General features: G+C 32.7%; 3 protein-coding genes and 1 long non-coding RNA gene across 6 annotated transcripts in view; 2 read left to right on the forward strand and 2 right to left on the reverse strand.

Annotated features, from left to right (window-relative positions):
* Positions 1 to 2,071: 2,071 nt before the first annotated feature.
* LOC134282467 (uncharacterized) lies at positions 2,072 to 4,162 on the forward strand. The gene is made up of 3 exons (XM_062764876.1): positions 2,072 to 2,102; positions 2,513 to 2,641; positions 2,749 to 4,162. Exons 1-3 carry the CDS (start codon positions 2,072 to 2,074, stop codon positions 3,516 to 3,518), a joined length of 930 nt encoding a protein of 309 aa, XP_062620860.1. The 3' UTR covers positions 3,519 to 4,162.
* Positions 4,163 to 30,409: 26,247 nt separating this feature from the next.
* Positions 30,410 to 49,126, reverse strand: LOC134282465 (uncharacterized). Its single transcript, XM_062764874.1, has 11 exons — positions 49,053 to 49,126; positions 48,223 to 48,297; positions 47,835 to 48,030; positions 47,629 to 47,736; positions 47,458 to 47,533; positions 46,306 to 46,463; positions 46,140 to 46,184; positions 44,852 to 44,911; positions 36,662 to 36,715; positions 35,556 to 35,609; positions 30,410 to 33,507 (listed from the first exon to the last, which is right to left on the reverse strand). The coding sequence occupies exons 2-11, from the start codon at positions 48,274 to 48,276 to the stop codon at positions 32,156 to 32,158; spliced, it is 2,157 nt and encodes a 718-aa protein (XP_062620858.1). The 5' UTR covers positions 48,277 to 48,297; positions 49,053 to 49,126; the 3' UTR covers positions 30,410 to 32,155.
* Positions 49,127 to 56,235: 7,109 nt separating this feature from the next.
* On the reverse strand, positions 56,236 to 58,207 carry LOC134282462 (uncharacterized). Its single transcript, XM_062764871.1, has 4 exons — positions 57,319 to 58,207; positions 56,975 to 57,091; positions 56,775 to 56,877; positions 56,236 to 56,686 (listed from the first exon to the last, which is right to left on the reverse strand). The coding sequence occupies exons 1-4, from the start codon at positions 58,193 to 58,195 to the stop codon at positions 56,236 to 56,238; spliced, it is 1,548 nt and encodes a 515-aa protein (XP_062620855.1). The 5' UTR covers positions 58,196 to 58,207.
* Positions 58,208 to 69,307: 11,100 nt separating this feature from the next.
* The window catches only part of LOC134282466 (uncharacterized), a 4,577-nt gene continuing 1,795 nt past the window's right edge, over positions 69,308 to 72,089 (forward strand). Inside the window, exons 1-3 of one of the 3 annotated variants that reach the window (XR_009995295.1) lie at positions 69,308 to 69,762; positions 70,786 to 70,891; positions 71,577 to 72,089. The exon at positions 71,577 to 72,089 is cut by the window's right edge and continues 274 nt beyond it. This is a non-coding gene — a long non-coding RNA (uncharacterized LOC134282466). The remainder of the gene's footprint in view (positions 69,763 to 70,785; positions 70,892 to 71,576) is intronic. The other 2 variants (XR_009995296.1, XR_009995297.1) reach the window with 2 other exon arrangements.

Consider the following 72,089-nt stretch of genomic DNA (forward strand, 5'->3'; position numbering starts at 1 on the left):
TACATGTACATGTATTAGTGTTCATACTTGTTTGTTTCGCGTTTATTTTCTTTTATCCCACCCTTTTTAGTTTGCAGGCATATCAATGCCTGCTTTATGCTTTATTTAATTTTTGGGGGTCAGATTGTATAATATGATACCAAAGATTTTTTCGTTCTTTCGAAGTTTTTTCTAGTCTTGTCTGACCCCCTTAATATGTTTATTTTTTGTTTTACGTCATTTACTTCAATAAATGACATTTTTTTCACTTTCATTACTGTCGTTATTTTCTTTTAATCCATCAAAAAATAGCTCAGTTGACTTGGCTTCGGTCTTGCATTAATAACAAAGGAACATAGGGTAAAGTAACTATTTGTTATTATCTCTGGCAAAGACATTGGAAATGTAAATATATACCCTTGTATTAGATGTATCTGATATACATGTACACTCGAACTCATGCCCGAGTATCGTTTTTCTTGCATTGAATCAGTGACTTTATTTTTTATGCTTAACCTGTAGTTGCTTTGTTTTTTAATGAACTGGCTGTATAATTATAGTAGACTGTAAATTGTATTTTACTCCTAACGTGACAAATTTGCATACATTTGATAACTTTACAACCACCGAGTAATAAAAGCGACGAAAGACATGCCAAAACAGGTAATACAAATATGGTATATTTAGCAACATTTTTTTAAATCTTGAAGAAGTCAGAGGAGTTCGATTGCGAGAAATAAAGGAGTCATTGAGAGATATGACTGATACGGATAATCTCTTCGAGCCATGTTCATATAGAATCCACAATACTGATGATGAGTAAGAAAGAGGTTTAAAAGAACATTACAGGGACCCCATATGTATCTTTGGTTATATAATTTTATGACGTTTCGGAATCCTAGTATATACGACATGCTACAGTTAATGTCATAAAATATTCAATACCTGTATTCAGACTTCTTAATTCTGTTTAGGTCATGCAACGTTGCTTGGAGAAAATACCCCAAAATTTGTAAGTTATGCAGTAAAGGGGAAAAAGTGTAGGATTTGTTCTGCTGCAAAAGCGAAAGGAGTCCCTCCACGTAAGCACAGATGCCAATGTAACTGGTCTGGCTCTGCCAAAGCTATGGAGCCGGCCATGGCCTGTGAAATGATCCATGGAATAATCAATGAAGGATCAAGGGTACTACGGTATTTATCAGCTACTGCTTTTTCTCCCTTTCTTTCTATTTCTCATTCAATTGAGGGCAAGTAAAATGAGTAAAATATTTACAGTTGCATCAAAACATTCTAAAATGATGTGAGTATGAGTAAACAGTTGGATGATATGTCATAATTTTAATTGTAGGCTGAAAATCTTGTAATGGATAATGACTCCACTACAGTTGCCCGCATTAGAGCAACAGTTGATAAGAACATCTCCAAGCAAGCAGACAGGAATCATACGAAGAAGGCGTTTACAAGTTCTTTGATTTGAGCAGGGAACACAAAATTTTGAAAAACAACAAAGTTAGAAATCACATTGAAAAGTGCTTTATTTACTGCATAAGCCAGAATAAAAATAAACCTGAAGATTTGGCAAATAATTTGATGAAAATAGTACCACATCTATATGGTAAGTTAAAAAAAAACTATATAACTGTTTAATAAATTTATTATATTGTTCTGAAAAAGGTAAAAAAAAAACAGAAGCGTACAATACTTATTGTAGGAGAACATGATTCCTGTGGATTGTGGTGTAGAAATGAAAAGAAAGATTAAAAGCCAAGGAACTTGCCATATGGAAAGCCCCTCTCTGATCATGACCTTAGAAATGCTTTAGAAAAACTCCTTTCTAATTATGCAGCCAAGGCTGATGAATTGTCTGCCATGGGATCGACTCTGCTTAATGAAAATTTCAGCTATATGGTGTCCAGTAAAGCACCCAAAAGATTGTAAGTTTGATATGTTTGTAAACGGATCATAGAATATTACAGTTCGTGGGAAATGTTTCTTTATATGTTTTCAACATTAAAAAAATGGTAATCATAACAGGTATTATGGAGTCTCAGAAAGTCTCCGATCTAGAGTGTCAGCTTCTGTATGCCAAAAAATGACGGTTATAAGTACATTACAGAGGTGTGGTAATTGAGTTTTCAGTATTGAAAGTTATATTTGTGTTGTTTATTAGAAGTATTATTTGACACCTTTTAAAAAAAATGTTTGTTTGCTCTCTCTCAACCTAAAAAAGATTAACCCTTGATAACTCAAATTAAAACACTAAGTTGGGAAGCAGAAAACAAACAGTTTTTTTTTATTTGGACCTTTGTTTGTTATGGTATTCTGACATTCAAAGCTACTAACTACTAATTGTTACTTTAAGTTTGATCAGATTGTGTGTATTTGTTGTTCTGTTATTTACTTGTCAAACATTTCTCGAATTTGAAAAAAAACATTTTATACTACAGATATTGTTGGCATTAATCAAATGATGTTCTAGGAAATTCCTCTCTCATAAATACATGTGTTTTTCCATTTTCACTTTTTTGAACAGGTGAAACTTACCAATCAAAGATTGCTCTTCAAGATCACACTGATCTACAGGACATTGATTTGAAGCAAGACAAAGTTTCTCCAGATCATAGTCCAATGATGTTTTTTGACTTAGAAACAACAGGGCTTGGTAAGTTTACTATTTTTTTCAGCTTGTAAATAATTTCTTATTTGTTGGTAAATATAAAATTTACATCTTTGCATTGTAAGTTCTAATTGTCTAAATCATAATTGTAGCCAGAACATCAGATATTCTACAGATTGCTGCAGTATCAGGGGATGAAGAGATGAATGTCTATATGCGACCAACAACACAGATTTGTCTTGAAGCTTCTGCGGCCACTGGGATGACGTACATTGGTGGAGTGCTAAAACATAAAGGACAAACAGTGACATCAGTTTCTCCAGAGGATGGTCTTAGATATTTTCTTGAGTTTTTGAAGAAAATTTCCAAGCCCATTTTGGTTGGCCACAATGTGCAGAATTTTGATGTCCCAGTCTTAGTGAATCAGCTGGCAAAATATGGTTTATTGGAACATTTCAAAGAAAATGTTTCTGGATTTCTTGATACATTAAAACTGGGAAAAAAAATCTGGAAAAAGGGGATTGATGTAGAGAACTATAAGCAAGAGACTTTAGTGAAATCGCATCGTAAAATAGAGTATGATGCACACAATGCAGTGGCTGATGTCCAATCACTTATGCAACTCTACGAGAAAAAAATGTCTGATATGTCATCATCGGATGATGTGTACGCTCTGTCATACTATGCATGCAAGTCATCATTAGACTCCTTAGTGGAGTCTAAAGTTATTTCATCCCAAACATTGAAGAAGCTTGTTGATTGTTCCCTTAGTCTATCAAAGCTGAGATGTATTCACAAGCGTGACCCATACAATGGAATCAGGAATGTGTTCAGTGAACGTTCAGATGGAACAAAGATCCCAAGAGTATCAAAATCCAAAATCATTATTGACAAAGTTGTGGCTTATATGAATGCACAATGAGAAAATTTACAAATATGTACCATGTATTGACTATTGGTGTAAATATTACAGATATCCCAGGTCCAGATATTGAGGGTCAAGTACATAATAAGAACTAATAAGTGGTTAGGTCTTCTAACTTTTTTGCTAAAAAATTCTTATTTACTGGAAGGTTAAAGGTCAAGGTCATTGGGGTCACTCTATAGTAGTGCCTGCTCATGTTTCACACTTCTTTAGTACATATAATGGCTATCAAAAGAATAGTTTCATAAAGGTAATTCTGCATTTTTCTTTGTATTCGAGGAAAAAAAAGGGGGGGGGGGGTAAACAGCAGACTGCACTGACTTTATCAATATGGAAAGGTATACATTTTTTTTATGTTTATCAGTTTGTGATATGTTTATTTACTTTCTTTAAAAAGACTTATTAGGTTTAAACCCACATTTTTCTTATAATACCTGAACTTGCTGATAATTTTCATTTTTTTTTTCAACTTTAGCGGAACAACATAAATGCTTTCTTTTTCATTGAAACATGTATATGTGACTGTATTGTTAAAAAAATTGTTTAAAAATATTATTTCAATTTATTTATTGTAATAAAAGAGCTACTTTTTAGCCAATTAATTAGCAACCAACATAAAAAGTACCTCAGCATGAATTTTAATAAATCTGAAAATCAGACATATCTTGATCTCATTGATATACTTATTTAAAGCTGACATGAATTCTTAAAAACGCAACATTTCGTCTATGTACGACTTGTTTCATACCAACTATAGCCGTATTCCGCCATATTTCTTTCAGATACCTTGTCTCATTGTAACGATATATACCCCAATGCGCTCGTTACAGTTGAATGATTTTTTGGTTTGGGTATCGACTTGTGCACATCTCCGATGGTAAAGCATATGAGAACACATAAGGAGATCAAGACATTTCAAAACCACATTAAACAACATAAGAATCATATTTCTGAATAATTATTGATTTGAATCAAAGAAAAAAATGCAAGTTTGGTGAGAAATTTAGATGCACGAGTACGTATTTTTACAGTGCGCCAATTTATGCAGAATAAACTTGAAATAAAAAGCAGTACTTAAAACCTGCAAACACATTTTGAAATTATATCATTTGAATGGAACAAAACAACCAACGTCTTTGATTTGCAGCCCCTATGCAATTGGTGCATATCGAGAAAACGCCTCGAACGCTGTAAACGTACCCATACCTGGTAATAAGGTTACTGCATCGGTTCGAAGATGTGCACAAGTCATGTGAAATACACCCTGAATTCCATTTATTGAAATATGCATCACAAAAAAGAAATAAACTCCGTAAAAGCTCAATAGTAAACACACTGTCATTACTCCGTACAGACTAGCACGTCGATACACTTAGTCCATGCTGATCAGATTTTGGTCAGGGAAAATATCACAAGTGGAAAGAGAAGTTATTTGGTATTTGCGCGGCTGAAAGGGGGGGGGGTTATTATAAGTGCTGTTCATAAGTTATAATTGTGAATTGTCTATCTACATGTAGTTCTAATATACATTCTATACAAAGTCATGTATATAGTCTGCGTCGCAAAATTCATTTGTCAATTATAACTGATTATTTTAGTACTAATCTCAAATCTGAACCAAGTAATTTGATGTACGGTAATTATTTACTTCAAATCTTAAAAGCAATTAACCAGAATACAATTTTTTTTATGTGTACATAGATCTATACGTTCTTTAACACACAAACACACGAAGAAATGCCATCCCCTGTTCAGATTGACATTTAGGCATTTGATTTTTTAAGGCGGGGGGGGGGGGGGCGTGCAAAAATAATTGACATGACCGTTATCTAAATATTCTTGGAAGACAGACATCTCTGCCGAATTTAATTTTGAAAAAAAAAAAATTTAAATGTGTCACTCCGCCCACAAAGTATGTGCATTTTGAGGAATGTATAAATGTTTTATAATTATGTTGTTATAGAGAGTCTTTCGAGATTTCAGTGTCCATGCCTGATAGTCTAGCTATTTTTTTTTTTTTTTTGTATATAAAAATAATTTCTGTAGCAGTATTTAGGAGATAATTTTAAAAGCTAGGGTAGGGATTCTTGACACTGGTTGAATACGAATAATTTTTATTTACTCTTTTGTATATTGAACTAACTCTCTCTCTCTCTCTCTCTCCCTCTCTCTCATTCTGTAACCATCCCTTAGGGCAATAATAGGTATAAGATCCTACGCACTTTGTGCTGTCCATTTATTAAGTCTTAGGACAGATCAAGGATTTTTTTTCAGGCGGGATGTCGAAACTTCATAAATTGAATAATAATTTAATTTGGACGAGAAGTTAACCCAAACGGCCAAATTGAAAGAGCTCACTAAATGATACCCCCGCCTCCCATATGGTTATAATGGCAAAGTCCATATTTTGCTGTTGTCGCTAAACCCAAAACACGTGTCTGATCAAAAAGTAAAATAGGAGGTGCACAATGGTAATATGTAATAAACCTAAGATTCTGTGAAAGTTTTATTGAATTTCACTAAGTGGTATAAGAGGATTTGCGGATAAGAGATGGGTACCCCAAAGCGTAACAGACCGACGGACGGACATAACTATTACTATATACCCTCCCACTTTTCAAGCGAGGGATATAATAAACGTGAAATATACATCACAGGAATGGGTACATTGGGAACTTCTCAAATACCTTCTCAAACGCATTGGCGTCGTAAGCAAATTGAAAGTGGGGGGGGAGGCTAAGTGCAAAGAATTTTTTTTATACATTCAAAAAATCTGACAAGCTTAAAAAAAGGGGGAAATGTCCTTTTCCAAAACACGAATATCCTCTTTCGTGTGGGGGAAAGGGGGGGGGGGGTAGGTTCGAACTTCAGTAGCAAAATTTTTCTCCAACCACCAACACTTTCCTTTTTTTTAACCTATACTGCGACTTGTCTGTGGAAAGTGGGGGGGGGGGGAGGCTAAACCTACTCAGCAATGTTCAATGTCTATACTAAGTATATATTTGTAAAAAATACACACACCCCGATTCCGACACCTATGCTCAAATGTACGAGTCGAACCTGGACCTAGACAACAGACAATGGAATTTTTATAAAGGTAATTGTCCATAGAATGCGGAAATCCTCACGGGGGTTTCCTCTCTCTTTCTATCTGCTTTTTCTAGTAATCATTAATTATTTATGTCTAGAAATTTAATTCACATTAAATTCTATTTTCATTATCATAGTACCACAGAATCAAACTCGTTTATTATACCCCTCGCAACAAGTTGCGTGAGGTATAATGTTTTGGACCCATCAGTCAGTCCTTTTTTTTTGGTCAGCGCAACTTCTTATAAACCACTGCACAGAGTTTTGTCGAACTTTCGAGATATTTATAGGAGTCAATGTGTGTCTAGATTTGCACAACACCCGGAAATTCCGAATTCTTTATTTTTTTCGGGAATTTCCGCACTTTTACATTTAGATTTTGGCCATATCTTGAATATAAAGATGAGCAGTTTGTCAGAGCAATTCTTCATAAACCGCTGCACACAATTTCGTCAAACATTGCAGATATTTAGGACACAATGTGCATAGATGTGCATATAACAAGGAAATTACGATTCCTTTATTTTTTTCTGGGAATTTCAGCACTTCGACTTTTGGGGGAGCGTGGGGTATGTTTTCATTCATTGTGCATAAAATTATAAATAACTTTAAATCAAATTATATTAGGTCTAATAAAGCCAATACACAGTATTTATTTGATAATAATTGATCATAAAGAAATCCAATCTGTTTCCGACGTTTTTCTTAAATTATTTTTATGAGAGTGTTAATATGCATGTTTTATTACACCCCCCCCCTTCCTATCACAGGAAAATATCTTCAAAAGGTGAATGATTCGTAATAATGCATGCTTTATTATAAATTTAATGAATTTAAACCATGTAATCATAAATTCTATTTACAACATTTACAGATAAGAGTAATGTTTAGTTTTGAATAAATTACTTGCATTTTTTTCAATCAACCCCACTGAGCTTTCAACCTTTGATATTTTCCCTGACCAAATAAAATTATCGGCATGGGCCACGTGTGTCCAAGCATCTTTTACTGTTGAGTTAGCAATGGATTACATGACTTCTGAGATGCATTTTTCAATAAAAGTAAAATAGGATTATTCTTTCGACATGTGCACATCCCTGTAACGATAGCAGTATATTCAGGTAAATGTTTTATCACTGCGTTTGACGCGTTTTCTCGACCTGCATGGATTTTTGCTGTACATGAATGTATTCCGTGTTAGTGTATTTTCTATATTGCAGCAAATGCATTCAAAAATAATTTAATTCTCGGTATAGTTCTATTTTTTTGTTAAATTCTTACTTTTCAAACATGTATTTGGTCAGTTTATTCAGTTTATGTACTTCTAAAAAATATGCTATCGGAGATGTGTACATGTCGACAGCCAGGCTAGAAAATCACTCAAGTAAAACAATTCTACATGGCTATATATAGCAGGTACAGGTGGCCAAAAATCTTCGATTAAATATGGCGGAATCGAAGAAATATGGCGGACAAGGGCGTACAGGAATGTAGTAAGTCGTACAAAGATGAAAACTGATGCCTTTTTAAGAGTTCATGTCAGCTTTAATATGGCAATGTGCTAGTTTTATTTGTGTTTTGTGTTGCTTAGATATCCTACTTTTAGTATGCAAAACAAATTTTGGATTAAACCCATATAACTCTGAGTATGGAAAGACCTTAATCTTCATGATTTTACTTATTAATCTATTTTAATTAAAACACATGTCCGTAACATTTTTTATCCAATTTCTAATTGTTTTTAGAACTCATTTTTGGGTATGACCCTTAGTAAACTGGAAAAAGGCAGATTCAATGATTTTTCTGGACTTGTTTCTTCCTTCTGAAAGGTGTTTTTTCAAGTTTAGAAATAGAAACAAGTCAAAAGGTCAAAGATCTGGTGGATATTGTTAATGTTAAAAAACATTAACTTTCTGTTTATCCCCAAAACCCCTTTACTCTTCGGGGCGTGCGGGTTTGGGCGCTGTCATGAAGAAGTTTCATGTAGTGGATTCCTGATTCTAGGTCCTTCCTCTAATAATCCTTTCGATTTTTGTGCAAAAATTGCTTTCTAGACTCTTCCAGGAATTAAACTGTCTCACCGAATACGAATTTAAAAAACAATACAATACCACTAATATTTAAGAAAATTGCCTATAAATCTGCCTTTGTGCTCTTGCATATCTTTGCTCTTGTCAGACCCTCGCTGTTTTTATCAAGTTCATCTTATGGTTAATTTTGTTTTGAGGGTTTTAAGCAATAGATTCATGTTTCATTACCTGTCAGAATATCAAACAAACGTGGATAACTACAATTCTTGATATTTTTAAAGACATTCGTACAAGCTGTCGTTTTCACTCATTTTTTCAAAATATAAAGTGGCCTTTGAGTACCAAGCTTTTTTTTTACCGTCAAACGTTTCTTAAAAACAGTGTAAACTACTCCTGATATAATGTCTATCAAATTTGCTATGTGTCTTAAAGTCAATCCTACATCATTAAACATTATTTTCTGAAAATTTGGCAAACAGTACATAAGCTGTTATAACTTTTGTTTGCAAGTACGGTACCCATTTTTGATGCCCATTATATAATTTTTTTATCCTTGAAATCCACCTGCTCATTTGTCTATAAAACAGACATTGGTTGCTGTAAATGTCACATATTTCAGTGAATATCTCTTTGGGATTTTTAACAAGTTTTACAGAAGCTTTAATGATGCTTTTATTTTCACTCTAGTTTACTGATTCTTTACCACTCATTTATAATGTAGTGTCTCGCAGCATTTATAATGCAGTGTTTCCCAGCTTCTCACGATGAAACTATGGAATGAAAAGTGGTCACATAAACTGTTATAAATTCATTAAAGATTCAATAATGAGAGAAAGTCAAGTTTAATGTCATATGATATCTGTATTGTATGTCATACAGTTCAGGACATTATTTTTTGAACAGCCCTCGTAGTTACTCCTAAGGTGATTCAAATTAATTTTGATTTTTAGGAACATGATAATCAAAATTGACATACGATTTTGAAGAATGTCATACTTAAAAAGGGATCTATGGGTATCAGTTGAATCAAATTTACCAGTTGTAGAATTACTGTAAATAATAATTACAGTTACTCTAAAATATTATTTTGATAATGAACCTTACGAATAAACACAATGTTTTTACCTCTTTTATCAGTTGGGACCTAAATATACTGATCGTGTAATCTGTCTTCTAGCTTATAGGTAGTTCAATTTCCAAATTATTGAACATAGAACGAATGTTTTCATAATGCCCCTCAATCGTTTATTTTTTTCTGAGCATGACCAACTTAGCAAAAAACAAATTTCTCGTAATAGTGATCCTAATTATAACGTGTACCAACAAAGACAACATCTCTGTTATATCAAATAGTAAACTCCATTAACTTTTATTTTCAATCTCTTTTTGATAGTAAAGCAGTTTATCTAATAAACACATTAGAGTAAATATGCGCATGAAAAACATGTACATTCTTTACCTAATAATAATACCATTCTACGTTAAGAGCGGCTTTGGCGGAACCCAGCAACCGCTAAATCAAGTACAACGCTATTTGTCTTGCACATTTACACATAATTAAGAAAATGTAGAAATGCGTTAAATCAAATCTTCGCCAACTTATTCAAAAATCAATTTCCGCCAAATATTGTACACGCTAAATATAATACATTTACAGTATCTTTGACACATGATTCAAATTAATGAGGCCCAATCTAGTTGAAAATTACGAAAAAAAGCGGCAAATATTTTTAAAAAATTTTAATACCATGCTAAGAAAAAATGAGATTGAAATTTTGTTACCTTAACTTGGTGGTAGTGGAATGGGGGCAATTTCAAGATATGCATAATTTTCGTGGTTTCAAACACAATAATATAAGCTAAAAACAATAGCTCTAAATGAATATAGTATGAGTTTTAGCTTAGTATATATGCTAAAACTCATAAACTTAAAGAACTAAATGGCGAAATTGTTTGAGCAGATAAATATGGAGAGGCCCTCAGATAAAGTTTAAACCTAGGTAGTGTTTCCCTTTAGAAAACTATACTTTTCTCTAATGAACTGTAATTAATTCGCTTATATATACAATTATTCCACCTGTTTCCTGATATATGCTTTGCATGCTTTTTCGCTATCCTATCACGGATTCTCTGATTTGTTAATTGATATGCTATCTATTCGAGTTTAAGAGCTCATTTAAGTTTTATTCCGCTTGTATCCAATGATAGGAGGCATCGGGAATATTTCAGAACACTGTTTATCTTTTTGAATTAATTTCCAATGTTTGCGTAATATTTTCCCCAGTTTTTTGACTGCAGGATTGAACTTGTTAACAAGCACAGAGGGGGGTCTGCTTAATTTAGTCTTGCTATTTTTTAGCAATTCTTGTCTCTTAATTGTTTGCGTTTCTAAACCAATACTGTCAATATCAGAGTCCGAGTACCCCCTTGATATAAGTCGTTCCTTGAACTGTAAAATTAATTGTTTGGTTTTGTGTGGGTCAGAGGTGTTCCTCTTATGTCGGATAATTTCCCCCTTGATAAATCCTCTGAAGGTAGCATTGGGATGTGCACTGCTGCGATGCAGGTACATAAATGTTTCTGTGGATTTGATGAAAGTTTAAAAGTCTAAGCCTCCGGACTGTTTAAATCTCTGTCCTTTGTGGACTTTTGTGTCCAGAAACACAGTCTCGTTTAAGTGAATATTGTATGTAAATTTCAGGTATTTGTGCTCAAGATTTGCAAGTTCAAATAACGCAGTATTTCACTTTCTGTGGCATCCATGGCCATAAAACCGTCATCTCTGTATCTAAAGTGAGCCAGAATTTTGTTTTTATGATTGTATTTTTTGATAATATTTTCAAGGATATCAAAAAGGCGCAGATCACATATCTTGGGGGACGGGACCGCCCCAATGCTTGCTCCTAGTATTTGTTTATACAGTTGACCATTAAATTCAAATTCATTGTTCTCTAACAGAATTTGTAACAATTTGATTAGATAACTGATATCTGGGATCGGTATTGTAACCGGATGGCTGAAAATTACAAAAATTGGTCAGATGAGAATGTTAGTTATTATGCGCCAAAATCAGTGTTCAGAATATCTCAACCGTACAATTTATGACGTAGGGAAAACGCTAAAATGCAAAAAAACACTTGCAAATTGATTACGACGATTTGTCAACTAATATTGTTGTACCATTTGATTCACGTAAGGTATGCAAATTGTTTTAGGTATTTACAGACTATATGAATTTCTTGCAATCTTAGTACAGTTTACGGACGTTCAGTGGGATCTGGTTCTTGAAATGCCCAAGTAAGGAACAATGCAACAATGGGTTATTGAGCAGTTTCTTGTAAATCCTTTTCCATAGATCGTCTTACCCCTTGTCAGAGAGGGCCAAGAATGGTTTCCAACCACCCGTGACGATGACGTTAACGCGTAACAGAGTCATTTAACGACCGAATTATTCAACCTGCCACCTGTTCAATCGCAACCTTACTACGACAAAAATCGCCATTAATACAGTAGACTATCATAATCATTACATTCACAAGAAAAATGAAAGAAACTGTTTGAACAATTTGAGATTTTGAGCCGGTCAGCTTAATTTTGTGTTCCTCTCAGTGGCGCATGCACGAGTCGTTTGACTAATTTTTCGGTATAGAACGTTACACATGCCCAATATAATCAGGATTTGATAGGTTAACACTCTGCTGAATTACATGCTAAAGAGAATCAAGGCTGTGACAGATGAGCGGGTGAGAAATTGAAGATAAAGAGAGTTTTTGATTTTCACTTTTCGGAGGTATCGTCATATGAGTTTCAATAACTCGTGAATTATAGGACAAAATTAAATGGTATTTTGGTTACATTTTCTTTATTAATGATTTCAAAAGTAAGATAGGATAACTATAAAAAATATAAAGATCAAACTAATTTAATTCGCAACAAAAGTTTACTCTGCGTTCCTTTTTCCTTTCAGTTTATCATTTACCAAAAGTACCAAAAGTAACTGAATACATTATTTGCGTGTAAAGTAAACATCTGACAGGAATTACTGTTCTTATTCCATGTACTATATTATCATCATGATATACAAGTATTTATCGTTGTGAATGTGGAAGCTAGGTACTAGTATATTTATTGAAAATGAAGTATCTACACAATTAATAGCAAGCGCAGCGAGCGTCGTGAGCTCAATAGACTAACGTGTATGAACAGAGGAAATTCGGATTTCTGTACATACGTCAGGCAAATTTCTCTGTGAAACATTCCCAGAATTCCTGCACTACCCAATGTCCTTTGCGCGAATAAATAAATAAATAATGACGAGAAGCATAAATGGCTTTCACTTTGTGGAAATCTTTCAAAGAAACAAAAAGGAACTCTGCAATGTTTTTCAACCAAAATTGTATTAGGTCTATAGTTTCAACCAAACGCTCGGCTGTCTCTGTAGGCTCCGACGAGCTCCGTGACGTCTTGTGACGTCACAACTAGTCGAGACCTCTCGTGCGGCTTGATGTTTGAAATGGCTGATCAATTTTTTAAGAAAATTTAAGTGTTTTTGATGGTACAACTGCGCTCGCCCCAACGGTCACACCGTAAAACATATATTAAAGATTTCAAAGTAAAAGATTCCTTTTCATTAGAGTTTAGAGCTCCCTTAAACTTATTTCTTCATTACTTGCTTTTCTTAGGAACTATAAATCAGCACACGAGAAGTAATGTAAGGGATTTGTAAAATTTAACTCATCTGAGAATTATCTATTGTAAACATGTTTTTATGTGATTGAAATTTAAATTCCATTCAACAATTTTACACTCTGCATCTCTATTTAAAGACATAAGCAATGAACCTTACTTACTGATTATTTTTCAACATATTCTTAATTAAAGATTTTAGTGTCATTAGATGTTCGTAGAAAAAAACCCACATAGCATGCATTACCAGGGGTTTTGAAAAGATGTCCCTTTAGAATAATGTTTGTTTAATTCAAAGAAAAATATGCAGAAATTACTGAACATTTATTTTCTCGATGTTTTGTTACCAAAACTTGCTTTAGAAGAAGTATACAACAGATTGTATAAACATTAAAACATAGTACCTAATGCCATTAAATATTGGAACCCTTCAACTCCAGGGGGAAAGACAATAAAGTCTAAACTACATTGCGAATGTCCTTAAAGACGAAAAGATAAGAAATAAAATTTAATGCCATTCTATACACATTAATCGGCAAGGTACACAAGCAAAACAAAAAAGATATATATCACAATTCCTGGATTTTCAACTGCTTTTTTAAAAATAAATGTACTCTTTTAATAACTTGATTATAGATTTTAAAAACTAATTCATTAATAAACTTTCCAGTAATTGTTTACATTGTTTATGTTACGGAAGAATGGTAGCATATTCTATTTCATGGTCATTTAATAAATTGTTAGGTTTTATTCGAGAGTTGCATCGAATACTATTTTTTAGCGTGGAAATTGTAAAATGTGTAGCTTTTTCAATTTAAAAAAAAAGTACCGTAAACAAAACAACTGGGAGCCTAGAATACACTAGGGGCGGAGCTATCATGTCACTCAGAACCTTTATCACACATGAGTGAGCAAAAAAATCCCAGAAAGCAGTCCCAGGGAGAGCTGGGACTGCTGGGTCTACTTTCTAGAGCAGTCTTATGGCCGGTTGCGTATCTCAGATTTAAACCTACGATCAATGATTCCGGGTTTAAATTCAAGTTTTCGCGTTGCATGCATGTAAGGATTTGCTGAGTACGGCTCAGAATTACGATAAATTCTGAACCTCGTGTAGAGGTGGCTTAAACCCAGCTTTACAAGGTTTCCATGTATTTTTGGGTAGAATATTTCGATATTTTGAAATATTTCGATGTTGCAGAAATGTTTTATGGCAATTATGATTGCATTGATATATTTTGCAGTATCAAAAAAGCTATTCTACAAAATAATTTTTTGGCCATGTTGCATGGGGATTTTTCTTTTGGACACCTATTCAACAACTGTTCAATGTGCCGTTTTAACACTGATTTAGCTTTAGTATAAAGTTTTAGAAGATACTTTTAATTAAAACGCATAAATGTACATAAACAGGAATTTTATAGAAACTTTCTACATATAATATACTAAATTTAAACCAAATTACGAATTTTACACTTTCGAACAGCTGATGATACACATTCCAATAATTTCTAATAATGCCGAATTTCCCGAGGATAAAAAGTCTTTCAGTTATCAGTGAATGAGGCTTTTGCCGCTGTACAAAATTCTATAGAAAACATAGATGATTATAAGTGTTTTCTTAAAAATAATGTCTTGTAAGTTTTTTTCCATTTGATTTTAAACTAAAAATCTAAATTTAAACATTTTTCCGTTATTATTTACCTATATATTGTGTCTTGATTTTGTTTCTAAATTACTTATTCCAAAGACCCCATCCATATTTTCTTCTCTTCAGTGTTTTGCAAAAGCTTTATTCTGTTTGCGTTTTTATGTTTTCTTATGGTTTGAGTTTCGATGAAAGATGCCATGATTTGAATTAAATCATGTAAATTGTATTATATTTTTTCAGCATTATCAATTAACAATTCAACATATATATTGTTTTTAAATATATCCTTTTAATATCAACCAGTTACTAGTATTAAAACTTGTTTTAAAGTGCTGTAATATTAGGAAACCTATTATCCTTCAACATTTTATACGAGTAAGTCAAGATTAGGTAAACCTTACTCAGTTTTATAGCGTGCAACAGAAATGCGACTCAGGTAATCCCGACTCAACAGGGGTTTAAACCCGGCTTACGTGATCCACGGATCAACCACTGAGCTTATCTGAACCATAGGTACGCAACCAGCTGTAAGAGTAGTCCCATAGAGGTCCCAGAGGGGTAGCTATAGACGGTAGACGGGTTTTCCCATTAAAAGCGGGCTTTAAAGCATCACCAGATTTTAATTTTTTTTGGGACATGTATTACATGTATTAATGTTACATTAAATCATTTTTATGTTTTACTAAACGCATATAAAATTGATCCTTTATAAACAATAAAATACAATGATTTATTGTAAACCCCTTTGAAATTAGAATATTAAATATTAAGTTATTTTGTCGTTTTTGTCTAAAACATATGTTCCTCCAGTGAAATACAAAACGTTTTGGTATGAATTTGTAAAATGACTATCCATATTACCTGTAAAAAGGAATTATTGTTTCACGGGGGCGTTGGTTAAAATAATACTTTTCTTTTCCCGTGTTAAATTGTGTGTATTTTTCGTTTTCTTTAGTGAAAAGGTTTACCAAAACATTACTAGGGTTATTTTTTATTGTTTTCCAAAAAAGGTAATGTGTTATGAACATTCCATAAATATTCATAAAAAAATATTTTTTAGAAATCATACAAATATGTTTTCTTTTAAAAAGTGACCCGAGGGTAGGCGGAAGAAAAAAACTTTTTGTTTGCAGTCCTTTACGACTAGCTACCAATGATGTCAAAGAGCCTTGACTATAATTATGAATTGACTTTGTTTATTAGGTAAACTTTTTGGATTTTTTAAAAATTTTCAAAAAAAAATCCTTGGGGGTTTCCAATATCCTCATTCGATCAATATTTACTGCATTTCAAGAACATACTCTTGACAGTATTCCTAATGTTTCTTCGTCAATGCTGTTAATATGTTAATGAAGAATATAGAAATATACACTGTAAAGCATTTATGGTAATATGTTTCTATCAAAAACATGTATTTAATATTTCGAAAAAACATATTTTTTGAGTGTAAATATATAACTTATAATATGTAACAAATTGAGATAAAAAACAGTATAATTCAAGATCAAAAGTCCATAAAACAATGCAAAATAAGAGCAGAGAAACACGGACCTCAGAAACATCGGAGGTTGGATCAGGTGCCATGGAGGAGTAAGCATCCCCTGCAGACCGGTCACACCCGCCGTGTGCTCCTTGTCATGATCGGGAAACAACGGGGAAATCCGTCGTTAATACTGTCTTTAAATAAAGGACTAACAAATAATATGAAAAACTTCTGTCAGTATTTTACACAATGATAAATTGAATTTGCTGACAAGGTCATTGTATCGAACAAAACAGCTTACGAAATGATGACTTTTAACGAGACTGCAGAAATTCTTGTTTCATCAACGTGTTTGTCAATCATTTACCTCGTTTAAGAAATTGTTCATACGTAACGCATGCTCTTGCGTATCGAATTAACTGAAATCTATAAAACCTTTATGCAGGTGATGAAGGTTTAAGTGCTGCATAAGTAAAGGAAGTTAACGATAGAAAAGTTAAAGTCATCGATCACGATTCGTGGGAATAAAAATACCCACATAAATTAAAGAAATAAAGATAAATAAAAAAGTCCTATAAACTTTTATTGATAACTTAGAACATTATTAAACATATCTCAGAAATTACTTTACTTCTATCGTTACAAAAAATCATAAACTATTTCAAGCAGAATCAAAAACGAAATAAAAGCATATTTTTGAAGTAAGTACTGTTTTTGATTTTTAGAATAAATTAATACCATAACAATATTTTTATACATCAGAAATGATAAAAAAAAAGGCTTACAGAAATAAAGGAAAAATATTAATGAAAAAGCATACAAATATTTCGCCGGGTGTTATATATTATTAGCAAAAATAAAATTACAGGGAAAAAATTCAAATATCATAATTCCAAAAATAAAAGTCAAAGGAAACCCCCCAAAACTGCAAACAAACTACTAGACTGTGCCCTCAAAATTTGAAACAGCATACTTCAAAAACAGTAAAATCAATGAATAGTATGAGTGAACAATATATATATAACATATGATTTAAAAATTAGCAGGGAACTAAAGCGTTTAATCAAAATTGTGAAATAGTAACGTGCAATATTTTGAATAAAAACACTCGTAGATGTCATTACTCGTTGAAATGATAAATATCATGTAAAATCACACACCCAGCAAAACGTAAAATAAATAAATAAATAAACTAAAAATTCAAAATTGAAAAAAAAACTTCAATACTTTTAAGGTCATATAGATTTTATTGTTGAAGCATAAAAACAAGACAACTAACTTTCTTACACGCAAAAAGCATGTGGAATCTAAAAATCTCTTTTGGAAAAGAGGGTTTAATTGTCATTAAAGGTGTTGATATGATGAAAACATAATCTATTAAGAAAACTTCTACAGTTATTACATGTATCAACTATAATGATAAAAAAGTAAGGAAATCATGTTGTGCAAACATGAAACAACTTGTTCAAATAAAAATGATACCCTCGAATCATGAGTTTTCGTGGCATTATGGTTAATTTGTAATAAATTGCTTCAAGAATGAATAATTGAGATGTTTGTTATTTATCACACATACAAACAATAATTCTCCTTATTTTAAAATGATTTTAACTCACATATCATTTATTATTTGTTCAGAAGGCCATTGAATTCTTGCATAGTTGCTCTTTTGATTTTTTTGCTGACGTCATATGTTTTCGTGGTATTTATAAAACTAGTAAACTATGGAAATCTAGTCGAGCAAATTCCTTGTAAATTTAAGAGTGTCAAAAATACTAGTTAATTGACAAAATGATAACATTATTTGACATGGAAATTTATTTGTTGTTAATTAAGACCACATCTATCTGGGCGTGCCTAAGCTGTATTGCTAAATTATGTAAAAAAAAATTCTTTCCCAAGAGTGGCCTAGAAATAATTTTGTAAAGCTTTATTTGAATGTTTCATGTTTTTAAATATAAATTCCATGTATACTTAAAGAAATTAAATGTTTAATCTAATAAATTATCAATGGCATAATATTTCTTTCATTATATAACTTTTTAACACCCCCGATATTTTCTTTGAAAATTATATAAAAAATGACGTTACTAGATCACCGTAGAAAAAATATCAAAAGTGGGAAATTCCAAATTATGGTCACATGACCGGAAGCTGTATGGATAGTTAACAGACGATGATATGCAGGATCGCTGGCTATTAGTTTACATAAGTTTGATATTCTAATTCAAAACACGACGAATAAACGGATATTACGCAGATTGTCAAATTTGCGAACTATGCATAACTCACTCGCTATATTTTATTTTGGCAAAGGCAAAAAGGTTTAACATGTGGTCATAAAACATGCACAGGGTTCCCTTTTATTAATAGCAAATATGATGTCATTCCGATCTCGCATTGTGGGATTATTCCTAAAAATAAAAAATACCACGAAAACGTATATACCACGAAAACACATGACGGGACGGTATAATGTAATTGCTTGCTGGGTACTTTGCGATACTGCATTTTTAATTGTTAAAAACCAAAAGTACACCTTAAAAGTATCATTTTAATATTTTAGCAAAATCGTATGTTGATAATATGAGCAAACATGTTTTACCTAATAATGACTCTCTTGATTGTCTGCCAGTAAAGAGAAATCAAGAGAATAAATACGAATTTAAAACAAATAATACATTCTGACTAGATGTCAGATGCCTGAAAACCGTAATTTCTCTTATCTGCTTCTTTAATAATATTCTTTTTGAAAAGCTGTACAAATGTTTTATATCTCTAAAAACGGTACATCCCTTTTAATTATAAGATTTTGTTTCACTCATTTGATTTTAAGATTTTTTTGAATCGTTAAAAGATACATGTAACTTCTAAAGCTTTACAAAAACGGAAAATGATTAAAAATTGGAATAAAAATATGATAAGTTAGGAATGCATGTACTGTATTTCTGACAAGTTGATAATTATAAATCTAATAAAATTCTCAAAAGCAAGGGATATGTGGGGTAGAGGTAGATTTGCACCATCCATTCTTGAAATACCTGTGATCCTCGTCTGAAGTTTAACTCCTTCATTCACTTTGGAACATGTTTTGCAATGGAGGCATGTGCGACTGTTCTGTCATCTGCGATAGATGTTGTAGATTGAAATTATTTTGAAATTCTATAAACCGAGGAGCCCCAAGAAGTATACTGGTATGCTTATATACTTTACTGCACTATTTATGCAACGATCATAAGATACATGTTTTAGTATCGACTGTTAAATATATATGTATTCCAAGTGATGTCCATAGTGATTGATATGAATGGAAATGAACTATCTTCCCTGATGACAATTTTTATGAGCAAACATTCACAACTTTTATGCTTGATAACCTTGAAGGTTTTACAAATCATCTGAAATAAATTTATAGAAAGTCTTAAGGGTTAAAATATTTTCATGTTGATGCATGGTTTATCGGAAATTCGGTCGCTGGCCGAAATATTGAAACAATGATGTATTGTTCTTTTTACAGGTAACTCTATTCTTGTATCTTACTTTGTATACCTTTTTCATATAACTGGAAATGAACTATATTCTAAACTTAATCGAGTAAGTGATATAAAAAATGAATTCTTCAAAAGTGCAGTCTGGAATTATTTGATCGTTTAAGATCTAATTAATCCGTTATTCGTAGCTACGGACTGTAGATGAAACATTTAGAGATGTTTTGAAAAATTATCATCATGTGTCGTAAATGAAATACTAAGGCAGATTTCTGGACTTGATTCTTATGTTTTATCCGAAAGACATTAAGCTGTTAGTTGTTTTAAAAGAAGAATGTCCAATGACACCATGAATAACTCAGATGAGTAAAAGCATTATGTCTATTTGACAATGAAATACATCGTGGGTTTCAAGGTAAACACATCTCAATTTCATTACTTATGTGTTCTCGCTTATAAATTTTGATTATAATTTCGCTTCTGGACGCAGTTGTAGTATCATCTGGAGGTTGATCACTGCTGAGGTCTTCGGAAGTATGATTTTCTTTGTTGGAATCCGTCTTGGCACTATGTAGATGCTCATTACTAGTAGATCGTTGAACATTTTGAATTTCTTCATTGAAGCCAGTCCTGGCACTTTGTGGATGTTCGTTACCGCTAAAGTGTTGAGCATTTTGAATTTCTTCGTTGGAGTCATTTCTGGGACCATTTTGATGTTCTTTACTGCTAGAGTGTTGAGCATTTTGAAATTCTTCGTTGGAGTCATTTCTCGCACCATGTTGATGTGTGTTACCGCTAGAGTGTTCAGCATTTTGATTTTCTTCGTCAGATTCATTTCTGGCACCATGTTGATGTTCGTTACCGCTAGAGTGTTGAGCATTTTGATTTTCTTCGTTGAAGTCATTTCCGGCACCATGTGAATGCTCATTACCGCATTCGGCATTATTCTCTTCATCGACAAAATCAATATCAGCAACAGGCCAGACCTCTGTGTAGCTTCGAATGACCTCATTTAATAAATTGCTGAAGGAGACACTACAAATGTCAAGTTCTAGTTCATTTGGAGGCTTGAACAGAATGTTTCTAAATATCCATGGTAAAAATCCCCCGGCTAGTGTTGCCAACATCTGGTTAAAACCTGATATTGAATACTCATTTCCAAAAGCCATCACAACAACCATTACAAATAAGAGAAATAATATGATGGTACAAAACTGACGCAATGCCTGACATAAATTTTTAAATAGACTTCCGGGGCATCCCTTATGCTTCATGTATGCTACTTTAAAAAAGAAATCGCGAGAAATGAATGGTTTGTCCTCATTATTCAAAAATAAAAGAACTCTGGCAACTTTTGTTTTCAGTATTCCATTGTCAACAAAATAATCTTCAGTTGTTTCATCTAATTTATGCTTTGCCTTAATTTGGAAAGCTGTGTTTTGTTGTTCATTTGCCGACTGCCATGCAATAGTTTCAACTTCACTTTTGGCTTTTTCCAAAAGAGCCTTATTTAAGGCTTGATTGAAAATCTGATATTTCTTTGTTACACTACCGAAACAGTCTCTTGCGTACAAAAAAAGCATGAAAAACAATGACACAAACTTTAGTGTTTGAGAGGCATTTAAAATTATACCAATCAGAGTGTATACTATTATTTCAACAAAAAACACGAAAATTTCCATTGCCAAAATAACACTTGACACCATTGCTAACAAACACAGAAGAATGGTTATAAATTGAAAACAATGAAAACACTTCGTCGAATGTGAAGGCAAACGTGCAATTTCGTGATTTTTCTGGAAGCTGTTATTTCCTTTATCTAAAAATTTAGGAAGTCTTGTTCCAGGTTTCAAGATTAAAATCAGATGAAAAACTAAACGCCAAAAAATATTGAAAGTCGGAAAACAATAAAAACACAAAAAAGTAATGCAAACAGGTAGTGTAAAAGCCCAGTATACACCGACGAAAAGACGTGCAAACATTCCACATTTTTTGAAAGGATATAGAAGGATTCTCATGCTCCATTCAAATGCTCCTTTGAATGAATTTTCATTCATATCTCTGAAACACTTTCGGACAATGATTTCTATATTTTGTTTAATCTCTTTAATAGTCAAAATAATGATTCCCTTTCTTTCAATATATCGTGATATGCCTAGAATATTGAATAGCACCGGGGCTAGAATTATGAAAACATAACAAAATATAAACACCACATGCAAAGGTGTGAGAAAACTTACAAAGCTTCCCAGAAAAAAAGCAAAATGGACATCCAAATCTCTTTTTGTAGCTTCTTCTTTTTTCGTCTCTAACTCTGCATTTTCAAATGTGTAAAAGATATAGACTCTGATGATCCATGGGGTTAAGGCCAGCGCAGCAGTGACGAAAAACATAAGTTTTTTAAAACAAGAATACCATGTCGGCATTTTGGAATTGGGACAAAGCTTTGTAAGTGGACCACAAATACTACTCTTGCAACATGCCACAAAAGATCGCGTATCTCGGATTTTACAACGGAATATTGAATTATAGATTGATTCAAGAATACCAACAGGAACTTCATTTGGGGGAATAATTCGATGAGGTTTCACGTGTAACCACAGTTCTGAAATTTGGCATAGTTTTGCTTCGTTTTCAGTCATATCTGTTATTCGACTTTTTAATCTTTTCATTGCTGTGAGGTTATTGATGTCTAAATAATCTGTTCTCTTTGGATAAAATTGTTTCAAAATTTTGATTTTTCCTCTTTCGTCAGTAAAGTTAACATTGTAAGCTAGAGTTTGATACTTAATATTGTATACAGATTTTGGAATAAGATATGGACAAAACATAATTGCTATAAAGTGCATAAGATATATAAAGTAAAATAAAATTTGTATCCAGATATCCTTTATCAATTCCTGACATTCAATGTCACCTTTCATTGTTTTATGACAACACACGTGGTAGTAAACAGCACGACCAGTATCACCTCTAATGTGTATGTTGCAAACATTTTCGTTTTCATTTAAACTACCACCAGATCCATCAGATGAAATTTCCTGAAAATCATTTAAAAGAAGACGTCTGATGTGTATTTCAATGTCCTTTACATCCCTTTCTAATAAACATCCAATTGGGTCTTCTTGTAAGTCTATTTTCATGGTTTCTGTGCCGAGGGTTAAAGTTGTAAGTGAAAATACTTCGAAACCTGTCTTCAAAAATAATCAGCCTTGTCCGTGACGACCTGTTGTTCTCTCCCAATAAAAAGGTTTATAAATATCAGACTCCATTTCTCCTGGTAAAGTTCCGGTATGATTTATGAAATTAAGGTGCATGTATAGTAATTTGACTTCATAGTCAATTTTCTGTTTGATGTCACATGTGGCGTATCAGGCTAGAGACGGGTATCACTGTACAGTTTTTGGAAATTTTAAATTTGTAATCTACAACTTTGGTGCTTTCCGCAGAATTATTTTGCAAAGCGGCGTCAAAATTATTGTTTTGTAAACATTCCATTTTTTCGACATTTGAACTTAATGCGAGTAGTAGAATCAACACGTCCATGTCGAATAAGGATTTCGAATAAAATTGTGTAATCTGTTTTATGTTTTGACACTAAAACGATTACGTGACTTGATATTTATAAGCTGTATAGTCTCAAGTGGAAAGATAAAAGATATCTAGCTTTAAATAAATAAGAAATCAATGCCACTGCACATTTGAAGGTTAAGCAATCATGTATACTAGAACCGAATCTGGAAGTGTGAAAAATCCACAGAATTGTTTCGGTTTCAGTAAATTTGGCATGGTGTTGGAAATATTTTGTGTCTTCAGATCTATGCATTGATATAATTATAATATGAAGGAACTATAAAACTACAGATGCAGCGGGACACGTTTAAACATTTTATGTTTGTTCACATACTGAATCCTGCATATCTATTATATAAAATAAAGAAAAATTACTTTGTAATTCAAAGAAACCATCGAAATAATGAATAATATCAGTCTTTATCATATAAATACTCTATGTGAGGGATATATTTTAATAAAAATATCTGCTCGGATCAGTTGAAATGTTGATCGATTTTTAAATGGCTTCTTTAAATACACTGTATCAGAAAAGGATCACTTAATTGTACCTCTTAGAACATTTTCCAGATACAAATATTGCTGATATACTTTACGTTATAAAATTCTAGTTCACATCGGAACATCGTGTGCTCATAAAGGTTTCAAAATGTATTAAGCTTTTTTATGTGTGACCATTTCTTATATCGATGCACATTTATTTTTTTTAAATAATCGACACTAGTTTAAAGGTGCTAAGACACAGATTTCATATCAATATTTTCTCAAATTTTCTGTATAATTTAATATTTTATGTCGCTATAGAATTCAATATGAAAATGTGATAAGAATCTTTTATCTAAACTTCGAATTTCTAGACCGTTCACGTTAGCCTAGTGGAAGAGCGTTCGCTTCGTGATCGGGAGGCCCGGGTTCGATTCTCGTTCCCGGTGCCGCTTCAAACCTAAGGCGTAAAACTAGGTAGTGACTGTTCCTTCGCCAGGCGCTCGGCTTCAGAAGTGAAAATCACGAGCCTTTTGAATATGACCTTAAAAACGTAGGTCCCGTGTCACGGTAGGCGCTGGCACGATAAAGACCCCTCACTGCTCAATGGCCCTGAGTGCCGAGTAAAGGTCTAAATGTGAAGGCCTTCACCGGCATAAAATGACGTCTCCATATGAGTAAAAAATTCTATTTTAAACAATATACAATCAAGCAATCAATCAAATTTCAAGACGCATTTGATTGACACTTTCTTGCACCTTTATATTTTTTTTATCTTTATACCTTAAGTTAAACTTTATGAAAGTGTAAGGATGTGTCAATCAAACACGTCTAGAAATTCGAAGTTTCAATAACTTCGACAAATACATTTTTTATTATATGTCCGTATGAAATATTTTAGTAATATAAAAGCCTTGAAATAATATAGAAAATATGAGAAATATAAACATCAACTCTGTTTTTAAGCACCTTTACATAAGAGAAAACATTGAATAAAAGCAGTTCACAAACATCCTAAGGGCTTTTAAAACAATGTTTAAATCGAAAGTACGCTATGAAATATCGAAAAAAGAAAATCGTCCACACAATTTATTTACCAATTATGTATTATCTTTTTTGACAGTCAAACATACTATGTACATATTTTAAACTAATAATATGTACGTTACTCTGTTATATGGGAAAGACATAGGTACGCTTATCAACAGCATGATGTAGATTTGAAATCGTACTTATGCTATCCATCCACTTATTTATGACAAACGTTTAATCTTCAAAAACAATTCATTTTACGTTTAATGATATGCGAATGAAGTCAAATGTTTTTCATACATATTCACACTGAATTGTATACAGAATTTTTCCCTTTGATAACTAGAAAATTATGGCAGTTGAAACGGCTTGACAAGGGATTCGTATTTATTCCTTCGTGACACCCGATCTCATCCCTGATACATTTAAAGCCCCCTGTTTGATCTGCTTCCCATCTGTATTCTCTCAAAGGACCTTTAGCTTGTTGAGCAAGGTCTTGTTTTTAGTTGCATAAAACTCATCTGATGTGTACATTCATTTCAATACTAGTTCCGTTATGTGTTCATTGATTAATTGATTGTATATTGTTAAACGTCTCTCTCGAGAATTTTTCACTCATACATTGTGTATGGAGACGTCACCGTATGCCGGTGAAGGGCTATAAATTTTGACGTTTACATGGCACTCAGAGCCATTGAGCAGTGAGGGATCTTCATCGTGCCAACGCCTACTGCTGACACGGATCCACGGTTTTTAAGGTCTCATCCAAAGGACCGGCAACTTCACTTCAAAGTGCCAAGCGCATAGCGAAATTTTTATCGCCTAGGGTCAGTCGCGGCCGAGATTTGAACTCAAGACCTCCTCCCGATCACGAAGCGAGCGCTCTACTGACTGTGCTACCGTGAACAGACCGTTATTTGTTTTTCATCTCCTTTAGCGACTCAAATAAGAGAGAGTTAGAGCCAATTGTTATCGGGAGATAAATGAATTCAATTTTCCTTCCCACGTCATAGCTAAGCTTAGGTTATGACTGTTCCAAGTAACCATCGCTATAAATGAAAGTTATGGGTCTTTAGCAGTACACAAAGACGTCTTGCACACTTTTCATTAACCAGAGGTTATTTTTTTTATCCAATATTTTACCTTCATATTTTCCCAAATGCTTTTCCTCCTCGATCGCAAGCAAGCTTGCTCTTAAGAAACTGGAATCTGATTGACTCCCTCGATGATATACTTAAAGAACTAGTGTATTGTATTTTTCTTATTTAATGTATATCTTATTCTCGTTTTAGGCATTTATTCTCATCACTAGCTTGTATTGTTTTCTAAACTTTAACTTTGAGTCTCATTTTCTCCAATGACATTTGTATTCTTCTGTAACTTTTGTTTCCTTGATAAAATTCAGGCAACATCATCAGCAAATCTTATTCATCAAATCTATTTTTACAATTCCATTGTATTTTATTTTTCCATTCTTACCTGACCTCCTTATTACCTAGTCCACTGCTATCATGAATAAAAAGCAAAACATTTTATAGCCTTCTTCAACTCTTTTTTTATCATGATTACATTCTGTCACACTAAAATTACACAATTTAATCATGCTTTTCTTTTACAATTTCGACATCTGAGAAAAACAACTACTAACAATTACTACTTTGCATGAAGGCATTGCTAGCTTTGGCTCATGCAAGTGATTGTGCAGTAACATACAAGAGCACAAAAAGCGAGAAACATGCACTTTAATATCATTATAAGATGATTTTCCATAATATTTGTTTAAATTACAGTTATTACATAAACATAAAAATTCAAAGTGAAAATCGTTATAAATTACTGAAAATTTCAAAACTGCATTTTCATCATGTTAGAATTGGAGGAGACTTAAAATGAATTCAAAAATGCATTGATCTGACTGCCCTTACAAAAAAGTACTGTAGTTAACTATAGTTTACCATAGTTTACTATAGTTAACTATGGTTAACTATAGTAAATCAAAGTCTTTTTACTATGAATTTCAGAAAGATATATTTTATTTTTTAAACTTCCTACAAATACTTTTCTGAAATCAAAATGAAGTTGTCCTTGTATTTCTAAATATTTTATCAATAAAGTACATAATTAGTATGTAATCTAAGATTTATTAAGGCTTTAAATCTTCAAAAAAGTTTTAGAGTAAAGTTTCATAGTAAATCTAAGTGTCAAAGTTTTCACTATAGTTAACTATAGTAAACTATAGTTAACTATAAACTATAGTTAACTATAGTAAATTTTTGTTAGGGTTGGCTGAAAATTGTTCACTTGACTTCAGGAGAGGGAAATGAAGCTGGGAACGGAATTCGTGAAACTATCTTTTCTCATCTTGTGTAATGCGGCATGTCTTTAAAATTGCAAAACTCTTTTTTCTTTAAAATCAAAAATGTCTTTCTACAAATACACGAATATCCCTGGTTTCACATGCAGGGTAATAAGGAAGCATACAGAATATTCTACCATAACTAAATCAGTGATGCATTAAAACGTCATATTAGGCGAGATGTAGAACAAAACTTTTAGTAATATTGTAGAACAATTGTAGAACAAAAGTTTTCGTAATATTGGTATTTAAGGTCAAGATCTAGTAAATGACTTTAGACTAATGTCTGGGTGTTAGATCCATTATGACGTCATAATCAATTTCCAACTTTCCTTTTCCCGTACTCTACGGCTTTAGCAGAATTTAATAGAAATACGGTATTTTCATTGCATTCAATTTAAAATCATATGAAAAGTAATCCCGATACCTGTATTAAACTTGACGTTTTTTAAAAGAAGAGGCCATGAAGATACAAATTACCGTTTTCTGAGAGAATGTAGGCAATTTCCTTTGTCGATTATAAAAATAATCCCATATTCACGACTGGTTTTCTTAATATTTCATTGAAAATAACAGTTTAAAATATGTTTTTTCATCTTGTTTACTTACCAGTTATGCCCCAAAATACTAGTACCTTATTTGACCAAACTAGATTTGTAAAGCATCATTGAAGGAATTTAATTCTCGAATTTGATAGATCTGTAGGCATATTTCATTTAATAGATCTTTACCTTAAAAATGTAATTTGACTATAGAAAATAAAAAGACATGTTAATATAGTAAAAATAAATTATCTTTATTTTGTTATACTGTATCTGTCATTTTGATTAAAATCTACCACCGATGACGTCATATATGTACATGAAGTACCCAATAGTTCATGTTGTGTAAAGAGATTTTGGCTAAGGCGGCATGTACAATGATACGTAAAATGGAGTTTAAATGCATATATTTTGAATTTCGTGTAAAATTCATACGGAGTTCAGTTAATTTAACAGGTATTCTTATTTATTTTCATCGATTATATCCTCTTTTGAAGACAGTCAGCTATATATGTATCCCGTGCAGCCTTTCTTCTTTCATTCATGACAAAAATATAATGCAACAGAACAACAGTAAGTTAAGCTGGATATTTAAAAACATAAGATTTGAACAGATGAAAAGTTTGCCTTCTAAAATACTTGGAAAGTTCTGCTAGAATAAGCATGGTTTTACGAAAAATCTCGGTTCATATTTATAAAATTCAAAACATCGGATAAGGTTTCATGCGATTATGTGGAATAATATTTTTCTGACAGGACAGAGGGATTCTAGCAGCACTTTTGAGGCAAAATAGATGTTTTTCAACTATATTTTACTCAAAGAAATTATTTAACTCCGGGGCTATGCTTGTTCTGTTTTTATAATAAGGTATTTTCGCTATTAATTGATGTCACGTGATGCCGTGGTGGTGGCGGACGTTCTTCCCTTAGTTACTCTTTTATCTTTATCAATAATAAATAATTGTTTACGTTTATCAGCGGTTTTGGTAAATAATCAAAAGTAATTTTCTTTAAAAAGTCTAAATTTCCCGAGAAATGATTTATATACTTCCTTAACTTACCCGCGCATTTACACTTTAGCAAGAAGCATTGATAGTCTGTGTGTACACTAAATCCTCTAAATAGCATTCTTTTAAGTAATGCTGCACCAGCGTTCTTTTCTTTCAAAACATTTAATAAATCAATCATTAATGAAAATACAAGCTGGACTTTACTTTTTATCTGCATATTCATTAATATTGAAAAACTGAAACCTGAAAGCCATTGGGAAGCAAGGTAGGGTTTCGGGAGAAAAAAAAGTTTGATATATAGTTTTTTCACTAATAAAAACATTCATTGAGGGTGATCTCCCGTTTGAAATTCTATAGGCATTGGAAATAAATAAAGTGTATGCTACAGAGGTAAACAAAAGCACACGACGAAAAGAATCAATTATACTGCACGAAGGAAAAGCAGTGATGGCTTTAATTTTTGTACATTGTGTAAACTAAAGAGACAGACAGTCAACAGGTTTTCATTTACCATAGCAATGCTGGGAGGAGCTAAAATGTGACAAACATGTATGCTGAAAGTCGTAAAAGCTAGGTAACCGGTTAATATACTTCTATAAGTCATGTGAAGTAGACACCGTTTTATAACTATGAATAAAAGTGTTAATAAATCTATGCATATATATCAATGACCATTTGTTTCCAATAACGTAAACATAATAGAACCTCTTGATCCTTATGAATGATAATTAGAAACTCAAAATTAAAGAACAGTACTGGCATTTCTCAGCCAAAATATATACATATCATTGGGAATAAGGAAAGATCAATGTATTGTAAGCTTCCTCAGCACCCTGTCAAATGCCAATCAGCTTACAATGTTTCCATCCCGTGTAAATTCAATAAATTATAAAATTATATTTTTATCAGGACTACTCATGACATCCGTCCACATATAAAAAGGGGGGGGGGCATCCTCAGCCCGTCACATGTATTTAAACACCCTTGATAATTTACTTCACATCCTTGTAAATCATAACCAAGTTCCATTTTTCGTTTCAAATATTTCATTTAATAAAGACTTCAAAGTTCAATGAAATATAACAAAACAGTCAGTACATCTATGAGTATATAAAGTCCTAGCTTAACATCTCTGGCCTAATAAAACACAGTGGATTGCGGTGTCCGTGCGGTGGAGAAATTATACACTACTTAATTTGTATTGGTTTACATTATTTTCTTTTACCTAAGTCACTAGTAATTTACAGTCAGTGATGTTGATGACGTAATATGATCTGATCGTTACGATCGTCGTGATGAAACTGGCGTTCGCTGCTCATATATATAACCTTCCATAAATGGTCACGTGATCACAACAACCAATGAATAATTGTCCTTTCTGGAGCAACTCGGAACTACTTTACATACATTTTGTGTAATACAAAGAAAATAACATCGTTCAAAATGTCCTTTCTACATGTAAAGTGGGAGCTATAAATTCTATTCGATATACATTAGAAAACAAGTTCAACAAACAATCTGTAACAAAACGGACACACACAATCCATGGCGTAGTAATACCGAACAATAATGCAAACACATAAGTATTACGCTACACATTCAGTTCCAAAACATTTCGTCAAATACAGCATAATTAAATGACAATACTGCAATAAAATAACATTTAAGTATCAATTATGAATATTTGAGGACACGGACAGTGTTATTTCGATCTTATCAATTGTAAAACAACAATGTTTATGTCACATGACTAATTTCTTCGTAAGAAAGATGGCAGGCGCCCAATTTACAACACATGTGATAATGCTGAAATAAGTAAGTAAATTACAGTCGTAATGTGGTAGATAATGATGAAAAACTGACATATAACATCTCAGTATCACTGTCCCTTACTGTCTGTTCAACAAGACCTCCCTAGATCGTCTAGTAATACAAAAATAGCATTTGTTTACATATCAATGTCGAAGTGCAATTTGTATTGCATCAATAATTCAAGTAAACAATAAGATAATGAAATAACATGAACAATAAAACATTTCTAATAAACTTACAACTGTATGCTACTTTACTTCACAAAAAAAACACTCCACCATCAGTCTGTGATTAATATGCAAAATTCTAAAGTCCAACCCCCATGCATATTACAGTATTTTATTCAAAATTTCTTAAAAATAATATAGGTACTTTTTATTAACATTTTAACGAGGCCGAGTCTAATTCGAATGTGCATGACTTTGCGCAGCTTTTTAAATTTCATGCAGTTATTTGTGCGACAGTACAACTTTGCCAATTTTTTTTTATTTTAATTAAAAATTAACATTATCAATAACGCCTACTGGTCTGAAACTGCGAATTTACGTCAATAATTAAGAAAAACGCTGAAATGGTCTTACCGATGTCACCATTTTTGAATTTTGTAAGCAACGCATGACTCTGAAGAACGAGGCATGTTCAAGACGTCTATGGATATTATACTAAAAACTGATGACAGAACATCTAAGGAAGCATACTAGCAATTCAAACATTGTTTTTTTTAAAACTAAAATCGTATATGCCGATAATTCATCTGCAATGATATGTAGTTATATCGTAATATGGCAAATTTAGAGGTATTGTGCTTGAAAAAATAAACTTATTAGTTAAGTCCTAGATCAAAATAGATGGTGAATTTTTTTTTATATTTTTATAATTTGACGATGTTTTACAATAACTTTCATGTACTGAACGAAAAAGAAATCTCTAGGGCAGAAATACAAAAAAATATGCGGAAAATGTGATAAATTGGCGCTTTTCAAACAAATTCCCAAAGGTTCCAATAGTAAAATTTGACAACTTTTGAGATGGTCCTCTAAGAAATCGGGGGGATAACATTCGATTTTTTAATCTTAAAACAATAATTATAACAGTAAAAATTAATTGTCAAAAACTTATCAAAATCCCAAGGCAGAAATAATTAGGCTCGGCCTCTTTAAATCGGAAATGTATTGAAAATTTAGAAGAAAAAAAAAACATTGATTCGACAAAAGCTAAAAAGGAAGGTTAGTTTGTTGAATAAAACGAACCAGAAGCAAATATGTTATGTACCACTAAACTTGTTCAAAAGTACTTTAAAATTTATTTCTATGCTAAAACCAGTAACCTTGCCAATGTCCTTAAAGAAAGAATGATATTAATATGAATTAACTGTATTACTTGCCGACTTAATGACCTTATTTAGCCTAACCTTTGCAAAGCCTCATTTAAAATGGATTTTATAGATTTATTTTTTACCATTTGAAGATGTTCCTTTAAAGTTTTCTGACTTATATCCATTGCTTTTATGTATTCCTCATTTTTTAGTATATGTTGTACTAATCCAGAATTTGAATGATAAATAGCTATATCAAATATTGTGAATCCATCGCCCGTGGTCTCAGAGAGTTTCACTCCATATTTTTTCATAATATCAAGTATCTTTTCTTCACTACCATCCCCTTTCTCTTCTACTCCTATGTAGTGAGCTGCTGTCCACTTCTTCTTCGTGTTTGTAGTTTCATTTAGAAGTTGAGTGTGTTTTTGAGAAAATGTTTTAGCTAAGAATTCACATATTTCAAACTGTTTGTGAATGGATGCAATATGGAGCAATGTTTTTCCATCGTTTGTTCTAGTTGTTATATCCAGGTTTTGGTCTATCAGAAGCATAAAGAGATTTAAATCTCCACCTTTGACTGCAAACTGTAGAGCACTCCAACCAAAAATATCTTTCGAAAGCAAATCTCCTGGGCAGGTTTCAATTAAATGTTTGACAATGTCAGTTCTTTTGAATTCACAGGCAACATGCATAGGGATTCTTCCTAATTTTGAAGAAGTAGACAGCATTGTTTTTTTCTCTTCTTCTATCAATTTTAACACTATCAAATTTCCCGACATTGCAGCATAATGACAGACATTCCATTTACCTATTTCAGCTGTTAACAGTTCTTTTTCGTTTTTTATAACATGTTTGCAAAATTGATTTTGATGGGCAAGACATCCTATAGAAAGTATATCAAGCCCACTTTTTGTTTTTGATGACACATTTTTATAACCGCTTTTTATTGCTGCATTTAGAAGTTTCAAATTTCCTTTTATTGCAATCAAATGAATAGGTTCAAATGTTGGCATATATGTAACTCGTGAAACCTGAAAAACTCCTTTTTGCTCTTTGCAATCTAAGGTCTCTTTATCTGGTTTTGTATTACGTTTTCCAATTATATAAAAAGCCATTTCATCATTATTATATTGCAAAGCGTAGTCTAAGATTGTTCTGCCTTGACAACATTTTACCATGAAATCGTTTTCATCATAATTGCTTATTATGTACTCCAGTATGCAAATAGATCCGCCAATAGCTGCATAATGCAATAATGTACGCCCATTTTCGTCTCTTTGGTGTAAAATGTGTTTCCTGCTTAATTCCTTCACTCTTGTGTCAATGAGATAATTGAATCCCAATTGCTCACTATTTAGGCATTGTCTTTTAAGAAGTCGAAACAGTTCAGCATCCTCTACGTTTAATTCCGTTAAAATCATTTTGAAAATTTCATCTGATAAATAGAAAAAATACTATTACCATTTTATATCTTATCAATTTTATTTTTTTTCTAAACTAGTGATTTTTTAAAAAAAATACTTGCATTGGTCATTTTATAATTAGCAACTATTATTCGTATGTTGTATTTAATTCGGTTAGTGACAACTCATGCTGATTAAATTGTTTGAATGTATATATTGTTTAACGTCACTGTCAAGAATTTTTCATTATATGGAGACGCAACCAATTGCTGGCGCAGAGCTGAAAATTTTGTCTCAAAAATACAACTATGGAAAAGTGATGAGAAGCAAAGGGAGGTAAACACTGATGCATAGAAGTAGCAGCCATGTTGTTTGTTTAAATGAAGCAATATCGTGTTACTGTTTCAAATTGTAGATACATTTATTAAATCTAGAATTTTCAATGAATCGCGAGGACAAGAATGAAGGGATTGTGAATGATTAAGTTGGTTGTCAAAGGGCGTGTCCCATACCAAACCAGGTTTTACAGAAATAATTTGTGTTTCATTTTGGATATTAACTAATCAGAGGCTAGAATACAAACAAAATCAAAAATATTGTAATGTTTCTTTCCACAATAGGCTCATGGACCACCTCGCTCACCCGAGAATCTTTGAACATGCTGTTCTTTACCAGATTTTCCCTTGTAACACCTATTGTGATCCCAACCTTCCCCAGGGGTTATAATCTGGACAATCTAAAGATGCTTCCAAACAAGTTTCAGCTTTTCTGGCCCAGTGGTTCTTGAGAAGAAGATTTTTAAAAGTTTATTTTCCTAAATATGTTCAAGGTAAACATTTGATTCCTTATTGTAGCCCAGCCAAACGACCGGAGGTCATGAGTTGAACAATTCAAAATCTTAACTATGCCAGGATACTTCCACCTAAGTTTCAGCTTTCCTGGCCCAGTGGTTCTTCATCAGAAGATTTTCAAAGATTGTTCCTATATATTTTTAGTAAAATTTTGATTCCTTATTGTGGCCCCGCCCAACCCCCGGGGGTCATGATTTGAACAATTTGGAATCTACAATACCCTAGAATGTTTTCACATAAGTGAAAGCTTTTCTGGCCCAGTAGTTCTTCAGAAGAAGATTTTTTAAAAAGAATTTCCTATGTATTTCTATAAGTAAAACTCGCATTCCCTATTGTGGCCCCGCCCAACTCCCGGGGGTCATTATTTGAACAATTTAGAATTTACACTACCCCAGGATGGTTCCACCTAAGCTTTAGCTTCTCTGGCCCGGTAGTTCTTCAGAAGAAATTTTTGAAAAATTCCTATATATTTCTATGCAAAACTTGGGTTCTCCATTATGGCCCCACCGAGTTGCAACCCCTGGGGGTCATGATTTGAACAATTTAGAATCTATACTACCCAAGGGTGCTTCCAATAAAGTTTCAGCTATTCTGTTCCATTGATTCTTGAGAAGAAGATTTTTAAATGACCCCACTCTATTTTTGTCTTTTCTGGATTATCTCCCCTTGTCAGGGGACTAGGTCCTTCATTTGAACAATTTAAATTCCCCTTCCCTTCAACCCAAGAATGCTTTGTACCAAGTTTGGTTAATTGGCCCAGTGGTTCTCGATAAAGAGTAATGTGAAAGATTTACAGACGTACAGACGAACGGACAGACGGACGGACGGACGGACGACGGACAAAATGTGATCAGAAAAGCTCACTTAAGCCTTCGGCTTCAACAAGTTGAAAATTGAACCTGTTGAATATTGACCCCAACAACAGCTTGCATATAAACCAAATAAATATCGAATAAGAAAGATAAAATGTGGTCGAATAGGAATGACAAAATAAGCGAATAGGAATCACGTGTTTTCAAATATGAATGTCATTGACATCGAAAAGGAAACGCTTGTTTTCGAAAAGAATGATACATTATGATATAGGGATCATATTGTCATATTTCCTCAAATGGGAATATCAGTTTATTAAATACAAATTAGTATTCAATTTTAGCGATCTCACCACTCTCGCTAATAATGCCAAAATTAAATCCTCGCTACTAATTCTACTTATACGGTAATCTTACCAGGCTTGCTTTTTTCTTGACTTTCACTTTCTTTGGTAATAGATTCCGGGAATACTGAGAAAAGAAAAAAATTGAAAGAGCAATAACAGGAAAGCATTCAATACTAACAGACCCAACCATATAAGCACTGAAGTTCTAGTAGCCGTTCAGGGAATATTATTTGATTACGTTTTACTTTTTGAAAGTTTGTGACAGCTGTTGAACTGAAAAACCGAATGATAACACAACATCCTTATGTTTGTTTGAGGATAAAGTATCAAAGAAAACAAACCATATTTGTGGAAATATCTCTGACACAAAAGTCAGGGACCCGTTTAACAAAATTGTCTTTTGATTAGGACCTCTTGAGATCAAAATTTTCTGCACCATAGCTGTTTCACAAAACTCTCTTATCCTATGATAAGATCCATCTTAATTTTAAGATAGATAGACTAGACACCTTTCTTAAGGACATATATGCAACGTAGTTTTGTTTTTCTCTGAAGTTGAAGAGTTCCAATACCTAAAGAAACTGAATGCTACATTTTAATGTATATGTATGCTGTTATACACTTTTACAAGTTTGTATGACAAATTAAAACAGTGTAACCGGTGGCTTAAAACAGAATTATGTTTTTTAGCAGAGAACGATTTTCATAGATAAAGCAATCCTTTGGACTATATCACGCCAGTCGTAGGAATTCTAACCCCACGTTCACCCCTACCTAAATTATATTTATGCTGATGCAATAAAAAGTATTTTCTGACAGTATAACTATTATTATTTGAGAAACTATTATTTTAATGTTTTAAAGAAAATGTAAGGAAGACAACTAAACAGTGTACAAACATCTTTTTTAATCTAAAATTTCCTTTTGACATTGAAGCAAAAAATGTCTTTGAACTTAACTAAAGATTTCTTTTACATCAGATAGTTTTGTGAAACAGCAGTAACAAATATTATAATTATCATAAGTCTCTTATTATGATTTGAGATCTACATGTATCTGACGACTAATATTTTGCGAAACCCAGCCTAGGTGTATATCATTTGAGATGGAAATATTTTATAAAATACTCAAAACAGATTTAGAGTATCCATTTGAAATTAAAATATGTTGTCTTACCAAACATGTTTGTTTCTTGGCTTTTGCTTTCTTCGGTTATAAACTCTGGGAATACTGGGGAAAAATGAAAGAAGAATAAAAAACAAACATTCAGCGCCATTAGACCCAACTTTATAAGCACTAAAGCCGTTCTAGTAGCCGTGCTTGAACTGACTGTATTTGATTTCTTAATGAAATTATATGACGTCTGTTGAACTGTTATACAGTAGAACTCGGTTATGACGAAGTCACTGGGACCTATGAATTTACTTCGCTATATCCGTGATTCGCTTTATCCGTGTAAAGAATTCGTTGAATTTATATAGCTGGGGATTCAAAATAACTTCGCTATATCCGTGAATTCGCTATATCCGTGTTCGTACTAAACGAGTTTTACTGTACCGGTTAATGACTCATGGAAATTGAAATCCGCATGTTTGTTTGATAATGTGCTTGTAAACATACCCGTATAAAAGAAATCACGCCATTCGTGTAAATGCCTTTTCCATAAAAGCCGGTGTAAAGACGAATAATGACTCCATCGGATAATGACCGGGGGTCATTTTTCGACAGCGAAAAATGACCCCCGGTCAAAATTCAACGGCGAAAAATGACCCCCGGGCATTATTCGACGTAGAAAAATGACCCTTTTGCCCGTAGAAAAAGTGTCACCACCCTAAACATTTGCAGAGCCCCCGTGAAGAAAAATGACCCCCGTAGAAAAATGACTCCCTGTGGATTAACTTGATGTCTCTTAAATGCAATTTAAATATGATGGTACACAAAGTAGGGTCTTCTCACAAAAAATACAATTGCAAAATAGAAAAGCCCTAACACCAATTGTTCAAAATAAATGGCTAAGGATAAGTGTTTGAAAAGTAGGTCAAACTCAAAGGTCAAAGTTGATGGTTTCTTAAGAAAGGTTTAATGTAACAAGGATTACATTTGTAAAGTATGAGAGTGCTAGTATCTACAGTTAAAAAGTTATAGCCAAAGTAAATTGAAAGTGACCGTCTGTATGTCTGTCTGTCTATCTGGCGGTCTGTTTCTCCTCAAAATCTTTAACCTTGACCATAACTTTTCAATTATAGTAGTTATGCCTTTCATATTCAATATGTGTATATTCCTTGTGACAAGACCTTACTTTGGGTACCACCAAATTTGACCTTTTGACCTTTACCTTGGAGTTTTACAAAAAAAAAATGCCAAATTTTTGGTCTTCAATTAACTTTTCATATTATGATACAGTATAAAGAAGACGTTACAAAAATGAAAACGTTTGTTCTGATTTTCATATTAAATTCTCTGAAAAATATACTCAGAACTGGGTAAAAGGGTGGTGTAAAACAAGCATTAAGAAATGTAATGAATACTGTGTGTGCTAAATCAAAAGGTAATGTCTACATGTATAGTTTTTGCATTAGAATGTGTATTTTACACTAGCCCATAGCGCTTTACATATCATGTTTTTAGGTGTTATACCCACCCAACCCCCTTACTTATTTAGGAGGAAGTCGATTATCAACAAAAGTAACAAAAAACTACCCTACCTCCATTTTTTTTATAAGAAGGGACTAAAAATAAGCTTAAAATAATCTACTATTCTACATGTAGTAATTTTCAACTGTTACTTTGCCACAATACTTTCAAGTATACCCCCACCAACATTTAAAGTATGCTTTAACCATGGCGAAGTAATTATGATATGATAGAACTTGTGTGAAAGCTTAACTTCATTTATGTATTTATTGAAGGTATCACAACACGTGTATCTATCGTACACGTGTTTACCTAGTGTTGTTTAAAATAGATAATCGATCGGATTGGTTAATATATTTTTAGAATACCTGTCCTACAGGTATTCTAATCAGGTACGCACGCTTTATCTTGAGTTAAAGTTTAGCGCCATTCGAAGGCTCTCTCTCAAACAGTGCAGTTAGACTAAGTTTTTCTTCATGGATAAAGAGGAAGATATTCTCATGACTGACGACACAACGGGAGAGATTACTAAGTTACCAGATAACGCACAGTCCACGTCTACTTCATTTGCTTTGACAGACGCAGTCAAATTATTGTCTACAGCTATATCTACCCAATTTCAACAATTATCTGAAAAGTTTCAGGAAGACAGTAAATCCTCAGCTCAGGAACTTTCTAAGAAACTCAAGGATAACATAGCTGGGAAGTTAAAATACGAAGGAAACAAGGCTCAGTATTTGTTTTATGAAGAATTGTTAGAGGAACTTGATAAACTCAAAGATTTATCTACTCATAATTATAAATGACAAAGTTGTTAAACGAATCAATGAAAAACTTAAAACCGCAAAAGTATATCAGAATTGCAGACGGTTCCCCAGCAGGGTGGAAGACAGTACAAGAGTACCAATGTAATGATATTGCCGACGACTCGGATGACGAGAAAAAGATAAGGAGCGCGGAGAACAGGGCCCTCAGAAGCAACAGACAAATTAAAAAGCCTCGTTTTTAACCTTATGGCAAGCCCGTACCTTCTGCTGCTGCTGGTTCTGCTGCTCAGCTTTCCACACTCGCATTGCAACAGGCAAACACAGTACAACAACCCGGCACCAGCAAATTTATTCAGCAGCCCTTTCGCTTCAGTAGCAGACGGACACCACAGCCCAGCGACGTCTGCTACAAGTGCTTCCAGACTGGGCATTGGAAAACAGGATGTCCCCTCAATAGTCAATACACCAGCAGCGCAGGCTCCAATACTAAGTCAAATTGATGATAAGTAAATTCTATCTGTAGATATGTTTGATCAGATAACTGATAATGAGATAATGATTGAACATTGCAAGTTTTATCAATACAAGATTCAAATGAGTCTTATAAAGGGGTGAAAAATAGTTTGCACAATCATTATGATTTCTGGGAAAAGATAGGTGCATTTGATGATATTTTGAGAATTATAAAAACTGGATATAATATTCCTTTTGCAACTAATCCACCAAGAATTCATTTGAAGAATAACAAATCTGCTCTTCAGAATTTTTCCTTTGTTTCAGAAAGCATAGAAGATCTGATTCAAACAGGTTGTGTTAAACAGGTACCATTCAGACCATTTGTAGTGAGCCCATTGAGCGTCGCAGAAAACAGAGAAAAGAAGCGTTTGATTTTAGATCTAAGTGTTTTGAATTCATACTTGAAAAAAGAAAAAGTAAAGTTTGAAGATTATAAAGTGGCTTTGCAATATTTCGAGAAAAATTGCTTCTGTATTAAGTTTGACTTGAAATCAGGTTACCACCACATAGATATTTGTAAGAAATGCCAAACATTTTTGGGTTTTCAGTGGAAAGATAATTATTATTGTTTTACAGTTCTTCCGTTTGGTTTGTCTACAGCCCCATACATATTTACAAAATGCTTACGGGCTATGGTGAAGTATTGGCGTACTAACAATATAAAGATTGTTCTTTATTTAGATGGCGGTATAGCCATGTCGGAGTCATTCGAAGAGTGTCAGAGAATTTCAAGTTTTATCAAGGCATCCTTAAACGAGGCAGGTTTTTTAATCAATGTTGGAAAATCGATTTTCAGCCCAGTGCAAGATTTGGAATGGTTAGTTATCAGATGGAATTCAGTAGCTTTTGAAATTTCTATTCCAGAAAGAAGAATTCAAGACATCGAGACTAACATTGCTCAATTTCTTTCAGATTTACCCAAGGTTTCGGCTAGGCATTGGCCAGAGTTGCGGGGAAAATAATGTCATTACATTCAGTTATGGGTAACGATTGTAGGTTAAATGACAAGATATTGCTACATGGAAATTGTTTTCAAAACATCATGGGACGGTACACTTCATTTTAAGTTTGCTATTAACACGATGAAAGAATAAAAATTTTGGTTACAAAATATCCGAAATTATAATGAAAGAAAACTTAAGACTACACAACGAGAAAGTACATTGGTGTATTCAGATAATAGCGCAGTAGGCGCTGGGGCATATACAGTGGGCTTAGATGAACAGTTTTTCCACCAGGTGTGGAATGATCTTGAAATGAATAATAGTTCAACATGGAGAGAGATGAAGGCAATAGAATTAGCTTTGATTTCATTTGATGAAATGTTGTTTAAAAAATGTGTCAAATGGTTTACAGATAACCAGATCTGTGTCCATATTTTACAGTCAGGAAGTTTGAAGACAGAATTGCAAGAAATAGCTTTTAACATATTTTCATTTTGCAGGAAGCATAGCATTTCTATCGATATCTAGTGGATCCCTAGAGACAAAAATCAAAAAGCCGATTACTTAAGTAAACTTGTCGACTATGAAGATTGGGGTGTGTCTCATGATTTTTTTGAATTTATTGATTCTCTATATGGTCCACATACTATTGATAGATTTGCTAGTGCAAAGAACAATAAATTGTTTAGATTTAATTCACTTTTCTGGAACCCAGGGACAGAAGCTGTCGATTCTTTTACGCAAAACTGGGCGTTAGAAAATAATTGGCTGGTTCCGCCTATTTCCTTAGTTATAAAAACTATAAAGTATCTCGTCAGTAGCAAAGCTGTAGGGACATTAATTGTACCTAAGTGGAAATCAGCTTCCTTTTGGCCTTCAACAAAGTTTCAACAAAGTTGATACTTATGAATATGTTGCAGATATATTAGAGTTCAAAGATGTGTCTGGAATATATGTACAAGGTCAGAACAAAAACACGGTTTTTGGTTCGAACAAGTTTTTATCTCCAGTATTAGTAATTAGACTGGATGCTAGTATGTTGTAATGTATATAATTTGTAAATACATGTTATTATGCTGTTTGATGGTAGAAGTATATTGTTGTGATATGTGCATTGCAGTTGATGATGGCCCTGGTGCACATATAGTGAACCTGGTACAGAGGTATTGCAGATGTTTAAAAAAAGGCCCTGGTACAAATTGTACTGCAGATGATGGGATAAGTTGTATGAAAATTGAGGTACTGGTACTATATTGTACTGCAGATGTTGAAATAACGTTTTTATGAGTTCCTTATAGACAAACAGAAGTCATACAAGTCGTGTATTGCAGAGATTTGGCCCTGGTACACGAAATATTGATTTAATTGTATTGTTGAAATATTTTAATTTGTTATCTATTTTGTACGTTTTGCAGAAATATTTAAGGTTGGTAGGTGGACATCTTTGTTCAACAGTGCTCAGGATCCATCACTCTTGGAACTCGCCGAGTCCTTACCCAACTACTACCTAAAATCAAAAGCTGAAAATACAACAAAGAAATATAGGTATGCCTTCAACAATTTTTCCAAGTAGTGCAAGACATTTACACCGATTGTTAATTCTTTACCAGCTACTGATGTTCATGTAGCAATATTTTTAACATATCTTGCAAAAACTTTTAAGTCCTCTTCAAAGATAGAGGAGGCTACTCATGCTATTACATGGGCCCATCATTTTTCGGGATTATCCAATCCTTGTGACTCTTACTTAGTTAAGTTTGTAAAAGAAGCTTGTATAAGAGAACACAGTCAACCTGTAAAAAAAAGAACCGGTTTCTGCAGATATTTTGTCAGCTGTTGTTGAAAAATTTGGGAGAAATGATGCATCATTATATGAACTGCGCACTTGTTGTATTTTTCTTTTAGGATATGCGGGTTTTTTACGTTTTTCTGAAATTGTTAATATTAGAAGGACACATCTTACCTTTTATCAATTTCACCTAAATTTGTTCATTGCAAAGAGTAAAACAGATGTGTATAAGCAAGGTACTTCTCTGTATATATCACGCACGAACTCTAATACCTGTCCAGTTAAAATGTTACTCAGGTATCTTCTTTTATCAGGTATATCAGAGACGTCAGAGGAGTTTATTTTTAGACAAGTTACTTATTGTAAAACAAATAACTCCTACAAGTTAAGGAAAAGTAATCAGCCTTTGTCATACACCAGAGTTAGAGAGTTAGTTTTATACACATCAGACAGTTTAGGTCTAGATTCTAAAAGATACGGAGTACACAGTTTGAGGTCGGGTGGTGCTACTGCTGCAGCTGCAACAGGGGTCAGTGATCGTCTTTTTAAGAAACATGGGATGTGGAAATCGGATAATGCAAAGGACGGTTATGTACACGAAAATTTACAATCAAAACTTTCTGTTACAAAAAACTTGGGTTTATAATTTTCTTTTCTCTTTCTTTATTGTCGAAACTGCACTTACGAGAGCGCTTCTGTATCGAAATACGTGATGTTATTTATTTTATAAATTATTTATGTTCGTTTGAGTGGAAACGAATAAGAACATAAATGTATTTATTGAAGGTATCACAACACGTGTATCTATCGTACACGTGTTTACCTAGTGTTGTTTAAAATAGATAATCGATCGGATTGGTTAATATATTTTTAGAATACCTGACCTACAGGTGTTCTAATCAAGCACGCACGCTTTACCTTGAGTTAAAGTTTAGCGCCATTCGAAGGCTCTCTCTCAAACAGTGCAGTTAGACATTCACCCGCCCACCCGCCCTCACAAATATTTTGGTTTTTTATTAATTATACGTTTTTGTTTTGTAAATTTAAGAGTTGCAGAGGAGTAAAGTTGTGTTTGTACATTATGTGTACTAGTAATTAAACTGCACTTACGAGAGCGCTTCTGTATCTAAATACGCGTTGTTATTTATTTTATAAATTATTTATGTTCGTTTGAGTGGAAACGAATAAGAACATAACAATATTTTATCTAGAGCCTCTTTCAGTATTATTGAAAGGTATAGAGTTTTATTTATACTTTTGCTTTTCATTTATTTTTATTTTTTGGTTTGATTTAATTTGGGGGGGGGATAAAAAGTTCCTCCTTTTTCATTGTCAAAGAGGATTTGCCAAACGTATACAAACTAAAACTTGAAATGAAGGAAACATTAATTTTTCTATCAAAGAGTATTGGAACCTGATTGTTGCATGGTTTGATTTCTAAAAACAAGTGGAATATTATTCTTTAAGCAAAACACTATAAGGAGGAAATTAAAAAGAACTTTTATTACTTGACAATTAAAGAATCTCTTTTCACTTTAAAGGGGGTCATATTTCAATGGGGGTCAATTTTTTATAGGACTAACATATAAAATAATGACCCCTATGACACTTTTTCTACAAAAAATGATTTTTTTCTACGGGTAGGGGGTCATTTTTTTTCATTAAAAAATGACCCCCGGTCATTATTTGATGGGGGTCATTGTTCGTCTTTACACCGGGTTTTTATGGAATACTCAAAACAGATTTAGAGTATCCATTTGAATTACAAGTTGGTGATTGACAAGATGTGCTTGTTTCTTGGCTTTCGCTTTCTTTGTAAGGCCTTATAGATTAGGGAAATTCCGAGAAAAAAGAAAAAGAACAATAACAGGAAAACATTCACTACCATTAGTCCCAACCATATAAACACTTAAACAGTTCAAATAGCCGTTCTTGGACTGTAAATTAATTGATTGATTATTAATATTGAAACTTTGTGACTGCCGTGACTTTGTATTCATATGTATCGGGTTAACTTTATCAATTAACAGTTTATTCGAAATAAAAGACATTAGAGAGTCTGTCATATATGTGTTTCATATTTGAATGTTTTACCGACAGACGACAAGGGTTAATTGACAACGAAATTTAATGACAAACGAAATAACTTAAGATTTTCTATCATCGAACAGGATGTTGTGTTTACGTCTATAACTATATTATTTACTGCGTCTCTTGTCCTAAAATGCTTCGAGAACGATCAGTATTTACAACTGAGATCCTCTATTGGCAGTTGATATTTTTGGGATCTCAAAATTGTTTTATTGTCAGAATTTCGTAAAATTTATAGTCGTTATTATAAAATTGTTAGTAATTATAGCCTATACATAAAATTAAAAGAAACCCTTTAAGGACCCTTGATTTTTAAATAAATTTGATTCTAAAATACGTGTATTTTATCTATTTGATCAATAACCTCGGCTTACGCCGGATGTTAGCGGTCAACTGAAGATGTTTACTCCTTTTACGCGACCGATCCCACCTCCTGAATTTCCGATGATCTATGTTTATTCCTTTTTGAATGACGTGTACTGATTTTCGATTTTTGTAAAGATAAACTTTTTGTTTTAACTAATGGCATTTTAACATTTTCATGAGTTTAATTAGATATTAATAGTAAATCATTTAAATTGAACGTATCTTTTTTTTAAGAATTTTATGGGCCTTTTTTACTTACCCTCTGGTCTTTCAGACACATCGTCATTGATGGGACTTTCAATTTCTTCAATATTGTTTTCTACAAGCATAGAAAGTAGAGAAAGAATAGTTTTTAAAGTACTTTTATGCAAATTATTTGCTGTACAGAATTTTTTTAAACTCATATGCATATGCTTTATTGGCTAAAAGTGGCTATAATTTTACTTGTTTTGATTTTGTCTGACAAATTATGCTCATATAGCATGTAAAAATTTGGTAAAACATTATTTAAACTTCATTTAGTAACATAAATACTGCAACTGGACCCGTATTTTCAATTCCTAAAATCTATTTATTCACCAGCTGTTTGTTGTCACCACTTTTTTTTTATATAATTATTCAGAAATGATTATTAACTAACATTTCAAAGAACAAGGTATGGTTTCTATACAGATTTTGCCCTGTGATTTTCTAAAAAATGAAACTGGTGTAAAAGATAAAAAATTAATGCTTTCTGAATCATTGAAATTCCATGCAGAAAAATCATACAAATAATTTTTCTCCAAGGTGTTTTTAAATGGTAATTGTGACGTCATAAACATGGGCATTTTCCCGTATTTTCTTCAAAAGTTGCAGAAAATATTGTCCACAGGCATCGCCCACAAAGATATTTTGAGATATATGATTTTATGTTGTTTTTGCACAGCATATCAAAAATCAAAGTGGGCGATGGCTGTGTACACTACTTTCTAAAGGAAAATTAACCTTGAAATTGGCTAATTTGAGGCTTTTCCTGTTAAATATACAAAAATGCATCACTTTAATGACATCAAATTGGCAGAAATGGCAGTGCCATATTCTTTCTACTTTATCACAGTCATATACGTAATTGATATTTAAGTCAGTTTCAAAACGTTTTGATAACATAACATTTTTAGGGCACAATTAAGCTAAAACCAAACCTTCTTCTCACTAAGTGACATGAAATGAAATAGGAAAATAATGTATAGTGTATTACCATTATAAAATACTAGTAATTTTAAAGAAAAAGGGCAAAGGTCAGGTAATGTGGCCAAGAAATTATTTTTCTTCAGAATTAAGAGTATTGACACAAGAACGAGGTCTTGGATTATACGATTTACTGTTTGCAATTTAAGCACGTACATTTTGCAATAATGCTTTTCACCGTAAATTTGCCTTTAATGAATTTCTAATTTTGTTTTCTCATAAATAAACATAAAGTATCAGAATGGGACTTTTTCCATGAATTTCATGTTTCATAATGTTTGTAAAGATCCTATTCAAATATGACAGACATATAAATTTACCTATTAGGCCAATCGTAGCTGTATCTTGCTCCTGAACAGGTCGTTCTGTAAAAGAGTAGCATTTTTCCTAATTAGTTTTTTAGTTAATTGGTACTTTACGCATTATTCATTCTTTGCAACAAAGCTACAAATCTCGGTAAAAAGTAAGGCGATAAGTCAAACTTACTCTTTTTATAAATCTTCAGACACTTGATGAATAGAGGAACCAAAATCCTCACCAAAACAAAAACAGACAATAAGGCAATTGTAACAACTAAAGCTGTAAAGGTGTTTCCTCCTTTGATTGACTGCTTTACTGGACATGTACAGTTTGCTTTCTCACATCTTAAAATACAGCAAAAACAAAAAGTTATACCATTTTGAGAGTGGTGGACTGGATTGGTGGAGAGTTAAAAGTGATCCCGTCTTGCTATTATGTTTCTTTCAAAATGTTAGATGTAGGCCTAGCAGTCATGTTTATTGTTACATGTGGTAAAATCGAGTAACCATACATTTATTAAATATTGAAATTTTAATTAATCCCAGGTCTGAAATGAGGGGATTGCATGGATAAAGGTTATTCAGCTGGTTGTCAGGGGTGTATCCCAAAACCAAACAAGGTCATACATATATAATTTGTGTTCCTTTTTGGATATTAACCATTCAGAGACTAGAATACAAACAAAATCGAATTTAATATTAGTCCATAAAATAAGCATTTCACAGTCTGAAACGTGTTTCATATTTGGGTATTTTACGAGAAAAAGACGTTCTCTGGTAACTCACAACAAAGCTTTGGGAAAAACTGGTGACTTTAACTTCTTAACTATCAATTTTGTTTACTTAATAAATAGAAAATTACTTTTATCATCTGCAAATGGCGGTATTGTCTTTCAGTTGATTCATTTGATTTGACAAGCAAAATCTAGTACAAAGAGTTTCTAAAACGAGGCAAGCTATTCCCAAACATGTTGATAAAACAAGGATATCAACAGTCTCCTCATATTGCACATGTTATTGTCAATACAATGATCTTGTCTTGTATACGTATATACAGTGTATCATTTAGTCAATTGCTAGCTGAAGTTTTACTTAAAGTTGTGAGGCCAATATTTAGAACCTTAACCATGTGAGTTTTTTCGCGTCCATTTTTTTATCAACACAAGGAACACACGGCGTGCGTGACTGGTAATTCTCATTCCTCTATGGTACCTGATCCCATCTTTGATGTTTTCCTGGTCTCTATTTGCACTGCTTTTAATTTGTAATGTTTAGAAGGACTTTTGAGGTCAAATACTGTTCATTTTTTTCATATTTCATGGACATTTCTGATACTCACGGCTTGAAGTATTGTGTTTTTAAGCAACTAAGATCTGCTGCAAAACAACTATCAGCAACCCTCAGACATGCGGGATCTGTAGGGAAATATTGATTAGATACGTCAGCTATACCATAAATTATCTTAAATATATATTTCCATTCAAAAGTTCTTTGTACTTTGACCACTTACATTGATAAATTTCATTGCTGAAATAATCCTTATCTGGACAACCGTAACTGAAATGACCACATTTGACGTGGTTAAGAATTCCAGTATAGGCGAGTTCCAAACAATTCCCTAAAGATGATAAAAATTTACACATCATTTGCATTGTTTTAAAGCGCGGTTTTGTCATAAAAATTGCACTGAATCAAAATTTAAAGATCAGTTATAACCTTTTTGGAAAGGAATACGTCTTCCTAGTGGATAACAAAACTCTATAAGAGACGAGAAATTCTTATCAGGTACACAATGGTACCCATGTGTGTCGTTGCAATGCATTCTCAGAGATGCATTAGACCATGCCTTGTCGTTCATTGGACATATGTTTGTTGAGTGAACGGGAAAATTGTATCCCAAAGAATTTATCATCTAAATGATAAAAACATAAAATAGTAACTTTATTGTATTGTTAGAAAACAAACATTCATACACATTTACACTTAACTAAACAAAAGCATTTCAATGTAATTTTTATATTTTTCAAAAAATACGGATCAAAATTTCACGAAATCTATTTAGTATAATATAAGCTTTACTTATATAGATAGTAATTGTATATACCTTTGCGTTGACTAAATGTAGAACAACATACACCAGGCCTTGTAAGAGAGTCATATTTACACTGCCTCAAAAAATCTGCAACATGATATTCCTGCTATTGTTCATTTGTTATACATGAATTTCCAAACGTGCATTGCTTTAAGACAAAAAACAAACAAATTGTTTTAACAAAACATCTAAAAACAAAGAACCCTCGCAAAGTTTAAATGTTTTAATTAAATATAGGGTCTAAAATAGATTTCTAAATTAACACATACATGTTATCTTTTTTTCAAATTTAATTGACCTCCTGTTTATCACAAACAAAGCTAATCAGTCAAGAAGATGCTGAAAAACAGTTCACTACCCTCTCTCGCTGCAAAAATAAAAAACAATAATTTTAGTTCAATTTTGTCAATGATTTCTCTGTTCTCTGAAGAATTCTATTAAATCCAAAGGAGAAAAATAAACGCTTGGACATTTGTTCCCTTTCTTTTCATAAGATAGGCTGTCAAAACATACTCCGGAAAGTACTTAGTACTAGTTAACTAAATTACACTCCTTCTACCAACCCCCACCACTACAAATATATAATGAAAACCTTTCAAATACCTTCAGTTGAATGAATTGTTTCAATTGCCTTTCATTAAGGAAATAAATTAACAAGTGTATACATGCCCGGTCCATGTATTTATAGAGGGCAGTATTGATTACAAAATACATGACTGTAAGAGTAAAATCAATTATTTGAAGGTGACGTTTAAAAAAGATCAAAACGATACTAGGCATGGATGGAACAGAATTAGTTGACAACATACTACATTCATACTAAAACTTTAACAAGTACTTACATTCACCAAATTTAATGTGAATTTTCTCTTCTATATATCGATCGCTTGCACTATACGTTTATTTAGATTATTTAGATTACCTTTAAATCATGTCTAAACTTATCTAACATTGCTATTTTAATATCTGTTATGTGCAAGTAAGTTTGGGGTGGATTACAGGTAACGATATGCTAGATATATATATCATAAATAATACATTATGTACGTAAACTATATGTTTTTCTTAAATTACAAAAATAATGCAAAAATGCAAAAACATCAAAGAGATTGCTATTCAAAATTATGACATTTAATTACAAATAAAAAATTTCATATATGAAATCATTCGATAGAGATTACTGAAAGTCTAAAATTCAATCCTCTATCAATGATTGACGTTGTATTAAAATAAACAATTCCAAAAACTTTAAAAAATATATATTTCCCTTACGCTTATAAGCTTATTGCTTCTGCACTTAACAAGACCCCCCTTTTTCAGCAGCTGTTGCAGAAATAAAAAAAAAAACAATGTATTTTTTCTGCATTACCTGCTACATTCATTTTCGTACTAACAACCAAAGAAATACATTTCATTATTTATATTTATATCCGTATAAATAATTATCTAAAGTAATATCAAAAGGATTGATTATTGTATTATTGACATGTACGTCAGTGTATGTTTCATAGATGGAACAGCCACTGATCAAGAAATCTGTACAGGTGATATGACTAGTGCTGTTCATGAACTTACTGAATGATGGCAATAGTTTTCTTAAGAAATAAAGGAGAAATTATTCACTTAATCCATATTATAGTTATCTGAATCTTCTTATGCACAGGATTTGCGAACGACTCATTTTTCAGTCAGTGTATCATTTATTTTTCAAAAACATAGAAGTGATATTTTTAGAGCATTTTTTTCATAGGTCCTGCTATATATGCATCTGTTAAATTAGTATTAGATAAAAATCCAGTTTATTTGTAAAGGTTTAACATTTCTGAAATAATTACTATTAATTAGTGCGTTTCTGATTGGCTGGCATGTTTTGTTTATCGCCTACCACTTTTACCTTGCAAAAAAGCAGACTCCATGCTTCAGACGGATCTATAATTTAAAATAGGAGGTAATTCCCTTATGAGTATGAGGGAAAACGATACATTTCCCTCATACTCAGTATACGAAATCGTACTTAATTCTCTCGATCTTCCTTACAATGTCCATACGCCTTACCTTCATATAATGATTTTATCCACCTCTTAGTTTAAAATACACAATTTTGTTCTCAATATTGATTTTTGTCCCAGATCTAATTGATTTGAAAGAGCAGTGACTATTTCAGCTTGGCATCCTCAGTGCATTTAATATTTAAAAGGCTTGTTGTTTGCCCAAATTTTTGTTCTTCACCTTTTGCAGATATAATGACTGTTATTGTGTGTAAACCTGTCCATCTATATACGAGGGACGTTCAAAAAATAATGTCATCGGGGCTCGGAAAGAAGCAAAAGACGCTTTTGAATGATCAAGTCTTCATGATTTTACTTATTAATCTCTTTTGATTAAAATAGATGTCCGTTAAAGTTTTTATTTAATTTCTGATTGTATTTAGAACACATTTTTGGGTATGACCCTTAGTAAAATTCAATCCTCTATCTATGATTGACGTTGTATTAAAATGAACAACTCCAAAAACTTTAAAAAATATATATTTCCTCTACGCTTATTAGCTTATTGCTTCTGCACTTTACCAAACCCCCCTTTTCCGGCAGCTGTTGCAGAAATAAAAAAAACAATGTATTTTTTCTGCATTACCTTCTACGTTCATTTCCGTACTAACAACCAAAGAAATACATTTCATTATTTATATTTATATCCGTATAAATAATTATTTAAAGTAATATCAAAAGGATTGATTATTGTATTATTGATATGTAGGTAAGTGTATGTTTCATAGATGGAACAGCCACTGATCAAGAAATCTGTACAGGTGATATGACTAGTGCTGTTCATGAACTTACTGAATAATGGCAATAGTTTTCTTAAGAAATAAAGGAGAAATTATTCACTTAATCCATATTATAGTTATCTGAATCTTCTTATGCACAGGATTTGCGAACGACTCATTTTTCAGTCAGTGTATCATTTATTTTTCAAAAACATAGAAGTGATATTTTTAGAGCATTTTTTTCATAGGTCCTGCTATATATGCATCTGTTAAATCAGTATTAGATAAAAATCCAGTTTATTTGTAAAGGTTTAACATTTCTGAAATAATTACTATTAATTAGTGCGTTTCTGATTGACTGGCATGTTTTGTTTATCGCCTACCACTTTTACCTTGCAAAAAAGCAGACTCCATGCTTCAGACGGATCTATAATTTAAAATAGGAGGTAATTCCCTTATGAGTATGAGAGAAAACGATACATTTCCCTCATACTCAGTATACGAAATCGTACTTAATTCTCTCGATCTTCCTTACAATGTCCATACGCCTTACCTTCATATAATGATTTTATTCACCTCTTAGTTTATGATACACAATTTTGTTCTCAATATTGATTTTTGTCCCAGATCTAATTGATTTGAAAGAGCAGTGACTATTTCAGCTTGGCATCCTCAGTGGATTTAATATTTAAACAGGTCGAGACCACTACCTTATATGGAAGGGAATTTTCAACACGTGACGATGTCTTCGTCACGCCCGTTCTCCAATCAAGTGAAAGATTCCCAAAGCATAACAGTCTACCACGTGTTTACGATTCAATGGCTACACATGGTTTTTCGCAGGTTTACTGCACAAAATTTAACTCGTCACCGGAAAAATTATAAAGCTTCTTTATAACTTTATTAGACCGAAATTGAAAGATTATATTCTGAAGACACTGCTCCATGCTCACATTTAATATTGGAGTTGTTTTAGTTGATTAACAGTTGCTTCGAATATCGTTCAAACGCTTTGACTTTTGCATATACATAAAATACTTTCTGATAATATTGAGGGGTTAAATAATAATTGCACACTTTTTCCTGCTGTCTAAAAACAAGGACCTATAGACTACCTGCGAAAGCTATGTACACATATACATGTATCACGTGAAAAAAAAAACTCAATGATTTATCGACACGATAGCACTTATACGTCTCTTGGTACAATGGTATACTAGGCTGATGTATTATGAGTTGATATAAGGCTTCATAAAGCAAAATTTGTAAATGTGAGCATAAAAATGAAAGATTAAACATCATTTTAAATATTTCTTTCAAAAATTTTAAAAAAGAATTGAAAATAAGTTTCCAAGGGACAATTCAAGTTGCCTTTAATTTTCAACACAGCTAGGTACTTGTAGTAGCCCACAATGCATTGCGGCTCATTCATCAGTAGGTAAAGTAAACATATTAGCTAATTTACATGCAAATTTATTCTGACGTCAGAAAATCTAGTGGTCTCGACCTGTTAAAAGGCTTGCTGTTTGCCCAAATTTTTGTTCTTCGCCTTTTGCAGGTATAATGACTGTTATTGTTTGTAAACCTGTCCATCCATGTACGAGGGAAGTTCAAAAAGTAATGTCATCGGGGCTTGGAAAGAAGCAAAAGACGCTTTTGAATGATCAAGTCTTCATGATTTTACTTACGAGGGCCGTTCAAAAATTACGCAGACTTGTTGCACAGAAGAAATATTTGACGACTTAATCGGGCAAAATTTCACAAATAATATAAAAGAATCTTTACTCATATGGTCTTCAAAATTTCATATCAAAATGTTGTAAGTTGGTATTAATTTTGAGTGATTTTTCAGGACATACCATTAAGTCACGGCACAGCAAAATCTTCGACGTCACAAGCATTATAAAAATATGTGATTGAGCTTTCATTTTCTCAAAATTTTCCTTTGAGTACCTGTATAGTTTGAGTTACCTTATCTACTCAACATCAAAACACATTTTCTTGTCAAGCTTAAAATCTATTTAACAAATAAAGAATATTCCTTTTTTTGTTTTAAAACCTAAAACTACTTATGAGATATAGTGTGATATTGGTGACTCTCAATCACGTTCTTTACAGTCCGAATAAAGTTAACTTTTCGTCTATAATCTTCTTCCCGTCCTCCCGTATAGCCTTAAGCTTTTTACAGAGGTCTGTCTAAAATTTCAATTTGCTTAATGTGGGCGAATGTCACGAGTAGCCTATTTTACTACATGTTTTATTATGCATATTTTGGATCTATGTTGCCGATATCTCGAGCATTACACATATTTTAACAAAAGTGTTGTGCGCCGTCAATTCAGGAGACGCCATTTTCACAGTCGTTTTCATGGGAATTGCATCAGAGAAAAAACACTATATAATTTCTGTTAGTACTTCAAATATTACGTCCGAAATCTAAATACATAATAATAATAGAACAATTTAAAGGTACATTTGAGAAATATCGCGAATTTTAGAAAATCAATGAGTACAATTTTTGAATCCGCATGCTTTTGCTTCAATTTTTTTGTCGTGCACCGACTACCTCTCCATCAACGATATCAACATACCGATAATTTTAGTAGATTTTTTTTAAAATACAGAGATTTTGCCCAAAATTTATTGGAATCTTTAAGATACATATTTCTGTGAAATTTTTTTAACAATATGACGTCTGTAAGAGTAAATAATAGCACAGTCCGCGTAATTTTTGAACGGCCATCGTATTAATCTCTTTTGATTAAAATGGATGTCAGTTAAAGTTTTTATTTAATTTCTGATTGTATATAGAACACATTTTTGGGTATGACCCTTAGTATACTGAAAAATAGTAGATCCAATGATTTCCTGGACTTGTTTTTTTTCTTTCTGAAAGTAGGTTTTTCAAATTTGGAAATAGAAACAAGTCAAATGGTAAAAGATCTAGCGAATATTGTTAATGTGAAAAAATATTAACTTTCTTTTTATGCCGAAAACTCCTTTACTCTTCAGGGGTGCAGGGTTTTGACGCTGTCATAAAGAAATTTAATTTAGTAGATTCCTGATTCTAGGTCCTCCTTCTAATTATTCTTTCGATTTTTTTGCAAAAAGATTGCTTTCTAGACTCCTCCAAAAATTAAACTGTCTCCCCGAATACGAAATTGAACAACAGTTCCACTAATATTTAAGAAAATTGCATATAGATGTGTCTTTGTGTTCTTGCATACCTTTGCCCTTGTCGGACCATTGCTGTTTTTATCAAGTACATCTTATGGTTAATTTTGTATTGAGTGTTTTAAAATATATAATTTTTTTATCATTGAAATCCACTTGCTTAATTGTCTATAAAACAGACATCGGTTGATGTAAATGTCACAAATTTCAGTGAAAATTTCTTTGGGATTTTAACACGTTTTACAGCAGCTTTAATGAAGCTTTTATTTTCACTCTAGTATACTGAATCTTTATTCATTTATAATGTAGTGTCTCGAATAGCCCTTGTTTCCCAGCTTCTCACAATGAAACTATGTGATGAAATGTGGTCACATTAACTGTTATCAATTCATTAAATATTCAATAATGAGAGAAAATCTAGCTTAATGTCATATGATTTCTATCTTGTATGTCATCTAACTAATGACATTATTTATTGAACGTCCCTCGTATGTCTTTTACACATAGACAATATATTCGTTATCCATATCTTCTCTTACACCACTGAATGCAATACGTGGAAACTTTCACATACAAAAAAATGTATTTCATATTTAAAGTTTTATCTGACAGATCCAGAGTTTTCCACAGCAAGTATAGAACGTATAGAAAGTATAGTTCTTTCTGTAAAATAGGAGTTCCCTTAACTTATTTGCAATTCTTCCTTCACCACGAAAGAAAATTTGATGATGACATCAGCATAGGAACCAGAGGGCACACCCCCTTCCGATGATTTTTCTGATATATATAATATACCCCCCCCCCCTAAAAAAAACCGTATATACTACAGAAAACATGCAGGGATACTATGGAAATTATTGCTACTACACATGTGACTCCTAGATTAAAATGTCTGATGACCCTTTTTTGATTGTCAAGGATGTTTTGGTAGTTTTTAGTGCTAGAACTTGCCTCCACACTGAAATGGTTTCTTATAGATGATGTACAGGGAGAGTATTACAATGTCTCAATGAGGACCTCAGTTAACGATCTGATTAAATGACATTTGAGCATTACCACAGCAGAACAGGGACTTTGCTAATATACCAGTGAAAGTTGGCATAATATTTTGTGAAGTCAATGATTTGGTTTTACTGTATAACGTAGTATACGATATAACTGATAATGCCAATAATAAAAGTTTCGAAACAGTGTTTTACCCAAGATTTAATTTCCTGAACTTTCATGTTTTTTTCCTTATGTTATAAATTTAAATTTAACACAACATAATTATACAAGAAACGTACTCCAGCATCATTTCTGGTTGATACAAGAGGTCTACAGGTCCACTGTTATCTCTATATATTTTGTATACCTTCTACTTAATTTTCATGTTTTTTTTTCCGTTTAAATCAAAGTTTCCCTTCTAGAACCTATAATTTAATTAACTATAATATGATTGGCCCCATGACAAAAGGTCCTTATGGCATTTTTTTCACATTTTCAGATTATTGTTGATTTAAGTAGATACAAGTCAGATGATTAATAATATGAAGTTTCATTGTGATCTGTCAACCATAAATACTTTTATTTTTCATTTAAAGTAATGAGTTTTTGCTAATGACGTTGATCTTCAGCAACGTAATGCTTCAACGTCATGAACGTCATTATGAATCTTTGCAAATAACTCTGTTTATCTAATATTTCATAAAAACTAATTCTTCTTTGATACTACATGTATTTTTTTAAATTATCATCTTTATTTCTTCATTTAAAATATTAATCTAATTTAGTAAAGAATACTTAATATATGTACTACGTCATTTCATGTTACTCATCATCAAAGTAATAAGGGAACTCAACGTTTCTGGGTGGGTAGTAAATTTTATCTTTAAACTATTGCTATGCATACCATTGAAAAATTCATTAGAAATAATATAACAGTGAATTTGTGATAATTTACAAATATATCTTTATAAAGAAAATTTTATCACTATGGGCATCTTAACTTATTGAAAATATAACTGTATTAAAACAACAAAACTTAATTTATAACCTAAAACCAATAACAATACATTCATTGTGTGGTTGTGTCCGGGATATATCTACTCCTCCGCGGGAGTGGGACACAACTCCTCCTGGTGGGCTGGTCGGACGTATGGACGCACAGTCCTATATAGGTACTGCTGTCTTTCCTTGGAAAGACCAGGAGGGACAATCACTTCTGGAAGTGTCGTGGCATCGAATTCTGGTGCTCCTCTCTTTCTTATGGACACTAACTTTTCCTCGCTGTCGACGCGCTCTCTAACGGACACACTCCAGGGATTCTCTGCGCTGAATCTGAAGTGGTGGTACTGCCTAATGCCTCTTAATGCAGTGAAGTGGGAGGATAAAAACACTTTCCAACTTCTCCACTGCCAAGTACCGGTCTGGAATAACACTGCTTCGTTTGATACGGCAGACTTATTAATTAACGTTTGGAACTGGCCCAAAGAATCGACATCTGAACGCCGGTACAACTTCCGAATGTGGGCAAAGCCACTATCTACAAGACACCTAAAAAAATTAAAGTATATAACATGTAATAATTTTTTTTTTACTTTAAAGATGACAATAGCTTTAACAACTGAGAAATATTGTATACCTTGTGTGTCCAGGAATTTGCATCGAGTATTCGATTTCTTCGTGTCGACCGGTCATCACACGCCAACACAAGTATGCCAAGACGTATTGGTTTTTATTCTGTCCTATTGTGCAAAAAATCAAGATTTTTTTTAACACATACACAAGGCATGTACAACTAAATCATAACATATAAGCATTGATACTTTAATGATAACAGACCTGAGCAATTGTCCGCATGAAGAGAGCATTTTCTTTCCCCAAATCCGTTTTCTGTGAGTGCATGGTCCAGCATGCTTATAACAGCATCTGGTCCATTTGTCAATGTCCCATCTTGTCCTTAAAATAAAATTTTATCATGAATTGCAAATACATATATGCATAAAAGTCGTAATAGTTTTTATAGTGTTTTTATACATATATAAATATTTATTATATTTAAGGGAGGGTGTGTATTTTTGTGTGTGTGTGTGTCTGTGTGTGTGTGTGTGTGAGAGAGAGAGAGAGAGAGAGAGAGAGAGAGAGAGAGAGAGAGAGAGAGAGAAGATTTTACAGTGGAAACCTACCTATAGTTTGATCTTCGTCAATCACATAATTGATTTGTCTGGACACACCATCTATCCGTACTCCAAAGACCTGCACTCTTCGCAGCTGTATAAAGTAAGTGGGTCCCATTTGACGGGAGTGGTGAGGTAATTGAAAATGTTGTGCGAAGTCAAACGTATAGTGCACATTGGTCAGCTCAGCTCCCTCCCAGGTTGACATTTCTTCTATCGACTTCTCCACACAGTTTCTGTAATGAGTTCTTTCTGTCTTTGCATCTTCCAAATGTTTTTTAAACTTTTCAGTGGAAGCCAGCTTTTCTTCCTCAGTCACTGCATCAATAATCTCTTTTCTGAGGCACTCGCACCTTTGGCAGACGTCATCTCGAGGCCGGCTAATTTTAATATTTGGGATGCAGTTTTGCCACGCCTCTGTAAAAGACGATAATTTCAGAGCACGAACATCTGTACCTTCACAAGAGGCTAGGTAACGCTCGTGAATACCTTTCTTTGTATCTGATGACGGTAAGAAGATAGGTGGGATTCCGTCGCTTCCTCTTGGAGCCTCCGGTTGGGGCATTCCTACCTCTGCAGCATAATTGATGATAAAAGTAATGGCATTTTGAACATCCTCATATTTTAGGGCATGGGTGGGTTTTTTCCCGGTATTTCCATGTTCTCGGGGAACTGCTCCGTTGTCATTTAAATGCCTACTAATATTTTTCACTACTTTTTCAGATGTGTCATTGATGGTCATGAATGCTGTTCTACAGATTCCCTGTCCTTGAAATGTATACTCGTAACTTAGCCTTTTACGTTCTTTGCGTTTCGATGTGATTTTCTTACTCCCAATTTGTTTGATCGACCCCATTATAAACATTTCTTTCTCGTCTTTCGTCATTTCACGTAGTCTGTAAATATGGTCCCTGATTTCTGCTGAATTAAAGTTTTCGAAACAGTTATTCACACAGTTACATTTCAAATTCTCTGAATCTTCATCCGTGTTTCCGATTGCTTGCTCAGTATTTTCTTGTTCTCTAGCATCCATACTGCCGTCGTTGCGATCTTGCACAAAATGTGAGACCCTTAAGTTCACCATTTCGTCGACATCTACTTCATCTTCATCATCGGTACTTTCTGTACATTTGTCGTCTTGTAGCTCTCTGTTACGACCATCTGTGTGAATGCCAAAATGATCACTGAAGAGATTATCAAGTTCCTGAAACATAATTAAAATAAAATAATTTAATGAAATCAATTAATTTCTTTTTATTAAAACCCAAAAAAGTGGCGTAAAACGACTATAGAGATAGGTAACATTATGAAAATTCAACATTTAGAAAAGATAATCAGTTTTAGAATCTTACTAGATGATATCAAACGCAATATTAAGCAGTTTACAAATTCTAATTCTGTGAAACAAATTATTTTATTTTTATTTTTTCATTAGTTTATCAAACTTTTATTTTTGCCTTAAAATTATTTTCTTTACTTATCATCAAATATTTTTAATTAACAAATTTCATGCATGTACATTGTTACAGATCTTCATAAAAAGATAAAAATATTCTAATTTCAGTATTGAATTTTTTTTTTAATTTGTTATCAATTTTAATATATTTTTGATATACATTTTTCACACAAAATATTTAATTTCTTAGTAAATTCTGAAATTCCAGTTCTCATGTTTATTTCAAATAACATTGATGAACTGATAATATTATATATTTTGGCATTTACGTTTGTTTTCGTATTTTTCATGCTAAAATCATTTCCCCTTGTGAGGCCTCATTTTTTCCCTATTCGTGTAGATGGATTATCTCTCTTTGTTTACTAACGAACAGAATATAAAATGCTATAGGCGTTTGACAAACGTGAGATTTTATTTAATTGTGTATTTCATGCAATAGTGTTGAAATCTTCGATACAGAATTGAAAAAACAACCAGGTTCTGAATAGTATTTTATGGTCAATTTAGTAAGATGTTATGAAGTTATAGCTCGTCAGTCGTAGTGTTGTCAATGACTCCAAACGTAAACAGATGCAGACGGGCGGATCAACATGTTCAGAGCGATGTCTAGGCTACATGTATATCATAATTTATAAATCTATAGCAAGTGACAAATCTTGAAATTATTTAATACTTAAAGAGACATGCCAATACCTCAAACTCATCCATTACAGGAAATGATTAAATTGTTGAAGCATTATTTTCTTCTTCAGTAAGTGTTGTCAAGGAAAGAGTTGTCGTCCGTATAATTCTGAAGAAACCGGCGCGGAATATAAATATTCGGATTTAATAAAGATTGAAAAAAAAATAAGTAAATATTATATAAAATTAATTTCACAAAGCATATAAACATTATTCTGTTTACACAGGTGCGTTTCATGATTGATAAATGAAACATGTTTTGATGGGGAAAAAATCCGCGCTTTCACTAAGAACGCTTTCAGACAAAATCAACGTCACATCTTTGTGACGTTTTTTCTCTGTTCTACAAAGAAAGCCATAAGGACCTTTTGTCATGTGGCCAATCTATTTGTATCCTAATCAAGTGTTTTTTCTTAACATTGCACTCATACTCTCCATTCCCAACATTTCAAAAACATTTACTTAAAAGAAAAATAATATTCATACTATATCTGTACTCAATATACCAATTCTTGACGTGTAACTGATGGAAAAAATGCTGAATAGTTTTCATACAAACATGTTATCAGAAAAAGATATTGCTTTGATTCATGGTAATGAAAAATTTTGTCTTTTGTTAAAATTTAAAAATGTCTTAGGTAAATCAAAAATGATCAATTAAACGGCAATGTTAAAGGCATATTTATATAATGCCTTATAGAATTTTGTTCGGAAATAAAATCAAAATTTTTTTTTGACCTAACGGACCTCAAATTGTCTATTTCTTCCATCAGAAACATTATTGGATATATCTCGGTTACATGCCTACAAACATTATATTTCTTTTCCTTGACATTCACTTATACATGTTAGAGGCCAAGGGAATTTTCAGATACCTTCTTATTTGTATTTGATTCTTAAATTCAACAATTAAGGTGTCTTTAATGGTGCGTTGATACAATTTTTTTAATTAAATAACTTATAAGTAAAAATATGTGTCGACAAATGAATTGTATTTTGTTGCATTCATCTTCTTTTTTGAAATTTCTTTTTATTTTCCTTTCAGCACCTCATATGTCTTTCCCCGAATTTGTACCTTTTATGGAATAGTTCTGAATATGAGGCGCATAAGGGTTTTTATCACTGACTCTGTGGGAACATTTTTATCAATTTAGTTTTGGATCTATTTTGTATAATATTTTCATTTTTCACAATAAAGTTGGTTATACAGATTTTCCATTTACATTTTAATTGTATTGGTACACGTATTTGTTGTATATAATACCATGTTTGGGTTTAACGACCCCGGATAACCTCACTCGACTTCGTTGTGTAAGGTAAGCCCGGCATAATAAAATCCAGAATAAGCTTGAATTTAAAGTACATTACAAAACAACCAAAAAAAAATGGAATATTTGTTATCTTAAATACTCTCCTTGTTCACATTCATACCGAATTCCTTAAAGTCAGTGACGTATGATTTAGCTCCAACTGTTTCTTGTCATATTCTGTGCTGTACGAAATGTCTGAAAATCAAACTAAAATGTAAGTTCTTTCTAATTATCTTTTTAAACATATTTAACTGGAACTTTAAAATGACGTAAAAGAAACACCGACTGGGGAGGAATAAAAGTGTTTTGCTTTAAGTTAAAAACAATCCTTTTTTTATATACACATTGGTGAATTGTATTGTGTGCATATGATTGTTTACTCGACAAAAAGTTAAGGGTCACAAAATTAAATATGCTTTGCATATACGTTGTTATAGACAACAGAATGCGGTTGTAATATCATGAATTATATATAATGCATATACTGTCATATATTATATTCAAAGATTTAAAAATTGAACAATGAATGTAATAAGATTGATCTAACACACTCTTTAATTCGAATTCGCCATGTTGGATGTAGACCTGAAAATCAGAATTTAATTATTCGGAGAAGTCAAATTATGTCTGTAAAATGATTGCCAATATTTTGTTTGGCAAAAAAAGGTCCTACATTAGTGATCCGTTGCAATGACTCCTGCAATGCTCAATGATTATTGCTCTCCCTCTCTCTCTCTCTCTCTCTCTCTCTCTCTCTCTCTCTCTCTCTCTCGTCTTGAAACCAAGAGAAAATAAGCTCTTGTATACGCGTGTAGTTCAATCCATTGAACGTAGATACTATTTTATTTTTCAGAAACATAAAAAAAGTGCATATGGTGGTGGTTCTGTTACTTCTGTGTCTTGTTAGTGAAGGTTTTGCTGCAAAGGTAGATATATATTAGATAAACATTTAAACCAATTTAGGTCTAACATTAATCTGATAGAAGATATAACCTTAAAATTTTGTTTCTTGTCCCTCAGATTCACAAAGTGGATGATATTAATTCCCGTCCGTCCTTCTGTCCGACTGGTTGTATTTCTATCTGCCTGTGACATTTTTGTTTCTGCACTTCTCAAGAAGCCTTAAAGTTTTGCAATAAAATTTTACAAAGCTACCCATATGTCCTTTGGAAGGCATCCATCGATTATGAGGTCAAAAGGTCAACGTCAAGGACAAAATTCATATATTCATTCCGTTTAAAAAATTCCAAAAAATCTAAAAAAGCTTTACAGTCATTGAAATGAAGTTATACATGTATGATATAACTTCTTATGGCCTTAGAATGACCCACATTTATTTTGAGATCAAAGTTTGAGGTCTTTAATTCATAAATTGTGTGCATGTTTAACTTTTATGGTATATCAAGAAGCTTTTAAGATTTCGTAATAAAATTTTATGAGTATCACTCGAATTCTCTATAATCCCGCAAGCCCTTCCCGAAATGATCGCCTCCATCCCCTCCCCGCTCCGCACATATTCTTATTTTCTTTAGCAGGCAACACTAATACACCACGTTCGATCTATACATTAATATATAGATTAATAACAAAATGCAGGGTCTATATGTGAGATATATAATGACCTCACAGAAAACGTATTGTCTGTGGAGCACGCGCTAGACCGAAATGCTTTTCTGAGAAATCTCTTTATCTTAAAAAACAGTCCTTTTATTTTGTCTATTCATAGATCAGCCTGTAGATGTTTAAAATTCACAGATAAGCATATCGACCCTTGAGCAACTGTAAAGTAAAAAAAAAAAACGCTGATTAACCTCATGGCATACCCAGTACATGATAAAGAATTTTTATTGGTTTAATGCTATACGCCAAAGAATCACGTTCATTTGAACATTTGTCAAAATATACTTGAATTCTCAAAGAGAACACTTTAACTGTGTCTTGTCGTCATTGATGATAATTTTTTATAAATAAAATAAAATCTCTCAGTTGATTCGATTCGCAAGAGCATGCTTTACGTATGAAAAAGTCTCAAACGAAGTAAATTATTGAAAAACAAGTTAATGAAACAGTGAAACAAGAACACAAACATTCTCGTTTAAAGTCAACATATGGAAGGTTCTATGGTCGATGTAAAGGCACTGTCAGCAAATTTAAATGATAATTGAGTTAAATGCTGACTGGCGGTTTTCTGCTTATCGTTAGACTATTATTTATACACTGAATCGTTGACTGATTTTTGCCGATATTTTCCGATCATGACAAGGAGCACACGGCGGGTATGACCGGTCAGCAGGGGATGATCTCTGCTCTATGGCACCTGATCCCACCTCTGTTTTGGAGGCCAGTCTTTCCTGTGCTCCTATTTTGTATTGTTTTATTTATGGCATTTTGAATTGAATACTTTTCGCTATCTCCATTTATTTAATAATTTATTGAAACACTGATAGTATATTAAGCAGCCAGGAGAGAGATGCGAAGTTTGAGACCTGAGATGATGCGGTTGTATTTTCTTTGGAGACGAAAGAACAGGATATTTACTATAAAAAATCAAACAAAACATAACCGTCTTTTGTATTTTAATCATAACAAAAAGAATATGGGTGGATAAGGCGGACGAAGTGCTTATATGCGACAGATAAGAAGTGAAAAAATTATTTTCAGTTATATTCAAGTTTTATTTGATATTTCATCTTATATTAAAGTATACTTTATGTAAAATCCCTACAATTTACAAAAATCTCACCAAGACTAAAAATATTTGCCTACGAAAAAGCATACACACGCTAAAAAGAACAAATCGATCATTTTCTCATACTTAAACGAAAGTTTTCATTATGAGTGGGTCTTCGAATCATCCCTCCAATTTTAGGTCACCTGAGTAACTCAGGTGACCTATTGCTATCCGTTTTTGTCCGTCGTCATGTTTCGTGTGTCGTGCGTCGTGTGTTAACATTTGAACATTTCCAGCTTCTTCTCTGAAATCACTGATCTAATTTCAACCAAATTTGGTATACAGCATTTATGGGTAAAGGGGAACAAAAATTGTGAATTTTATGGTCCCCGCATCCGATGGGCCTGAGGGGTGGGGCCAAAACCGCTAAAATTATAAAAACCTTTAAAAATCTTCTTCTTTACTCCTGGACATCAAGCAGGCAAACTGTACTGTTGGCATGCATGTAATGAGCATTGAGTCTTCTACCAAAATTGTGAAATTCATGGCCCCAGGGTCAGGGATTCTAGTGCAAGGGCGGGGCTATATAGATTATATAGTGAAAATGCATGATTTCTTTAAAAATCTTCTTCTCTGCTTCTGGGTGTTAAATAAACAAACCAAGCGCATAGATATGATGAGCAAGAGTGCATCTTCCAAAATTGTGAATTTTATGACCCCAGGGTCAGGGGTTCTGGTGTTAGGGCTGGACTCAATTGGTAATACAGTGAAAATGCATTTATTCTTTGAAAATCTTCTTCTCTGCTTCTGGGTATTTAATAAACTAACTTAGTTCATAGTTATGATGAGCAAGAGTGCCTCTTCCAAAAGTGTTAATTTTATGGCCCCAGGGTATGGGTTCTGGTGTAAGGACGGGGCTCTACTATTAAAAAGTGAAAATATATTAACTGTTTGAAAATTTTTCTTTGCTCCTGGTTTTATGCCAATGATTCAAGTATATATATTTATGATGAAGAAATGTGCATCTAGCAAAATGGTTATTTTTTATGCCCCCCCCCCCCTTCCTGGGTCGGGGGTGGGGTTGGGGGGTACATAGTCTGAAAATAAATTAATGCTTTGAAATCTGCTCTTTGGTATTAATCAACCATTTTATGATAGAATTTGCAAAATTTTGAAATATGTGGCCCCAGGGTCAGTGGCTCCTTTGGGATGAGGTGCACAACTGGTTATAAAGTGTAAGTCCATTAAGTCAAGGATCATATCACAAACATGATTAAAATGTACGATATATTCATGAGCCATGTAGCATAGTGGTCAGCGTGTTAGTCTCAAAGCAGTGTGAAACGTAGGATTTTTATTGCTAGGGTTCGATTCCCACGAATATCATCTTATATTTTTATAAAAGAAAAGCATTCTGCCCGCCTTGTTCACCCATCTTCTTTAAATATTTTATAGCTTCTTTCATTCTCTGGTAAATGCCAGTGTCCATATTTAATTCCCGAGAAGAGACCTTATTCTAGGTCAGGTGAATACGTTCAGGCAATATTGATTTGACAAAATTACTTCTCCACATGAACTACATATCACATAATCTTGTCATTTAATTAAATATAAAATTTATTTAATTTGATAATACATAGAATATTGATTGGTCCAAGAATTCAAGGCCATAAAGAACATTTTGTTCTGACGTAGTTCCATTGAGAGATAGATAATCGTTTATCCACATGGGATGGGGGGGGGTGGGGTCAGAAAAAAAATCAACTGATCCCCACCCCCTTAATAAGAAAAGAAAACCTCTGACGAGCAAGATAGGTTCCAATTTAATTAACTACATTGTGTCTTGCACATAACTCTTTTTGGTTTGGTGAACTTCTACACCAGACAGTGACTATGGATAAACAAGAAATCCATGGGCCATATCACTTACCTGAGTAATAATGGTCCCAACCAATCTTTACTCAGACAATTGAACCACTAGGCACAAATTCCTGAAAAAATCGTTCGACATATACATGTACTCCAATTTCGGGTATTAACCTTGATGAGGGCAGTGGAGCCCTTCCCTGAGTTATGTCCATGACACGATGTAGTTACGATATCGACACATTACTTTTCTATAGTTTACTATAATATTTCTATATTCTTAAGTGTTTATTACAATACTTTCTGTTTTAAAAAGTTTTTTTTACTGTCAATATCCACGATATCGTGTCTATATCGAATCAGGATTGTTTAAAGAATTATGGTGTCAATCTATAATACTAGTATTTTGTTTTCAACTTTGCGTTACTTGAAAACTATCTTTTATAAAACTTTCCCTGATGTGTCGATATCGACGATGTCGCTTCGATATCGAATCTTGTTTGCTCAACCCTTCATAAATACCGTCCCTCATTATCTTAAATTATAGAAATAGTAGTATAACGTTTTGATATGGAAAACCTGAAATATATGTCCGATCAGAAAGTAAAAGAAATGGCAAAAAGTTCGTAAAAAATGCTCCTCGTTGTCATATTATTTATGTCCATTTTAATTTCTTAAACTACGTACATACAAAATAATGCTTTGTAATGCCAGCATTACACTGGATTTTATGAAGTAATGCATTACATTACCATTACATGTGTTGCAATTTTTTTTGTAATTACACATCACTAGCTTTACTTTGATTTCTTATAATGCATTAATTGCAATGCATTACCATTACAATATGCATTACCCCAAGTCTGGTCAGGACAAAAGTCTACGAACTTTTTTGAATGACCCTCGTAACAAAAAATATGTGAAAGTTTTATTAAATTTCATTCATAGGTATAATAGGAGTGTAATTCTATAATTTGGAGGAATAATATGCATCTCTTATCCACAAACACTTCTTATATTACTTAATAACATTCAATGATACTTTCAGTAATTCTTCTTTACATTGTGCACCTCCCATTTTTTTTTACTTTTTGATATTACACTTATTTTGGGTCTTTAAATGTGAAACATGGACATAATAATGATATGGGAGGCGATTTGGGAGACAGAAAGTATTATTTTGTGAGGTCAGTTCTCAAAGTTTCTCTAGTTTCATGTTTATTAAGCAGCCTAACTTTGATCCATAAGCTTGTATGCCAAACAGATAATTCGGTTAAATAAATAAAAGTACAAATTTATGTACTTTATTTTTTTTCCAGGTGACATTGAGAAATATCTCTTAGTCGACTATACCATCGAAAATGCAGAATTATTTAATCTGTTAAAGATTCAGTGTCTAAATGGAGTAGACATTGGGTTTAAGTATGTCAATAAATCAAGAGTTTAAGATACGAATAAAACAGCTATTTTCCACCAACGTGACGAAAAAGGTTGTACATTACTTCACTATGCTGCCCAAGGTGGATATATCTATTATAATATTCAAAGAAATTCTGAAGACTCCTAACATAAAGATCGGAATTAAATGCTTCCGTGGAACCTGGGTACTAGTATCCTTGTTGAAAATGAAGTACATGTACCTACAAATTTAATATATAAAAGATTTGAAAGTAAAAGAAATCATTTTCATTAGAGTTGAGAGCTCTTTTAAACTTATGAATTACAAATCAGCAAACGAAAAGTAATGTAAAGGATTTGTAAATACAAAATTATTATAATTTATCTGAGATTTATCTAAACATGCGTTTTATGTGTTTGAAATTCCATTCAACAATTTTACACTATGCATCTCTATTTCATGACATTCACAACGAACCTTACCTACTGATAATTTTTCAAGATATTCTTAATTTAAGAGTATAGTGTCATTAGATGTTCATAGACAACAAAAAAAAAACAAAAAAAAAAAACAAACAAACAAACAAAAAAAACAAAAAAAAAACAACAAAAACACAAAAAAAACAATATGCATTACCAGGGGTTTTGAAAAGATATCGCTTGAGGAATTTTTTTTTTGTTTAATTAAAAGAAAAATATGCAGAAATTACTAGACATAATTTATTTATTCTCAATGTTTTGTTTATCAAACTTTTTTTTTACATCCACTGAATATTTTCTCCTTTATTTCTTAAGAAAACCCATTGCGTTAATCACTGCATGAACTACATAAGGCATGTCGCCTGTACAAATTTCTTGATCAGTGGCTGTTCCATCAATGAAACGTACAAAGACGTTCGCATCATTAATACAATAATTAATCTTTATAATCCTACTTTAAATTATTGTTTAAACAAATATAAATATAAACAATAAAATGTCTTTCTTTGTTTGTTATTACTGGAATTAACGGTCGCAGCTATTGCAGAAAAAATTTACAAAACCCGCTTACGCAGATTAATACAGTACTCCTTCACCCTTATTTCACATTAATGTAACAAAAAGTATGAACGAGCACCAGGCAATCGGGAAAGAAATATAAGTTATCCCCCTCCCTTTACTCTAAATATAATTGTCCATCAAAGTTATTGGAGCTGTCATATTTCTCATAGTAGGTCATCGTTCGGTACAGTACTACGTATCACCGAAATTGCCCTGTTAAAGCGGCAATACGGCTGCAAATCGTGTGCTTTTTCATTCAAATTTACCCAATATATCATTCAGGAATAAGGTAAAAAGTTGAAGTTAGCATTAGAGAAAAATAAATATTCTCTCCTCATGTAAAATTAACGTAATTAAAATCTGCCGGAAAATCAAGGGTCGTACAACTTAGTTCTGTTTATTTGTACCACGTGAATTCTAAAATGGCACGTGCATACAATGTAAGGTTTACAATTATAATGGAATATTAAGTAAAAGCAATTCTGAGAATCAAAATATCTTAACTTTCCGGTAAATTAATAATAGTTAACATATTAGTCTGCATTCAGACAAATTTAACATGATTAAGTACAAATGTTGACGTTTTGTGTATTGGGGTGCAGGAAAGGAAAATCCACCAAATCATACGTCATCGCGGCAAAATGTCAAACAAAATATCTTTCTGCAGTTCCAATACAATTTGCACTTCAGATGGCAATAATTTTTATATTTCATAAGTGCATTTTTACGTTTAGTTTACACTGATTTTTTTTTCTTTGAAAGCCATGGAGATACGAGGAATGATAGCATGTATCAACAAATCTGTCGGGTAGAACCTTAGCGAGCCCCACGTGAATGTCGCGGAGATCCCGTTTCTCGTTCATCCAATGATTATATATTCATCTCCCAACTAAATTTTTGTCAGGAAAGTTGCTTTTTAATTTCAATTAAGCCCTATTTTTGGTTTTGTTTTTCGTTTTTGTTGACTTTGTCAATGTAGCAGGCCTACCGGGCTTCCCTCTCTTACCATGCTGTTTTGTTTATAAAAACTATACGCATGCGTGAATAGCATGGAATGTGGAACCTCGAACACGTTGCGATGTATATATATTTATGGGCCATAAATAATTATTAATTTTAATGAAATAATCAGAATTATTTACTTATGAAATTTGTAATTTTCTAAAAGTGTATACATTTATGAGTATGAAAAAAATTCCAAATCCTACAGGAAAATTTTAACAAGTCTGTTTTTGAAGAGATGCGTGATATTGCCACTTTAAATACGATCATTCAACAAAAATAGTTAGCCTTACTTTCTAATCTGTTCTTTATCTTTAAAGATAATTATTGTTTATTCATTCTAATAAAAGATAACCACATGCTTGCTAGAGTATGCAAGTCCGTAATTCTTAATTAAATTAGTGCACGTATGTTTCTCCATATATTTACATACCTAAGGCCTAGACTGGTACCCTGGCATTGGTTAACGGGCGCAAGCGCCCTAAAAAACCAAAATTCCTAGCGGCAGCGACTGGAATCAAGGGCAGAGAACCAGTGCTAACCTAAGGCCATAAACATAAGGGTCGGAAGGAAAAACCCCTACATAAACAAATACATGGGCGCAGACATTTTGGACACCCAAGGTTGTGCGGAGGAGAAAATGCTAGCTGGCGCGTGATTGGTCAATAAGAGAAAAGACTTGTTATGTATTTGACAAGTGAAATAAAGTTGATAAAAATCTGATATCAAGACTTGGGTTTCTTTGAGGTATATAGGAGTTACAGGTAAAAATTTGAAGGGAGGGATGCACTTTGGTTAGAGATTTTCATTTGGTGTCAAACGCACCTAGTTGTAAACAAATGGAAATTGAAAGTAAAAGTGCAACGGCACGGTATATTTTTTCTGGCATTTTTTGTTTTCCAATATCTCGAACTTTCACGACAAAAAGACCATTTTCCCGAAATTCAATATATGTATCAGTGAGAGGTGCTAAAGTTTGTATGGAAGTCTATGGGAAAACATTTGGTGGTGTTTGTCCTATAGAAAAGGTATGATTTCATGGATAAAAATTGATTACAGCCAAAAAATCAATCAGTTCCTATTTTTTCGGCATTGGGATTATATTTTAGTTAGTTTTGACTATTTGTTTAAAAATTAGAGGGTCTGGGTAAATTGGGGCTCACAATGGGGACTGCACATAGTGAAAAAATGCCAAAATTTGTGCCCTAGCTCTCATATTTTCAATAAATGAACATGTAAATAATTTTAAATAAATATTTATACCGAAATTTACTGTGAATATTGTAAATAATGCAATATCAATATTTATGGGCATCATCAATACACAAAACATATGAATATCCCCCTCGCAGTTTGAGAAATTCATTTAAATCCATGTATTTTATGAGTGTAGACATTGGAACAGATTGAGTAATCCTCTTTCAAATTTGTGTTAATCAGAGTTGATTGAATAATTTATAACAAAATTTGACTGCTGTTAGCTAATTAGGGTACTTTGTTTTTACATAAGGGGCATAATCCAGCAGAAAAGCCAGTTTCAGTCATGTAATCAGTGCTGGCTTGAAATAAGAGTTATACTATTGGTGAAACTTAGAGATTACTAGTAGGAAATTTAATTTAAATTACAGTACAATATATTCTTGCTGAAAATACATTGAAAATGCAATAAATATGCAAAATTATAACTGAAAAAATTATGAAAAAGGTGTCTGAATATCCCTCCTCCTTGCCATATCCAATCTTGATATTCTGCTGAAAGGGGGGGGGGTAATTTTGTGCTTTAATCATGCTGAAAAATGAAGGAATTTTGTTTAAATTTGGTTTATTTGAAAAACAAGAGTCATGCTTATCTGCAGTTATTTTTTCCCAATTTCTTTGATGTTTTTAAAAATAATTATCTGAGTAAATTCTATTTAACATGATTTTTTTAAAGGTATTACATCACAAATGCTTAAAAGAAATTCAAAAGATGGTGTAAATAATAAAAAATTAAGATAGAAGCTGCTATATGCATTTATCAGTATGTTTTAATAAAATAAAATGTATTTTAGCAATGCATTATCAAGAAGGAAGAGATTAATGAACCCTACCCTCTTAAAATGAACAAAACATGGACACTCTCGGGATGATCCTTTTGCTTTCATTAAGAGTTTCAAGGTATGGTTTTCTTAGAAAATCTAGTTAATCTCTTAATATTTAAGTTATTAAGAACTTTTTATAGATTATTAGAAGATAAATTTCCTCAGAACTGCAGTTATTTAAGCACTTTGCTTACAATTGAGCACTGTATTCAGTCAGACAATATGATTTATCTGCCCTTGGCATTTAATCAATTTATTAATTATGTCATTGATAAGAAATAATATGCTAATAAATATATTTGCCTTTTATGAGAATATACATATTTGACATCAATTACATGAAATGATCATGAAAATTGGCTAAAATGTAGGTCACCCCCCTTCAAAATTACAAAATTTTCAATGGGGATGTATTTGATTCTCTGATGCCAGCAACCCACTGCTGATAGATTTTTTTTAAATCTTATGTACATTTGAACTAGATATAATTCTCTTTCTTTCCACTGATTATTTTATCTACATTAGTTTTCACTCTTTCCATAACCCAGCTTTTTCTTACAAAAACCTGCTGATTTTCTTCATTTTTCATTAATAACGGGTACCTGCTACCCTGAATGATTAACATGATCTACCTTCAGAAATTATTAGAGATAATAAGAAAAACAAGCAAAACATAAGCGAAATTAATCATTTTATTTTAAAAGTTTGAAAGAAAAATAGAGAAATGCTTCAATTTATAGACATTTTTTTCTGTTTCACAGATGTGGGTCTGATTGACTGGGGTGTGAAATGTAACAGCCAATGGTGTACTTAAGCTAAGACTGTCAGTCCCAATATTCAAGAGGTGAGATAAGCAATGGATATGTGTTCTAAATTTACTAAATTGACCACTTTTTATAAATGTTTCTTTTACTCTATAGGAAAAACCCCTACATAAACAAATACATGGGCGCAGACATTTTGGACACCCAAGGTTGTGCGGAGGAGAAAATGCTAGCTGGCGCGTGATTGGTCAATAAGAGAAAAGACTTGTTATGTATTTGACAAGTGAAATAAAGTTGATAAAAATCTGATATCAAGACTTGGGTTTCTTTGAGGTATATAGGAGTTACAGGTAAAAATTTGAAGGGAGGGATGCACTTTGGTTAGAGATTTTCATTTGGTGTCAAACGCACCTAGTTGTAAACAAATGGAAATTGAAAGTAAAAGTGCAACGGCACGGTATATTTTTTCTGGCATTTTTTGTTTTCCAATATCTCGAACTTTCACGACAA

Source organism: Saccostrea cucullata, unplaced genomic scaffold (assembly GCF_032062105.1).
Source record: "Saccostrea cucullata isolate Sc308-1 unplaced genomic scaffold, CSIRO_AGI_Scuc_v1 ctg3233, whole genome shotgun sequence".
NCBI lineage: Eukaryota > Metazoa > Mollusca > Bivalvia > Ostreida > Ostreidae > Saccostrea > Saccostrea cuccullata.

Bases quoted from the DNA above. Each gene is read 5' to 3' on its own strand.
- LOC134282467 (XM_062764876.1), top strand. From the start codon at position 2,072: ATGACGGTTATAAGTACATTACAGAGGTGTG. The intron at 2,103-2,512 runs GTAATTGAGTTT...TTTTTTGAACAG, and splicing joins AAGTACATTACAGAGGTGTG to GTGAAACTTACCAATCAAAG. The intron at 2,642-2,748 runs GTAAGTTTACTA...TCATAATTGTAG, and splicing joins CTTAGAAACAACAGGGCTTG to CCAGAACATCAGATATTCTA.
- LOC134282465 (XM_062764874.1), bottom strand. From the start codon at position 48,276: ATGACTCTCTTACAAGGCCTGGTGTATGTTGTTCTACATTTAGTCAAC. The intron at 46,464-47,457 runs GTGAGTATCAGA...CTGTATTTTAAG, and splicing joins AAAACACAATACTTCAAGCC to ATGTGAGAAAGCAAACTGTA. The intron at 33,508-35,555 runs GTAAGATTACCG...TCTATTTATCAG, and splicing joins TCAAGAAAAAAGCAAGCCTG to ATGAAATTTTCAAAATGATT.
- LOC134282462 (XM_062764871.1), bottom strand. From the start codon at position 58,195: ATGACGAAAGACGAGAAAGAAATGTTTATAATGGGGTCGATCAAACAA. The intron at 56,878-56,974 runs GTCTGTTATCAT...TTTGCACAATAG, and splicing joins TCATGCGGACAATTGCTCAG to GACAGAATAAAAACCAATAC. The intron at 56,687-56,774 runs GTATACAATATT...TAATTTTTTTAG, and splicing joins CAAATTCCTGGACACACAAG to GTGTCTTGTAGATAGTGGCT.